The sequence below is a fragment of the Coregonus clupeaformis genome, chromosome 35 (genome assembly GCF_020615455.1).
Source record: "Coregonus clupeaformis isolate EN_2021a chromosome 35, ASM2061545v1, whole genome shotgun sequence".
NCBI lineage: Eukaryota > Metazoa > Chordata > Actinopteri > Salmoniformes > Salmonidae > Coregonus > Coregonus clupeaformis.
Genome location: NC_059226.1, coordinates 19,362,607 through 19,434,695, shown reverse-complemented (window position 1 = coordinate 19,434,695; position 72,089 = coordinate 19,362,607). Strand labels below are relative to the sequence as shown.

Sequence of the window (72,089 nt, the reverse complement as noted above, 5' to 3'; positions counted from 1 at the left end):
AAACCGAAGAATCTGTTGTGACGATGACGTAATGCATTGGATACGGAGCAGTTTCGGAGTTTGGGTTTTCATCACTGATTATTTGGACATACCATGATTGGGCAAAGGCGGTGCTTAACCTTCGACTGCTTTGTGTGTGTGGTGAAATTAGCAGGAGGTTTTGGTAGAAAAGTCACTGCCAAGAAACATTTTCAGACTAAATGTTTTTATTTTACTCAGCATAGTGCATCTAAAGTTACACATCACATTATTACAACAGTGTGACTGTTTTGGAATAAAATGTTCAATATGTTTTCTTAAACATCCTCTGTATTGTGTCCTTATTTTTTAACCATTCAGGGCTGGTCCTGGCCGGATCAAATCTGAACCAAATATAGACGTCTATGATTGGTTCAGATTTGGTCTGGACCAGACTAAAAACCAACGTCAGTGGACATGGAACTCAAGGCCGGTCCAGACTGCACCAAAAAAAGACGTCCAGTCCGGACAGGACCAAAAAAAGACATCCAGAAGACGTTGGTGTCAGTCCGTGCTTACTGGGAATTTTATGAATGCCCATCCATGTGGGAGGCCCACTGTTCGTGAAACAGGCCGTTGCATTGGCTTTATTAGTCCTGATTCCTGTGACTAATGAATGTGTCTATTTAAGCTCTGAATATCAGCTACCCAACTTTATCAGGAGTTATCTATCCTGAGCCTATTTGCAATGTGTTTACACGGCAGGAAATCAGAAGTATTTTATTTTTCGCAATGATCAGCTCGTCAATTTAGCCCAGAGGGTGAAACTCCTGGACAGCAGTTGTGAGTAGCCTGATTGCCCATTCCATATTGTCCATTTTACTTTGACCTGTTTTTAGGTTATGTTGTTTGTTAACATGTCAGCACATTTTATGTTTGATTGGGCACCATTTAGGTTAGGCTATTTGATCGAAGAAACCTGCATGATGTAAAAAGTTTCAGTCTCATTACATTGTCATACATTTTATCTCCAGCCTGTAGGCTACAGAAAAGGCCACATAGCCTACTCTTTCTACAATATGCTATATCCAGGGTTGAAAATAGAATTCATTTTTCCCCGGTACGGGACCAAGCGCGTGCACCAACATTTGTTGTGGGCCTAATCATAGAATTACATATACAGTCCCTATTAATTCAATAGGATCTCTGTTGGCCTAGTCGTAAAGATTTGACAAATTTGGCTATTGTCATTAGGCCAGAATGTATGCGTCCACTACTGTCTGCTCACGTTTCTGTGTCAGCCACTCATCTCTGTCTTGGCAAAATGTAATTTTGTAACAAAATGTAAAATGTTCGCATCAAACCACAACGCATGTGAGCGTAGGCTATGCGTCCTGTGTTCAAGTCCATTCCCTCATTTGTCATGCCTTTGACATGCGGTAATGATAAAAAGTGGTGTAATAGCCTACAGTTTTCTTGACATTTAGTTGTAATTATTGTGACTGGCTCATGTTTTACCCTGGCTATATCTGCCATGTGATTTATGTTAGATAATTTTTTTGACGGAACGTTGGTGGAGCGCCGCAGCGATGCATCTCTCCAACAGAGAGGCAAGCTGGGAATGGGCAAACAAAATATTTTGCGCCCCTGCCTTTGACAAAGTGGCCACTGCTTATCACACAGCGGCATCAGCGCTCACCTAAAAAGCCCATATAACACTTGTTGAGAGAAATTGACATTGTTTTGGGAAGAATTATGTGAGGTTTTGTGTTGTTGGAGGTGCGTCTTGGTCAGTTTAGCTCAGTTTAGCTCAGAAAATGCCGCCCTCATCAATCTGTCGCCATAGGTGGCTGCCTACTCCTGCCTAATGAGCGGGCCGGCCCTGTAACCATTGATACAGTATATTCTAGGGGCCCTTTTGAGACTAAGGAGCATCAGGTACTGCTGGAATGTCTATCAATGGCATGTCCAGCTTTTTGTGAGAAATTACATTGGTCACTCAAAACATTTATAAAGTATTTATAAAGTATAAGTAGCCCACACAAATTAGATGAGGCCACACAAAAAACGTAACTAATAGACCATCTCTGGTCCCATGTGTCATGCAGCTCTAGCTGGAGGTAAGCAGGAGGTAAGCTTCTCATATGGTGTTGAGTAAAGCTTAACCATGTTTTAGATCGTAGGTAGGTAGTTAGCTGTAGTTAGGTATTGTATTTATTATAGGTTAGTATTGTTGTTATTGTAGGTTTCCGTAGGTAATTGTAGGTTAGTATCGAAGCGACGGCTAGCTAGCTAGCGGGTTGCTGCTGGTATCGATTAGCAACGCTGGAGAGCTGTTTCCAAATGTTAATGTAGTCCTAGCCAACGTAGGTAGGTAGTTAGCTGTAGTTAGGTATTGTATTTATTATAGGTTAGTATTGTTGTTATTGTAGGTTTCCGTAGGTAATTGTAGGTTAGTATCAAAGCACGAGGCTAGCTAGCAAAGCGGGTAGCTACTGGTATCGATTAGCAACGCTGGAGAGCTGTTTCCAAATGTTAATGTAGTCCTAGCCAACGTTTAATTTTTTGCTGCAGTTATGCGTTATGAAAGGAACTAGACACGGACTTGAATTATCTGTTTAGTGTGCTAACACACTCTTGGCAGTTTGTCGTAACCAAGTATTGATGCTAAATTGTGTGTTAATGGATGCTAGCTTGCAGGTTAGCTACGGCGTCATAGCTAAGCATCGTGGGTTGTTGTGGGTAGTTACTGTGTCCTGGCAGTGCCGGCTGTAGTGGCTGAGCTACCTAGCCGTTTTTTCAACTGAGTTAGAGTCAACACAATAGCCATTGTGTGCCGGGTGTAGCACGAAGCTAGCCAGCTAGCCGTTCTTCAAACAAAGTCAACACAGTGGCCATTGCTAGCTGGATTAGCTACTACCAGCTTAACTGTACGGTAGTAGCTAAATACAATATACTTGTCCTAGCTAGCCAATGTCTAATCATTGCTGTGTCATGAAAGGAACTTGACACAGACACGAATGATCTGTTTAGTGTGTTATCACACTATTGGTGGTTTGTTGTGACCAAGTGTTGGTGCTATACGGTGTGTTATTGTTATTGGATGCTAGCTTGCTAGTTAGCTATGGTGTCATAGTTGAATAAAGTGGGTTGAGTCTATTCCTTTAAACATTGAACCGCTGTGGTTCACAACAATTCTGATTTCTAAAGGTGGAAGTTGGGAGAGTTTTTGTTCGGGTGGTTCAGTGAAACAATTTTAGTTTCTGAGGTAGAAGTTTTGGTGAGGGAGGTCCTGCTCTCTCCGCTCCCAGATGCTCAGCTCATTTCATTCCGATCTCCTCTGCATTTTTGTAGCCATTTGCTACAGCCTGTCAACTATGCCTCTGCCTATCCCTGTTCTCTCCTCTCTGCACAGGCTACACAAACGCACCACACCGCGTGGCTGCTGCCTCTCTAACCTGGTGGTCCTGCACGCACCACCCACGTGGAGTTCCAGGTCGCAGGCAGCCTCTGGAACTGCCGTTCTGCTGCCAACAAAGCTGACTTCATCCCAGCCTATGCCAACCTCCAGTCCCTCGACTTCCTGGCGCTGACGGAAACATGGATCACCACTGAAAACACTGCTACTCCTACTGCTCTCTCCTCGTCTGACCATGTGTTCTCACATACCCCGAGAGCATCTGGTCAGAGGGGTGGTGGTACAGGAATCCTCATCTCTCCCAAGTGGACATTCTCAATTTTTCCCTAACCCATCTGTCTATCTCCTCATTTGAATTCCATGCTGTCACAGTCACTAGCCCATTTAAGCTTAATATCCTTGTCATCTATCGCCCTCCAGGTTCCCTTGGAGAGTTCATCAATGAGCTTGACGCCTTGATAAGTTCCTTCCTGAGGATGGCTCACCCTCACAGTTTTGGGGGGATTTCAACCTCCCTATGTCCACATTTGACTCATTTCTCTCTGCCTCCTTCTTTCCACTCCTCTCCTCTTTTGACCTCACCCTCTCACCGTCCCCCTACTCACAAGGCAGGCAATACGCTTGACCTCATCTTCACTAGATGCTGCTCCTCTACTAATCTCACTGCAACTCCCCTCCAAGTCTCTGACCACTACTTTGTTTCCCTTTCTCTCTCGCTCTCCTCCCACACTACTCACTCTGCCCCTACACAGATGGTAATGCGCCGCCGCAACCTTCGCTCTCTCTCTCCCACTACTCTCTCCTCTTCCATCCTATCATCTCTTCCCTCTGCTCAATCCTTCTCCCTCCAATCTCCTGATTCTGCCTCCTCAACCCTCCTCTCCTCCCCTTTCTGCATCCTTTGACTCTCTGTGTCCCCTATCCTCCCGGCCGGCTCGGCCCTCCCTCCAGCTCCGTGGCTTGATGACTCATTGCGAGCTCACAGAACAGAGCTCCGGGCAGCGGAGCGGAAATGGAAGAAAAACTAAACTCCCTGCCGACCTGGCTTCTTTTCACTCCCTCCTCTCTACATTTTCTTCATCTGTTTCTGCTGCTAAGGCCACCTTCTACCACTCTAAATTCCAAGCATCTGCCTCTAACCCTAGGAAGCTCTTTGCCACATTTTCCTCCCTCCTGAATCCTCCTCCCCCCCCTCCTCTCTCTGTGGATGACTTCGTCAACCACTTTGAAAAGAAGGTTGACGACATCCGATCCTCGTTTGTTAAGTCTAATGACACTGTTGGTCCTGCTCACACTGCCCTACCCTATGCTCTGACTTCTTTCTCCCCTCTCTCTCCAGATAAAATCCTGCGACTTGTGACTGCAGGCCGCCCAACAACCTGCCCGCTTGACCCCATCCCCTCCTCTCTTCTCCAGACCATCTCCGGTGACCTTCTCCCCTACCTCACCTCGCTGATCAACTCATCCTTGACCGCTGGTCATGTCCCTTCCGTCTTCAAGAGAGCGAGAGTTGCTCCCCTTCTCAAAAAACCAACACTCGACCCCACTGATGTCAACAACTACAGACCAGTATCCCTTCTTTCTTTTCTTTCCAAAACTATTGAGCGTGCCGTCTTTAGCCAACTCTCTTGCTATCTCTCTCAGAATGACCTTCTTGATCCAAACCAATCAGGTTTCAGGACTGGTCATTCAACTGAGACTGCTCTTCTCTGTGTCACGGAGACTCTCCGCACTGCTAAAGCTAACTCTCTCTCCTCTGCTCTTGTCCTTCTAGACCTGTCTGCTGCCTTTGATACTGTGAACCATCAGATCCTCCTCTCCACCCTCTCCGAGCTGGGCATCTCCGGCGCGGCTCACTCCTGGATTGCGTCCTACCTGACCGGTCGCTCCTACCAAGTGGGCGTGGCGAGAAGCTGTCTCTGCACCACGCGCTCTCACCACTGGTGTCCCCCAGGGCTCAGTTCTAGGCCCTCTCCTTTTCTCCCTATACACCAACTCACTTGGCTCTGTCATATCCTCACATGGCCTTTCATATCATTACTACGCTGACGATACACAACTAATCTTCTCCTTTCCCCCTTCTGATAACCAGGTGGCGAATCGCATCTCTGCATGTCTGGCAGACATATCAGTATGGATGACGGATCACCACCTCAAGCTGAACCCTGGCAAGACGGAGCTGCTCTTCCTCCCGGGAAGGACTGCCCGTTCCATGATCTCGCCATCACGGTTGACAACTCCGCTGTGTCCTCCTCCCAGAGTGCGAAGAGCCTAGGCGTGACCCTGGACAACACCCTGTCGTTCTCCGCCAACATCAAGGCGGTGACCCGCTCCCTGCAGGTTCATGCTCTACAACATTCGGAGAGTACGACCCTGCCTTACACAAGAAGCGGCACAGGTCCTAATCCAGGCACTTGTCATCTCCCGTCTGGACTACTGCAACTCGCTGTTGGCTGGCCTCCCTGCCTGTGCCATTAAACCCCTACAACTCATCCAGAATGCCGCAGCCCGTCTGGTGTTCAACCTTCCCAAGTTCTCTCACGTCACCCCCCTCCTCCGCACACTCCACTGGCTTCCAGTTGAAGCTCGCATCCGCTACAAGACCATGGTGCTTGCCTATGGAGCAGTGAGGGGAACCGGCACCTCTGTACCTTCAGGCTCTGATCAGTCCCTACACCCAAACGAGGGCATTGCGTTCATCCACCTCTGGCCTGCTGGCTCCCTTCCTCTGCGGAAGCATAGCTCCCCCTCAGCCCAGTCAAAACTGTTCGCTGCTCTGGCACCCAATGGTGGAACAAGCTCCCTCACGACGCCAGGACAGCGGAGTCACTCACCACCTTCCGGAGACATTTGAAACCCCACCTCTTTAAGGAATACCTGGGATAGGATAAAGTAATCCTTCTAACCCCCCCCAAATTGTAAAGTGGTTATCCCACTGGCTATAGGGTGAACGTACCAATTTGTGAGTCGCTCTGGCTAAGAGCGTCTGCTAAATGACGTTAATGTGCCCTTGAGCAAGGCACTTGACCCTAATTGCTCCTGTAAGTCGCTCTGGTTAAGAGCGTCTGCTAAATGACTAAAATGTAAATGTAAATGTAAATGGTTTATAAGGAACTATATTAAACATCTTATGAATCATTATTACATGTTTTTTTTAAGTTGTTTACAAATACATGAATAACTAGGTTACTAACATTTACAAATGTGGGCGTAATGATTAATAAATTATGAATAAACCATTTATTCATTCTCCTTCCTCCTGTCTTTGTTTCTTTGTTAGTACATTTATTTTAATATTTTATGATGTGAAGCACTTTGTTACTTGAAAAGCACTATACAAATAAAGTTATTCTTATTATTATATTGAAACCTTCCTGGTAGATTGAATATCATTTCCCACATTTGTGTGTGTGTGTGTGTGTGTGTGTGTGTGTGTGTGTGTGTGTGTGTGTGTGTGTGTGTGTGTAAGGTAGAGAGAGAGTTTGTCACACTGAATCCGTCTATCCATTAAACTCAGGCCAAAGGGTCTGACTCATTAAGGATTTCTGACTGCCATGACCTTGGTTTGCCTGACGACTCAAACTAAATTCTTCCACTTCTCTATCGTTCACTACATACTTCAGACTGCCATCATTGAAGTTGATGTACAAAACAAAGTCATCAGCGATGGGATAATCTCTAACCAATCAGAGTATCAAAGCCAATTACGCATTTTCAAAACGCTGCTATACCCATGTGTGTTTTGGCTCTGGCACAACCCATCGGTTTCTGGGACCAATCAGATGGTCTAGAATACATTTCCATTCTAGAAATCCATGGGTGTGGCATAGCGTTTGGCCGGAGCAAGGAGTTTGGGTAGCCAGGCAAGCCCTATGCACGACTGATGAGCATTAAATTGCATTAAATTGCAGCTGAATCACTTAGAGTTGTGAGGTGTTTCCACTTAAGAGTGTTACTACCTCCTAGCTTAGTTTTCTTTCAATACATATTTACATTTACCTGGAGCAATAGCTCTAGCAGTTGTTTAAAAGCAGCAAGGTTTTTAATGAAATATACATCACTATAGATGATTATGCTGCGCCAGAAAACGTCTATGTACTTGGATGCTACAATAGTGCACAGTGTCTGTCTGTAGTTTTCCCTGTGGGTTAGAAGGTGTATGAGTGACAGTTCTGAAGTGGCTGTCCAGAACCCTTTCCAAGTTAATATTCTACAGACAGACCACCTCTTTTGTCTGGATGAAGCACTAGCAGCACCTCTTTGAATATGTATTTAAATGTAGTCAGTAATACTGATATTCAGAAGTGTCTGGCTGATTGGGAAGACTATCAGTGAATCTCCCTATTTGTAGACAGAGAGGAGCCCTCATCGAGTATGGATATATAAGACGAATACAGAGATAGATGGAAAGATGGAATAATATTATTGATTAACGGTATTATCAATGATAACTCAATCATGATCAACATTGTATACACTGTGTAGCCCTATGTGATTCGCCACATGTACAGTAGAGTAAGTCACAGCACAGCATGTCACACAGAGCAGAGCCCCTGGGACAGACAGCAAGGCCTCTTCATGATCTCCCACTCATCTTCACTCAACAGCATGTCAGCACACTGGATGAAAAAGAGTTACATCATAAGGCCCAACCCTGTCTACCCTGGGTCTCTGAATGTCTCAGTTTGTCTCTCAGTCAGGGAAACAGGACTAGACAATAAACAAACAAACACTGAGCCATGGGGAACGGGATTTAGGGAATGAAGATAGACAAATGATTGTTTTTCTTATTACTGACTTATAGCGCAGGCTGCAATGAGGGTTTGTTGAGCCTATGCATAGCAGGTAAATAATCTCTCATTTGACAGTTAGCTTTAGTGACTGCAGTGTGTATTTAAACAAACTGTACAGATTAGGTCCACTTTATTGAACTAAAGCACCAGGCAGTCTAGACAGTGGTACAGTATTTTGGCTGATATTGCACAACCTTTGAGTTATTATTACGCACTGTAATTTCTCTTTTGCTCTCCTGAGAAATAAGCATCGACAGAAAAAGAACCATCCACAGAAGTAGTGATCTTTGGTTGTTTACCTTGACTAAACATCTGGATTAGTCAGTGCTCGTCTGTTCCTAAGAAGAGTTATCTGTTATTGCTGTGTTGTTTTTACTACACCATATTCAAAAGATTAGCCAGCTGGCTCTATGGCTGGTTCTGGAGATGGATTTGTCATAAGCATTGATTTAGGGAAAACTTCACCACAGATGGAAACCACTGGCCTATCTTTGACTAAACAATCTATTGTTATCTCCAACGTTTTAGCACCTTCATTGGACACTGTGTTAACAAACCTCCAAACGAGCTTCAATGCCATACAACAATCCTTCAGTAGCCTTCAACTGCTCTTAAACACTAGTAAAACTAAATGCATGCTTTTCAATCGAACGCTGCTAGCACCCGCCCACCCGACTAGAATCACCACTCTCGACGGGTCTGACCTAGAGTATGTGGACAACTACAAATATCTAGGTGTCTGGTTAGACTGTAAACTCAACTTCCAGACTCACATAAAGAATCTCCAATCCAAAGTTAAATCTAGAATCGGCTTCCTATTTCGCAACAAAGCCTCCTTCACTCATGCTGCCAAACATGCCCTCGTAAAACTGACTATCCTACCGATCCTTGACTTCGGCGATGTCATTTACAAAATAGCCTCCAACACTCTACTCAGCAAATTGGATGTAGTCTATCACAGTGCCATCCGTTTTGTCTCCAAAGCCCCATACACTACCCACCACTGTGACCTGTACGCTCTTGTTGGCTGGTCCTCACTACATGTTCGTCGTCAAACCCACTGGCTCCAGGCCATCTATAAATCACTGCTAGGTAAATCCCCGCCTTATCTTAGCTCATTGGTCACCATAGCAGCACCCACCTGTAGTCTGCGCTCCAGCAGGTATATCTCACTGGTCATTCCCAAAGCCAACACCTCCTTTGGCCGCCATTCCTTCCAGTTCTCTGCTGCCAATGACTGGAACGAATTGCAAAAATCTCTGAAGCTGGAGACTCTTATCTCCCTCAATAACTTTAAGCATCAGTTGTCAGAGCACCTTACCTGTCACGGTTTCGGCCGAGGCTGCCTCTCTCCCTTGTTCGGGCAGGCTTCGGCGTTCGTCGTCTCCGGAATTCTAGCTGCCACCGTTCTATGTTCTGTGTTTCCTGTTTGATTAGTTTTGTCTGTTAGCCACACCTGTTTTGTGTTAGGTCTCATTATGCACCCTATTTAGTTCCCTGTTTGTGTGTATAGTGTTGTGTGTAATTGTCGCTTGTCAGATGGTTGCGTAGCTGTGTTATTTTTCCAGTACGCCAGTGTTAGTAGTGTCCTCCTCTGTTTAGGAGAGTTTTGCGCACCGTGTTTTCGTGCGATCGTGTGTTGACGCCTGTGCGCGTCTGTTTGGCCTCCTGCCGTTTGTGGATTATTTTGCATAGTAAAGTCTTGTTGGACTGTACCTCTGCTTCTGCGCCTGATTCCCCACCACACCATCACTACATCGTTGACATTACCGATCACTGCACCTGTACACAGCCCATCTGAAATTTAGCCCACCCAACTACCTCATCCCTATATTGTTATTTATTTTGCTCTTTTGCACCCCAGTATCTCTATTTGCACATCATCTCTTGCACATCTAGCATTCCAGTGTTAATACTATTGTAATTATTCTGCACTATAGCCTATTTATTGCCTTACCTCCATAACTTGCTACATTTGCACACTGTATATATATTTTCTGTTGTATTTCTGACTTTATGTTTTTTTTACCCCATATGTAACTCTGTGTTGTTTTTATTGCACTACTTTGCTTTATCTTGGCCAGGTCGCAGTTGTAAATGAGAACCTGTTCTCAACTGGCTTACCTGGTTAAATAAAGGTGAAATAAAATAAAAATAAAAAATCTTCCAAAATTGCGGCGGTGAATCCGCAGCAGAAATAGTTAGCCGGTAATATGGATAACTATTGAAAGATAGATTATATGCATTTTTCTACATTATAATGGACAAGGTGCAACCTTTGGTAGGTAAGCTGCTGGCAGGCTTTGGCTGCGGTTCAGCAAAGCCAAGTCAGCCCATGCTCATGATTCTCACTTGGGAAGTGAAATGATATGCTACGATGACCTTGCTCATGATCATGCATGTCGCAAATGACATGTAATTCTATAAATTACTTGAATTGTCTTTCGTGGGTGCCTTTTCAATATCTGGATAGACACTTGTGGTTTCTAGCTAATAATACACCAATCAAAGCAGTGGAGCGTGTAGTGAAGCAAAACTTTAGTGGTCAAAACCATTCCTCTTGAGGCGACGGGGGGAGCGAGTTTGCAAAAGTCTATCATATCACGCAATCATAACATTTACAAAATTGTCATATATTTATTTTCTTCATAATTCATAAATAAGTAAAAATTGACCAACTATCCAATAGATTATGGTAATTTTCTTGTTAGAAAAACGCAGGTGCAAAAACATAAATTTGCATCCTATATTTTAATTTGCTCCATAGCTTGGCTCATCTCAGTCGCAAAGAGGAATAACTTTGTAGCTGTTTCTGATTCATAAACAATGCCATGCTGGTGGGTGGTATTGGGGATTTATTATTCTCCTAAATTGATGGGATGACTAACTTAGAAAGAATGCATTCTTGACTGGGCTAATGTAGGTTGTGACACCTGGCAGGCTGTGATTGATGTGAAGAGCTGTTTTAGGAGGTAAAATGAGATAAGGATTGTGTCTCCAAATGCTAGACTATACTGGTTCTTTGTGATCTGTGAGCCTTCCTTGGACATAGGAATGGTGTCTAAGGGAGCTGGCTCTTCTCACTATGACAGGTTGTTATGATGAACGTATGCCTGGTAACAGAAGAGGCTGGCAACAGGGGTGCATCAACGGATTGGCTGAGTAAAGTTTAAACCACACTCAGTCCTATACTCTAATTGGCCAGCAGAGAAGTGGGAAATTCTCTCTGTCAGAGTATTTGAGTATTGAATCTGCAACAATGTTTTAGTTCTCTGGGGTGCCCTGCGAGGTATCTCAGAGAGCCCGTATATACGAAACATCATATTTACCATTGAAGGTTTTTGCATTAATTAAAATAACTAGTATATCTTAGAAGTCGTGTTGACCTCTTTTGTTCCTAATACCAGATTTGAATTGACGCGACTTTGACAATTGGTGACCCCGACGCGATCTGGTAGAAGGGACTTCGCTGGATACTGTCCGGCCCATTTGGTCACCTCTTTCATCGAACCGTGTGTTTCACAAACTGCCCGGGCTTCTAAAAAGGTAAGCAGATACCTATTGTTAAATAACTAAAGATCTGCACATTGGCATTATCCAAATTAATTTTGTGAAACACCTGTCTGATGTAAGTGAACTAAATTATGAAACTATTATGAGTAGATAAGCACAATATTGTGACATGCAAACCTGTGATAAATGTGATGTTTAAACCATGGTACCAGAGAGTATTGATCTACCGGCAAGGTCTGTGGGAGACGGCTAGGTTCAGGAGACAATACTGACATCTACCGGCAAGGTCCGTAATTGCGACAATACGGCTAAGGTTCGGAAGATATAGGGAATAATTGATTTAAGTAATTGCTATCGGCAAGGTTCGTAACTATGACAGTACGACTAAGGTTCGAAGAATTACACCGGCAAGGTCCGTAACTGAGATACGGCTAGGTTCGGGAAATTGTAGATAAATACTAGCGACTGGCAAGGTCCATAACTTCGAGGATATGGCTAGGTTCAGCGGAGTATTTTTTAAAGATAGTAGAGGAGACTGTGTGCCCAAATAGAAGAGGCTGTGTGCCCAAATAGATTGTGTGTGGAGGGTAGGTGTGTCATTTATGACTGTGTGACATATTTGACTGTGTGATAGTGTTATGACTGTATATTGTGAGTGAGTGCGATAACTGTGTGCTATTTTTGCTGTGTGATAACTGTATACTACGTTTAACTGTGTACCATTTTTGGCTGTGAATACAAAGAATATTTTAAAACAGTAAATAATGAGAATTACAATTAGGAAATAAGGTTTAAATTGTGCAAACGTTAACAAAAGACACCCATAGGAGGTACTATAAAAAGTTAGACAGTGCGAGTGTTGTCGTATGCATGAAAGTGTGAATGATAAACCTGTATACCTTGATAGAAAACAAATTGGGAATCAAAAGACGTTTGTGGCTGTCCAAACGGTATAATTTGGGAATAAATGTTGGATTTGTGGTTACTCAAACCATATAACCCGTCAGTAACAATCGAAAACATGAAATGAAAAGTGATGAATGAGTGTGACTGAACTAAAACGTTTGAACTGATATATTTGAAATATAACATTTGGTGTTTGACATAGCATAATACTGCTTTTGAATAGTTGTGTCGAAGCAATTCGGTTTAGTATTTGATTTGATGTTTGATGTTTGACATAGCATAATACTGGTTATAGGTGCTTGGTTTGGGCTATTTGGTTTATTATTTGATTTAACGTTTGATGTTTGACCGTGCAAAATACTGGTTAAACAATTAGACCAAAATAATTTGGTTTATCGTTGAGATATAGATATGCACCGACTTTGACTAATTAGGTGGGAATAATTTGATTTAAATAAATAGACTGAAGTACTTTGAATAACGGCAGAATATTGGAAAACGCGCTAAAACGAGAAAACAGCTCCTCACAGCTCCTCAAAAAGCCTGTTCCCCCTGGACAAGAAAGAAGTAGAGTTGCGAGGGGAGGGGCTGGAGAGAGCGAAAGTGTGGCTTTTGGAGCCAGAAAAGACTGGCAGTTGGCTGGGAACGCATGTGGGTATCTGACGAGAGAATGTTCTAAACTTGCTCACCGAACGCAGACGTGCGTCATGGGTGAGAAAGTAGAGAATGTTTACATTTGCATTTTTGGTAATTTGGCAGACGCTCTTGTCCAGAGCGATTTATGGGAGCAATTGGGGTTGAGTGCCTTGCTCGAGGGCACATCGGCAGATTTTTCGCCTGGTCGGCTCGGGGATTGTAACCGGTGACCTCTCGGTTGTTGGCGCGGCGCTATTGGTCACTAAACTGCCTGCCGTCCCATATGAGTTTAAGATTGTGGCGTTGTTGGATCATGTGATGGTGGAATAAACTAAGTAATGTTGTTTTAGACGTAATGTATAATATAGTACAAAGCAAATAGAGGGATAAATTGAACTAATTATCATGGTAGAGCTAACGTAGTACAGTGAGGGAACTTCATTGTGTGTCAGAGGGTAAAATGAGAAATCATTGTAATATACTAGTGGTGGAAATCTATTTATCATTTCAAGGCATGGAGTAACAATCTGCATTTATGAGTGTAAATTCCACGGCTGATGTGTTGATTGAATGGGTACGATGGAGTAGTTGGTTTGGTAATGTCGAATGGACTATTTGTAGCGTGTTTTGGGGTTAAATAGAAAAAAACTCACTTATTCAACAGGGAATGGGTAGAGAGAGAGAGAGTTTTTACGTGTATTAAAAGTTGCATAAGATAGCTTTAGTAGTATTTTAGATAAGTCTATGAAAATATGTTACAAGTACGAATGACATTATTTTCTAAGAAGGAAGATTGTAGGGACATTTCCCGCGCCTCCCCCATAATGTAGGAAGGAGCAGGAGAGGGAAAGGAGAGATAAGAGACAGGACATAGTTCAGATAGTAGGAATGTCATTAAGCGTATGCTGACCAACGATAGCAAGTATTTGTTTTATTAATTAGGGCCTAATCAGAGAGAACAGTTAAATAAATTGAATAGCGAACTGAAATGGGTTAGCGGGAAAATACAAAATAGTTGGACAATTTTAGAACGATAATTTATTATTGTTAGGATGAAAGTATGCATTGGCTGTTGTGCTGGGGAAATAGCGCCAGCCTGTGGTGGGTCCTGGATTGGTAAAACAGTGGGGACAGGAACAATAGAAGGGGAGACAGATTTTCCTTGGGGGTTGAACAAATAATTGATAATGGATCATTTGAGATGAGATCACATGTAGCAGAGTTAGGGTAATCAATTAAATAATCATTGTATACTCTAGGAATTTTTAGTGGTTTAATGGATTAGTTAGGAGGAATTAGATTGATACAAACAATTATTGATGGGTTAAGACTGGGGATATCATGTTTTGTGTGTATCACCATCTCTAGATTATAACCAGGAGAAAGAGATTAGCTCATCTCAGTTAGGCAGTATTTAGGTCAGAAGAGGGAGCTACCAAATTAAGTTGAGCCTAACTATATCTGATTGTTATTTTTCAATTGGGTTTTTCAAATAAAAAAATAAAAAAAACACACCCAGCATGATGTTTATAAAGGGTTGTTATGTTGAATTTAGGGGATTTTCAACAGATCATGGGTGGTGTTTACTATGCTATAGGATGGAACGGTTTGTTGGGGGATATTTGAACATAAAATAATGGAATAAGATGCAGTAATCAAAGGAATGGTTATCACTAGGTAAATGGATAAAACAGGGGAAAAACATTACTGACTGGCAGAATACACCAAATGGGGATCTGTATGGCCACTCCACTGGGAGATATAGAAGAAAGTTGAATTGGAGAGCAAAAACCCAGCCCAGAGTCCACCTGGAGATAAGTTTTAACGGATGACAGGAAGAGATTTTCTTAACTCAGGAACAGGAGGCTGAGTTAGCAGCAATTCCGTTCAAATTATGGTCACAAGGACAACAGATGTAGAACTAATTAAGGGGGTAGCTCCAGTACAAGTGATTCCTCGATCCGATAATAGACCATAACAAAAGCAATACCTTATGAAAACAGAAGCAATAAAAGGGATAACACCTACATTTGAGCATTTACTTAAGGGAGGGGTGATAATTCCTGGAGATGAGGTACAATGCAACTCTCCAGTATTTCCTGTTAGAAAGGAGGCACCTAGCGCCGACTGGAGGATGGTCATGGACTTACAGTTAGTTTAATAGAAATATAATTCCCAGAGTTCCATGTGTACCAGATCCACATACATTGCTGAACCAATTGAAACCAGAGAACTCCTATTTTACAGTGATAGATTTAGCTAATGCTTTCTTTAGTATCCAAGTTCATCCGGATAGTCAGGGGTGGTTTGGCTTTACTTTTCAGGGAAGGAAATGGACTTACGTTAGGATGCCTCAAGGCTACTCAGAAAGTCTTACAATCTTTGTCCAGGCTATAACTAGGAATTTGGGAAAGTTTGAACCTAGGGAAGGAAGCCAAATGTTAGTTTATGTAGATGATATTCTATTGGCTAATCCCACTCAGGAGGGATGTAAGAGGGATACAATCCAATTGTTAACCTTCCTGGCAGAACAGGGACACAAAGTGAGCAAAAAGAAACTTCAACTTTGGCAGAGCGAGGTCATTTACCTAGGACACACTATAACACAGGAGGGGCGAATGTTAAACTCATCCAGGAAAACTGCTATATTTGAAGCGCCAAAACCGTTAAACAAAAAACAAATGAGCTTTTTGGTAATGATAAAGTGCTGTAAAGCTTGGGTACTCCATTATGTACTGCATACGGGTAAATGAAGTGATCTAATCTATGGGAAGGCAATGGTAGCCCATGGTAAAGTAATTTGGAATTCTAAGGAGGCAGATATACATCAGGGATGTTATCCAAATGGTAGAGAGTAACGAGGGATATGACATTGGTTGTGATTTAAAGATGATGAGGTTTTTTGGTGGGCTATTAGATATAACTGGGTTAATCATGAACATATAGATTTTTATTCTTTGTTGCTAGACAGAAGACTTAGGTGACCTAAAAATAGACTTGTCATGTCCAACAATTAGTCATCAGGTCAAGCCCGGGAGAGCCTGGGTAGAACAGAGTTTGAACTAAACATAAGTGTTTTTACAAGATAAGAGATTGAAGATTGGATTACTAATTGATTCTGAACTGGATGAAAGTTGAATTTAGCTGCCATAAAAGAAAAAGGAAGTGGGAGGAGCAATAAAGAAGCAAAAGACAATCTCAAAAATGAAAGGCATGGCAATTGGATGATAAATTACATAAGGAATGGTTTAGAACGGTGGTAATATTGACACATGGGCAAATCATGTGTCAAAAAGGGGGAGTGATAGGATTAAATAATAATGATAGGATTAAATAATAATGATAGGATTAAATAATAATGATACTTAAAAAAAATAAAAATAAAATAGAAATTGAGAGCTCAACATGTATGTGTGAAGATAGTTTATTAACCACACCTGTATGTCAGAGGTTTTGTGCCCCACAGGTGAACTAAAGGAGAAGGTGACCCACTCTATCTCACCAGGAGACTGGGTGTGGATCCAGTCCCTAAAAGAAGAAAAACTGGAAGCAGGCCTGTTGGGAAGGGCCCTATCAAGTCCTATTAGATCCATCTGGGTGCATGTCACACACTGCAAAAAGGTAAACCCAGTTACACCTGATGAACAAACACAGAGTTAAGAGAAAGAACCGATCACCACTAGGGCTCGGGGGTTGGCTCCTTAACGAAGATTCCCTTACCCTGTCTGATCATCCCTGTGTGAGTTTGGTAGAAGGTGAGGCAATGGGTTGGCGTCTGACATGTTCTCAGGGCGAGGGTGGGGATTAACAGGTCTCCTGACGGTAGGTAGCTGTCTGATTGTGGGGGCATGTATGTCACCATGTACATCCTGGGACTATGTAGTTGCTCATATCGAGAGCGTGGGGGATATGTAAATCTTCATACACAGTTTAGGGACAGGTGTAGTATTGTGAAAGTAGGGAATTACCAGAAATGGCAGTGCGACCCATAGAAGGGTAGGTACTGTCTGAAAGACTGAAGTACGCAAAAACAGGTTTATCCTCCATGCAAGCCACCTGGGAATGTGGTGAAAGAGTCTTGTAGTAACTTGAACTATCTGTATCCCCCGATAACAAAGTCATTCCGACCTAGGTTGCCTACGTTTGAAGTCTCAGGGGATTCTAATTGTTTTTCTAGGACTAGTAAGATAGGATACAGAGTAGGGCATCTTAGCTTCTGCTCCTACACAGAGAATATCACAACTAAAAGAGAACATGACTAATCTCTCCTCTTTGTTGCAGCCAGAGGATTTTAGGAACCAAAACCAGGCCCGTGCTGACATCTGATGGTTGTGTGGTGATAACTGATTGTGAACTCAACTACATATGTAAACAATCAAACGTGTCAGAGACTGGTGAGTTGTCACGTAGAAAGTAAGACCTCCTCCCGGGATCCTTTGATGAAAGGATCCTTTGATGGGATAGGAGTACCTCGAGAGGTTCCAGAACATTTCAAAGCTAGGAATCAGATCGCAGTTGAGTTTGAATCAAGTATTTTTTGGTGGTCAACAATTAATAAAAACGTAGATTGGATAAATTATATTTACTATAACCAGCAAAGATTTATAAACCACACTCGTGATGCAATAAAGGGATTAGCTGAGCAGACAGTGGCAACTAGCTTAATGACATGGCAGAATAGAATAGCTTTAGATATGCTTTTGGCTGAGCGGGGCGGAGATTGTGTTCTGTTTGGATCTATGTGCTGTATTTTCATCCTCAAACAATATAGCACCGGACGGGTCAGTGACAAAAGAGCTTCAGGGGAGTAACTACGCTGGTGAACGAACTGGCTGAGAACTCTGGTATTGATAGCTCCATAAACGGTTGGTTTGATAACATATTTGATAAATGGAAAACTATTGTTATAACTATTCTGGGTGAAGTTATAGCTTCTATGGGTATACTTGTTCTTTGTGGATGTTGTCTTATTTCCTGTGTCTGAGGTTTGGTGAGAAAGGAGATGGAGAAGGTGATTTCCCAACAGATGGTGAGATATGGCCCAATCCTGGACTCCGACCTAAGGAATTGAGGATATGACCTACCAGGCTTGGTGGAGTGACACTAGAGGGTGTCTAAAGGGGGCCAAAATATACTTCTCTGTTTGTGTTTTATGTTTTAATAGTCTTATGTTTTGTGTTCTATTAATCCTGTGTTTTATGCTTTATTAATCAAGTTAACCATGTCAATGTTTGTCTTTCCTTATGTGATGGTTTGAAGTTCCTTGGTGACTGGTAACAATTTGCAAGTTGGGTGTAGATGGACTGAGGGTTTTAATTTTTTTGTATCATTATGGCCTATTAATAAAAGTGTGATTTTTTGTTTGTATTGTATTATAATGAATGACAATCTGTGTTTTCTTATTTTTTGAATCACACCTTATTAGGTGTGAAAAGGGGGATTATTGGGGATTTATTATTCTCCTAAATTGATGGGATGACTAACTTAGAAAGAATGCATTCTTGACTGGGCTAATGTAGGTTGTGACACCTGGCAGGCTGTGATTGATGTGAAGAGCTGTTTTAGGGGGTAAAATGAGATAAGGATTGTGTCTCCAAATGCTAGACTATACTGGTTCTTTGTGATCTGTGAGCCTTCCTTGGACATAGGAATGGTGTCTAAGGGAGCTGGCTCTTCTCACTATGACAGGTTGTTATGATGAACGTATACCTGGTAACAGAAGAGGCTGGCAACAGGGGTGCATCAACGGATTGGCTGAGTAAAGTTTAAACCACACTCAGTCCTTTACTCTAATTGGCCAGCAGAGAAGTGGGAAATTCTCTTTGTCAGAGTATTTGAGTATTGAATCTGCAACAATGTTTTAGTTCTCTGGGGTGCCCTGCGAGGTATCTCAGAGAGCCCGTATATACGAAACATCATATTTACCATTGAAGGTTTTTGCATTAATTAAAATAACTAGTATATCTTAGAAGTCGTGTTGACCTCTTTTGTTCCTAATACCAGATTTGAATTGACGCGACTTTGACAGTGGTAACATAAAAAACTAAACCCAGCCCTGAAACGATACGTAGGCTGAAAATAATGTATACATCATATCATAGGAAAACATACCGCATTCACATGGATTTGCACGAAGTGGGCAGTTCGGATTTGTCACGTCAAGCCCAAATATATAATACTTTGACTAAAACGATGACTTACTGACTAAAATCGTTGTGCAACATCATGGGCAACCTCTGGCCATCATCTCTAGCTAAAACAAGTGGATTTCTACTGGTGTGGGCGTTTAACACAGTTTTTGACGATTTTAGTGAATAAGGCTGTGAACGGCATTGTAATGTCACAATCATGGCAGTCAAATGACATACACTGTAGCTACACCCATGTCCATTCACATGCAAGTTAGCATGTACAATGGGGAGAACAAGTATTTCATATTTTAATTACTTAAAAATCATACAATGTTATTTTCTGGATTTTTGTTTTAGATTCAGTCTCTCACAGTTGAAGTGTACCTATGATAAAAACTACAGACCTCTACATGCTTTGTAAGTAGGAAAACCTGCAAAATCGGCAGTGTATCAAATACTTGTTCTCCCCACTGTATGTATAGGTATGTATGTGGTGTTGAAATCGGAACTTTACATTCACTTTAGCCAAATACATTTAAACTCAGTTTTTCACAATTCCTGACATTTAATCCTAGTAGAAATTCCCTGTCTTAGGTCAGTTAGGATCACCTCTTTTTTTTAAGAATGTGAAATGTCAGAATAATAGTAGAGAGAATGATTTATTTCATCACATTCCCAGTGGGTCAGAAGTTTACATACACTCAATTAGTATTTGGTAGCATTGCCTTTAAATTGTTTAACTTGGGTCAAACGTTTCGGGTAGCCTTCCACAAGCTTCCCACAATAAGTTGGGTGAATTTTGGCCCATTCCTCCTGACAGAGCTGGTGTAAATGAGTCAGGTTTGTAGGCCTCCTTGCTCGCACACACTTTTTCAGTTCTGCCCACACATTTTCTATAGGATTAAGGTCAGGGCTTTGTGATGACCACTCCAATACCTTGACTTTGTTGTCCTTAAGCCATTTTGCCACAACTTTGGAAGTATGCTTGGGGTCATTGTCCATTTGGAAGACCCATTTGCGACCAAGCTTTAACTTCCAGACTGATGTCTTGAGATGTTGCTTCAATATATCCACATAATTTTCCTTCCTCATGATGCCATCTATTTTGTGAAGTGCACCAGTCCCTCCTGCAGCAAAGCACCCCAACAGCATGATGCTGCCACCCCCGTTCTTCACGGTTGGGATGGTGTTCTTCGTCTTGCAAGCGCCCCCCTTTTTCCTCCAAACATAACGACGGTCATTATGGCCAAACAGTTCAATTTTTGTTTCATCAGACCAGAGGGCATTTCTACAAAAAGTACGATCTTTGCCCCCATGTGCAGTTGCAAACCGTAGTCTGGCTTTTTTATGGAGGTTTTGGAGCAGTTGCTACTTCCTTGCTGAGCGGCCTTTCAGGTTATGTCGATATAGGACTCGTTTTACTGTGGATATAGATAATTTTGTACCTATTTCCTCCAGCATCCTCACAAAGTCCTTTGCTGTTGATCTGGGATTGATTTGCACTTTTTGCACCAAAGTACATCCAATCTCTAGGAGACAGAACGCGTCTCCTTCCTGAGCGGTATGACGGCTGTGTGGTCCCATGGTGTTTATACTTGCGTTCTATTGTTTGTACACATGAACGTGGTACCTTCAGGCATTTGGAAACTGCTCCCAAGGATGAACCAGACTTGTGGAGGTCTACCATTTTTTTTCTGAGGTCTTGGCTGATTTCTTTAGATTTTCCCATGATGTCAAGCAAAGAGGCACTGAGTTTGAAGGTAGGCCTTGAAATACATCCACAGGTACACCTCCAATTGACTCAAATGATGTCAATTAGCCTATCAGAAGCTTCTAAAGCCATGATATCATTTTCTGGAATTTCCCAAGCTGTTTAAAGGCACAGTCAACTTAGTGTATGTAAACGTCTGACCCACTGGAATTGTGATACAGTGAATTATAAGTGAAATAATCTGTCTGTAAACAATTGTTGGAAAAATTACTTGTGTCATGCACAAAGTAGATGTCCTAACCGACTTGCCAAAACTATAGTTTGTTAACAAGACATTTGTGGAGTGGTTGAAAAATGAGTTTTAATGACTCCAACCTAAGTGTATGTAAACTTCTGACTTCAACTGTAAGTATAGTTGACTTGTGGCTGACCTTTAGTCAATGTCATGCCAATTTCATAATATCCCGTGAAGAGCAATGCTGTCACATTATTAAACAATGCAGATGATGAAGTCATGGCTGATCTTGTGGAACACACACCCTGAGGGTACAGTGTTTCACTGAAGTCATGCCCCTCGCTCTGTTTCTTCATTCACCTGGATGTGCAGTGTGTTAAAGTAAAGCCGTGAGGCAGAGCAGGCTTAGTTCAAACACACATAAACACACGCATGCACTTCCTTTACAACTTTCCATGACATCTCTGTGCCAACTGTTTTCTGACATTCCTACCCTATCATACCCCATTCACCCAGTTCCCTTAAATGCACCCCCTCTCTTCCTACTCCCTCCCACTCCTCCCCCGCCAGCTCACTGCACTTTGACTTTGTCTCTCCCTCTCCTCTGTGTTGTGAGTCCTCTCAGTGGGAGCCAAGTGACCATGCACAGACAACAGTGACTTGTTTCTGATGTGTATGAAAGGAGCCCTTTGATAAAGCCCAGCCAGGATCCACACAGCACAGCACAGGATAATAAATCAGAGAGCCAAACCCAACTGGATAGACAGGAGGACTGTGACTGTGTGTATGTACTGTTTCTTTTTATTTTATTGTTTTACTCTTTCTTTGACTTGGTCCAGTTTTCTCTTAAAAGAATCCGACCCTTAACATCTTGTCTTTCTTACTCCTTTTTTTATATATGTATTTTTTACTCCGGTTTGTTCAGTCTGTCCTCCCTGTGGACCTCTGAAGCTCTCTCTCTCTCTCTGAAATGTATTTTGGGATCTTTGTTTTTCTTGAGGTGAAAAAACTACAAAGGTTTAGTGCATTGAGCTGTGTTTGGTTGGTTGTAGCTGATGCCTGGCCTCAGAGGAGACAGGGGTTATGGTCTCCTCTCCTGACCCCAGCCAGCCAGGAGTTAAAACATCTCTGGGTAAACGCAGGCTACAGGGCTAAGGCCATGACCAGCATTTCACTCATTCAATTTTAAAAGCTTTCTGAACCCTCTCCTCCTCCTGTCATAGAACGCAGTGGTCTAAGGCACTGCATCGCAGTGCTAACTGTGCCACTAGAGATCCTGGTTCGAATCCAGGCTCTGTCGCAGCCGGCCGCGACCGGGAGACTCATGGGCGGCGCACAATTGGCCCAGCGTCGTCCAGGGTAGGGGAGGGAATGGCCGGCAGGGATGTAGCTCAGTTGATAGAGCATGGCGTTTGCAACGCCAGGGTTGTGGGTTTGATTCCCACGGGGGGGCAGTATAAAAAAAAAATATGTATTCACTAACTGTAAGTCGCTCTGGATAAGAGCGTCTGCTAAATGACTAAAATGTAAATGTAATAGAAACAAACCTGAAAGCATGTTTCAAACTTTCTTGTTTTGTCGGCTACTTTGACGATTGGCACCAAATCAACGTAAGAAACCACTCATAAGCCTTTCACACACTAAACAACCTTGTTTATAACCACCATTAATTAAACATCAGGTTTAACTTCTCTCTCACATGGTGCTAGTTGCAGAGCAGTGTGGTGATTCCAGCACCCCCTTCCACTGAACAGCTCCATAGGATAGGGGATAGGGGAAAGGCTTAACTGAGCTGTGAGCCTCCCGCAATGTTTTTCCTAATTATCTTTTCTAAACCAACCAGGTCTGATTGCTGAAACAATGTCCCTTTTAGGATTGTCAATTTTTTCAATGTTATTGTATTTATCCTTTTTAACCAAGGAAGTCACATTGAGATTGACATCTATTTTTCAAGTGAGCCATTCGTTTCCTAATGTATAATATTTCAGCCATTCTAGTCACGAGTGTTAAGAATACTGAGATAAGGAAAAAAGGACTTCGACATGGAGCTAAGTGAATTATCCTCATGGTATTACAAGGGGGAGGAGAAGGTTTAGCCTTTTAAGTGTTTGTTCCAAAGCCCTAGAGAGTTCTCACACGCTGAGAGTAAGCAGTATGAAGTGTATTGCTGCTTAACCCTCAATGTTCTGTCACTTCAATACAAGACATTTCCTTCCATTCAATGACAAATCAATCCCCATAAAATGGTGACCCTGATTTTCATTGGCTCCGTCCGCCCTACTTACTTCCCAACCAACCAACCAACCAACCAACCAACCAAAGCCAACCTACTCCACTGAGATGCCTCAACTCCCACAGCTTCCATCTACTTCTCTCCTGTTCTTTAATTTCTTTCTGTCGCCCTCTCTCCTGCCTGTCTTCCTCTCTCTCTCTCATCTCTACCTCTGTGTGTTTGTTCTATGTGCTGTGAAATGATCTCTCAGTGGTTGAGAGATGTAGAGATTTGGGGCACTGACAACAGACTAACTGGCAGGTACTGCCGGCAGGTGCCTAAAACAAACAATCCCACTAAGCAAACCCAGAAAGCAATTTAGGTATTGTGTGCTTCCTCATATGGACAAACTCCATGACAATTATAAGGCTTAACACATACTGGGCAAATATACACCCGACCGAGTCAGACACACACCTGGTCTTCTGTGAGTTATCTGGGTTGTGTGTTGTGTCTGTGGATGGACTCGCCCTGTATGATGAATTAGAGAGCCAACTGGTTATGCCATAACACCGCAATTGCTGTTTAATGATGATAAAGAGACAGAAGTGGTCTGTTATAATTGCTGACACGTCAAGCCTAGTGGTGACAAATGTTCAGTTATCCTGGTGTGCATTGATCCATCTCAATCTTCCATGAAAGCATGCCCAAACCTTGCAAACAAAACCAAAGCCCTCCATCTGTAGGAGGTTTACATCATGTTTCACAATGCTGGCCCTCATCACTACACAACAACAACAACTTCAATAAAAGCTGAATAACAGCACTCAAGGATATTAGCCCAATTGTTTGCCATGACTAATTACTTTGCACATCCCTGGTAAAGCCTAGTAGATTTGTATAAGATACAGACTCACTCAGCCTTATGAGTTACAGTTGAAATCAGAAGTTTACATACACCTTAGCCAAATACATTTAAACTCAGTTTTTCACAATTCCTGACATTGTCTGTAAACAATTGTTGGAAAAATTACTTGTGTCATGCACAAAGTAGATGTCCTAACCGACTTGCCAAAACTATAGTTTGTTAACAAGAAATGTGTGGAGTGGTTGAAAAACAAGTTTTAATGACTCCAACCTAAGTGTATGTAAACTTCCGACTTCAACTGTATGTTAAATAAATCCAGACATAACTGAATTGACCTCCTCTACAAAGACATAATCCATAGGAGGAGAACTGTGTATGTTGACTATTTTCTAATGTTGTCATTTCCCTCCATATTTATCATTCATCACTCTGAAAGATGAAAATGTCAAATATATGACATTACTGCTGCGCAGAGATCTTCCCCCCATCAAACGGGTCGCTTAATTTAATAAAACCATGAAATCAATAGCTAAAAAAAGATACCAATAAGAAACGGTGTCAGAGCATTGAGGTGGAGAAGTGCGGTTATTGACCCTGCGAGAGGGCAAAAAGTGGAATACAATGTCAATGACACATAAACCATGGAAGTCACCTCCCCAGTGACCTTTAACCCTGTCATTTGCCCCAAATACAATCTCCCCCAGGAGGAGGCTGTCTGCCAGGAAAGACAAGAAAGTGATGGCACCCCCAACCCATCCAACAGTAGAGTTAGGATTTGTGCTACTAGTATGTACTGTTGGCTCATCTGTTGGTATTTGGCATTATCCTCCTTAATTAACACCATACACATTTTAATTATTTAGAGTCTAAGATGTTGGGGGAGGGGATTATAAGATGATGTATGGAATTGTTTTAAGATGGTCAAATATTTGATTTAGAATCTTAGGACCCCTTTAGGTACAGTATAAAAAAAATATATGTAAAAAAAGTATTTGATAAAATATTGATTTTGGCCTTTACTACTAAAGCCCATAGAAACACATTGAATAACACATTCATAAAGTGTGTCAAAAAATAGTACAGTCAAAAAATAAATCATAAGAAACAAGGTTTTGAAGTGTCTGTCCTAAATCTAGGAGATATTGAAAAAATCTGGTACCGGTTACCTTCAGATGAGCAAAACAGAGAACACCAGTGTGTTTGTGAGAATCTCCCCTTTCCACTGTTGGGTCCCTGTCACGATCGTCGGTAAGAGAGGAGGACCAAGGCGCAGCGTTGCAGGCAAACATACTCTTTATTTAGTGATATACGACAAAATAAACAAAACGATAACGTGACAGTTCACGGTCTAACACAAACCAACTCGAAACAAGATCCCACAACTAATGTGGGAAAACAGCCTCTATAAGTATGGCTCCCAATCAGAGACAACCAGCCACAGCTGACACTTGTTGCCTCTGATTGGGAACCACTCTGGCCAACACAGAAATACCATACCTAGACTCCCGACATAGAAAAACAACACATAGATCTACACACCCTGGCTCAACATAACAGTGTCCCCAGAGCCAGGGCGTGACAGTCCCATTAGTTTGTAGCCCAAACGGTTCGGATGCTACCAAACAGAAGTTGGCACATCGACGGTACCGACTTCAGACGAGTCTCCTGAAACAGAGAACACCATCGTGTTCGCGAGAGTCTCCCCTTTCCACAGATTGGTCACAATAGTTTTGTAGGTCAAACCGTTCGGACGCTACAGACGTTTTCGTGAGAAGACCGATTTTCAGGTTGTCTCATTGTCTGACAAACACCACTCTATCTCTGTCACCTTTCACAGCAGATGCGGAAGTGCAACACTGGTGGATGTGGTGGATTGAGACGCATCTAATGCAAAAAAACATGTCTCTAGCTTAAACTGACGGATTCTGATTATTTTCTTTGCGTCAATCTACTCTAGGGGGTTAAAAGCTGTCAGTGTATTTAAGCATATGTGTAAAAAACAGGGTAATTATTATGTTTTGTTTCAGTGTGTGTGTGTGGATACACCAGATAGAAAATGTAGAAAGAATATACATTTCTGGCACCCACCTCCAGGAAAATGCAGCTCCCTTTCCCTGCGCTCCATCTTTATTTTTAGAGGCTGGAGGCTGATGAGAGAGAGAATGAGAGAGGGAGAGGATCAAAAGTGGAAGGAAGAAGTGAGGAGTGAGAGAGAGAGGAAAGAGAGAGGGAGAGGAAAGCAAGGAGAGAGAGAGAGAGAGAGAGAGAGAGAGAGAGAGAGAGAGAGAGAGAGAGAGAGAGAGAGAGAGAGAGAGAGAGAGAGAGAGAGAGATGAGAGAGAGAGAGAGAGAGAGAGAGAGGTGAGAGAGAGAGGGTGAGAGAGAGAGAGGGTGAGAGAGAGAGAGGGTGAAGAGAGAGAGAGAGAGAGAGAGAGAGAGAGAGAGAGAGAGAGAGAGAGAGAGAGAGAGAGAGAGAGAAACAGCATCAAAAGTGGAAGGAAGGAGTGAGGAGTCAGTGTAAAAAAGAGGAAAGAGAGAGGGAGATGGAGAGAGTTTGTTGACTCCTCACTGGCTCAGAGGGAGTGTAGTGTGGTATAAAGTAATGTGATGTGATGAGAGCCCTTCTGAATGAGACAGAGAGGGAAGGGGACGGTGTGGGGCTCCCTCCTTCCCCCACTCATAACCACGCCAACCAGAGGAGGGGAGGAGGAGAGGGGAGGGGAGGAGGAGGAGGAGAGGGGAGGAGGAGTGGAGGGGGGAGGGGGGGCTGCTACTGCCGTATAAAAAGCCTGAGAATCCGTCACCACAAACACACCACACACATACGCGGACTCTATGACTGCTCTCTCTGTCTCTCTTTCTCACACTCACTCTCCCTGTTCATCCTCTTGCCATTCCTCTCTTTTCTCTCTCACACTCCTCCTCCTGAGCGTTCCTTCCTTTGTATCCACTTTCTTTCTCCTTTCTTATTCATGCAAAGAGTTTGGGACTAAATTCTATATGTCGGCTCGTATATGTGTGTGCTCCCTATGTGCGTTCTTGTGCACGCTGGTGAGAGAGAGTGTGCGGGAACTACCTCCGTGTGTGTGAGTGAAAGCAGCGAGGCGTATCAGTGAGTGTATGTGGGTCTCTCTCTTACCCTCACACACTAGCCGCTCCTCCTCCTACTCTTCTTGGGATCCCCGTGTCCCTTTCCTCGGTGGCAGGCTCCCCACACCCAGCAGTCACCATTTCCGCTCCCAGGAGAGCCACGCTGGCAACACAGCCCCTTCCCCGACTCAGCATCGGGAGGAAGACCCTGGTGGCGGCTGCCGTCGGGGTCATGCTGGTCCTGGTGCTGGTGGTCCTCATCCCCGTGCTGGTCAGCTCCGTGGGCACCGACACCAGCCACTTTGAGATGCTGGGTACTTGCCGCATGGTGTGTGACCCCTACCTGAACAAGGGCACCACGGCCAGCAGCACCAGCTCCAGTGGCATCCAGGCGGAGGCGGAGGCCCTCAGCGACAACAGCAACATGCCCTCCACGCTGTTGCAGGGCCCCCAGGGCAAGCAAGGTAGGCCAGGTAAACCTGGACCCCCGGGACCACCAGGAGAGCCAGGGCCACCGGGGCCAGTGGGACCCCCTGGAGACAGAGGGTCTGGAGGGAGGACTGGGATTTTGGGGTTGGGGGGGAACGGAGCTATCAGCACGGCCACCTACAGCACAGTGCCCCGGGTGGCCTTTTACGCAGGGCTTAAGAACCCCCATGAAGGCTATGAGATCCTCAAGTTTGATGACGTGGTCACCAACCTGGGAAACAACTACGACGGCATCTCGGGCAAGTTCATCTGCAGCATCCCTGGCACCTACTTCTTCATCTACCATGTGCTGATGAGAGGAGGGGATGGGACCAGTATGTGGGCAGACCTCTGCAAAAACGAACAGGTGAGTCAATTCACTTCTCCAAGTTTCTGTCTGTCATGTACTGCTCAGTCACTCAGCATAGAGGGATCTTATACATTCTACCACTCACTGCTTACTCCTCTTTTTAATTAGCACTCCAATGGTTTCTCTGCTACAGCCTCAGGTCCCTTCTAAATTACAGATATCTCACCTTATCCCTTGATACTCTGTTGTGCTCTCTCTCCCTCCCCCTCTCCTTTCTATCGCTGAGTGTCACCTGTTGTCACTGTGGTAACTTTGTTGGTGGAAATGTAATCGGAGCTTCACAATCAAATTGCCCTGAAACGGCGTTATAATACAGAGGCTCTATTTCCGAGGAAACGGAAGGCTGGTGGGTAGCAGAAGCATCTGCCGTGCGCTCCCAAAACCCCCCAGAGCGAGCAAATGACGGTCACACAGCTGTGGCACCAAACGCGCCCAGAGAGGGTGATGTGTAATCTGGCGCGCGTCCCGTCATTGCATAAATACGCACTGACATTGCCCGCATCCCTCAAATCAATGGACAGAAAGTTAACCCCGAGTTCAGGGAAGTCCATGTCACTGTTCTTTCCTACTTGTTACAAAATTGAGAAGTTTGCCATATAATACTGGTATAATTGTTTCTTTCACTTGGAATGTAAAAGAAGGTGAGACAAGCGTATGTGCCTGACTTACAGAAGCTTATATTTGTCAGTTAAGACTAGCCCTATTCCATAATTGATTCAGAGCTTTACGCATTTGGAACAAATAATTTATATTTTCAAAAATAAGATATTAACCAGTGATTTCGGATTTTGCATTTCTGTTTGTGTAGACTACATTTATTAGACAGGGAAAATGCATGAAATAGAAGGAATCACAGGAGTGGCGTGAAAGCGCACTATAGCAGATGCAGCTTTTAGTCAGCCGACAGATAATTTAAGAATTTAAAAAATGTAAGCTAATTCCCAGACAGTGGCTATCATTATTATTATTATTATTGCGAAAAGTTTCATTGTGAACCAAGGACGGTCTGCTTCTCTGTGCACGATACATCTGTGAACTGCAGCAAGTCAGCAAGTAATGCGTTCAGACACAAATTACATTGTGCTACATTTAACTTTCGGGTTCACTTATTTAATGACATGTAATCTAAGGTTGTACTCCCGGAGAGACTCAACAAGACGGTAATTATCCAAACGTCTCGTGCGTAAAACAAGAGGATGACAATTAGCCTACTTATCCGTCACAGTGTCGACAGACTGGAAAATGTAAGTGTTGCTTATCATGTCGGGTGTATATTTGCGTGTCATTGGCTTCAAATAAATATAATTTGCATGATGTATTCTCTGCTTTTTTTTACGCATCACTTGAAGGGTCTTGAAATTGATTTATTGCGCCCTAGGGGTGCTCTCAGGTACCTCGAGTGTATGCTACTCGAGAAGTTTATCGTCCAGCAAGGCGGCAACATCTAAAGCTCAGGAGAGTGTAAGATAAACATATTTTTATTTTTTAAGTAATTTGCAATATGCATCGAGTCAACGATAAATTATACAACAGCTTTAGCGGGCATCAAATATTTTGTGATTGAATATCCTCTTATTATCTGTTCATGACCACTTGCGTATAGGGTAAACGTCGCATCACCTTTTTACATTACATTTTACAGCTCATTAGCCTATAGTGTATCATTCAAATCCTCACAATTATATTTCATTAAGCCCCATGCAATGTTTTTCAATACCCTAACAGCATGGTCTCCAACATATTGCTTTGTCAATTAGACTTTTGAGTTACTTTGTTCAATGTTAATTAGCTACGTTTATGTATTTGTGTAGGAGATCTAAACATTTTGCTCCCAGTGTTTCTGCAGAACATTTAATTATAAATGCAAAGTAGATGTGTTTGACTCATTACCCTAATATTATATTAATACCCTAAATGATATTTTATAATGGAATAAAACATTAATATGTAGTTCACATAGAGTACTGTAAATATATTTGTCATAATGACTGTATCTAACTTGTCCAGGCAGGCCAATTTAAAAATGTTTACGGTGGACTTAATCTGTAAGGTTACCTTGTAGGCCTATTGCTAAGGCAGAGGTTTGGGGTTGAGCGCAAAACAACATCATGCCATTTCTGTTGAGCACATACTTCCCTGCTATGTTTTATGCTTTAATGGATGTTTTGCCTAACACTATTACACATAATGTACTCGATCATTTGACCATTTACAGTCAATTGCATTCTGATTCATGGGCTGGCAACTCCTGCCTCCGGCTCAGACTTCTGTGCATTTGATTGGAGCTATATTTTAAATTTAGATGGGGATCTCCATAGAGTCAACTGTTGTCAGTATAGGTCAGAGAGAGAACGCAATCATTCTTTAAAAAAAACAGCTAGGGAACACTTCTTTTCATAAAGGCATATAGATTTCTAGCAACTATAAGAAACTAATCTGAATTTAAATCTATGTAGGCCTAAGGGTAATTCTGGCAGCATATTTTATAGCCTCCAGGTTATTAATCTAATGTAAAGCTTGTTGTTGTCAAATATAGGATAGGAAAGAAGACATGTTTATCCAGCCTTCTTTAATTTATGTTGCCATGGTCACAGAGGGGTTGTTTTAATTGGTATATTCTATTGTCAAACCACTTGAATGGGCCATTGTCCCTCCTGCTTACTTTTACAATTACAGAGAAAATATGACTGAAATGGAAAGAAAGCATACAGGTACAGGTACACTGAGTGCACAAAACATTAAGGACACTTGCTTTTTCCACAACATAGACTGACCAGGTGAATCCAGGTGAAAGCTAAGATCCCTTATTGATGTCACTTGTTAAATCCACTTCAATCAGTGTAGATGAAGGGGAGGAGACAGGTTAAAGAAGGCTTTTTAAGCCTTAAGACAATTGAGACAGATTGTGTATGTGTGCCATTCAGAGGGTGAATGGTCAAGTCAAAATATATATGTGCCTTTGAACGGGGTATGGTAGTAGGTGCCAGGTGTACCAGTTTGTGTCAAGAACTGCAACACTGCTGTGTTCAACAGTTTCCCATGTGTGTCACGAATGGTCTACCACCCAAATTACATCCAGCCAACTTTTTTATTTTTTTATTATATATATTTTTTTCCTTTTTTTTTTTGTCATTTAGCAGACGCTCTTATCCAGAGCGACTTACATTATTTTTTTATTTTTCATTCCCGTGGGAATCGAACCCACAATGAGCTACATCCCTGCCGGCCATTCCCTCCCCTACCATGGACGACGCTGGGCCAATTGTGCGCTGCCCCATGGGTCTCCCGGTCGCGGCCGGCTACGACAGAGCCTGGATTCAAACCAGGATCTCTAGTGGCACAGCTAGCACTGCGATGCAGTGCCTTAGACCACTGCGCCACTCGGGAGGACCAACTTGACACAACTGTGGGAAGCATTGGAGACAACGCTTTCGACACCTTGTAGAGTCTATGCCCTGACATGAGGATGTTCTGAGGACAAATTATTCTATATTAGGAAGGTGTCCTTAATGTTTTTTTTAATTGTAAAGAGTGCTGCGTCTGGTCTCTGTGACCAGTGAGGTCAGAGCTCTCCATCATCCACTAACACTGTGGCATGAAGGCACTGTTACCAGAGCAACGGGCCCTTCTGGAGATGGGCAATATTTCAGAAAAATAAATACCATTTCAGAGGCATATCTGTTGGCCGGCTCAGTGTGGTGTTTTTGATCTTATGTCTGTTGGACACTGAGAGTGTGTCCTCGAGGGGAAGGCCTATTGTCCACGGCTGCTTTTGACATATCACCCCTGAGGCACCTGGAGGCTTCAGCCATGCCATGGAATACTAATGTAACATTGTAGGAAGATAATGCATGTGAGGGGTTCAACATAAAGGTTGAGGTAAATGTCAGTAACAATCTATCTGATGTACTGTACATTTTGTGCAACAGCTTTTATAGACTAGGCTACTTTCTATTTTCATCCAAAATGTTGTTTTGGTGTGCTGGTGATATATTCATTTTAATGAAAATGTGATAAGATCACTGGACTGGACTGGAATCAAAAGTGATTCATTAAGTAAAATCCATTTCAGCCATGTTAAAGAGTGTCGACATCATAAGCATGGAGGGCAGGAAATCAAAGAGACCAGAAAAGTGTCTGTTTGCTTGCTACTGCCACAGTTCTTTGCAGTCATTTTGCAAGTCTCACTATTGTTCCCTGAGTTCAACTCCTTTGACCTATCCAAGCTGCCAAACTTCTCACCCAGCAAACCCAAGGAGAGGGGAGGTGGCGGCTACATGAAGGGCCTCTCTTCTATATATAATGTCTCACTCCACCATAATGTTTATGGGGGGTGTAAAAGCGTTGATACATAATAGACGAAGGCGAACATATGTTCCTATAAAGCACCTTCTGTTCCCGCTTCATTGTGTTCCCAAGAGGAGGGAGTGGAAGCACTTAAGTTAGACACAGGCAACGCACATCTCCAGAGACTTGGGTAATGTTTATAAAGTGGTAACTGTTTGGCTAATGAAACATGTCTCTACTCTCACCCTCTCTCTTTCACCCTCTCACCCTCTCACCCTCTCTCTCTCTCTCTCTCTCTCTCTCTCTCTCTCTCTCTCTCTCTCTCTCTCTCTCTCTCTCTCTCTCTCTCTCTCTCTCTCTCTCTCTCTCTCTCTCTCTCTCTCTCTCTCTGAGCATAGCTTAGCCAGAGAATCTTCCTAGAAAGGTTTTTCTGTGTGAGTTTCTGGGTCTGTCTGTGGGTTTGTCTGTGGGTCTGGTGTTAGTCTGTCTGTGGTTCTGTCTGAGGGTTTGTCTGTGGGTCTGGTGTGGAGGTGAGACCCCAGTGTGTCTGCCTGTGTAAATGACTGTGAATGGTTATAAATGTGGGGTAACTTGTGCTGTGTCATTGATGAAGTGGCCACAGGAAGGCTGATGGTCCTAGAGCAGGGCAATCTGGGCCGGAGCATTCCTCTGCTCATTTAAGGCCGGGAGAAGCTGTGTAGGGACTAGGAGGCTGAGGAGGACTGGGAATAGCAGACAATGCCAGTATTTTATCATCCTTTGGCCTTGGTGCATCATGAAACTGCAGGTTCTCAGGCCCTAGCACTGCAGTTTTTCTGCCCCCTGTATCCTCTCTTTACAAGTTCTGTCTAGCATCAACAGCCATGCTGTTTTTATCTCCCTCTCCTTCTTTCCTCTCCCTCTTTTGGTTCAGTGGGTTGCTTTAGAAGAGTGTCAACATTGTCCCCAGCACCTTGACACATTTCAAACTACACCAAAGAGTTAGCTCCTCTTGGTAAGCAGGCAAATAGGAGTCTATTTTCAGCCCGTTGCACTTCATCTGCTCTCCAAGTTCCCTCTCCACTCCTCTCCTCTCTCCTTGGCTTCTTTTTCCTGTGTCAGAGTCTTGATTCCCTGAGTTGGAGACACCCTGAGTTGGAGACACCCTGGGAGACGAGTCAATGACAATAGAGACAAATCCATTGCCTTACTACTACAAATGGAGAGGGAAAAATACAAAATAGGGAGGCGGGGCAAAGAGAGTTCTGTCATGCCAAAGAGGCTTTTGAATCGTAATTAAAAACCTTGAACCAGATCCAGGATGTGTTTGTGCTCCTCCTCTGTTCCCTTCTTGATATTGTTATTAATCAGCAGAACCGTTTCAGAGTTAATTAAAAGCAATGTCGTGAGCGTCACTCTCTCAGGAGGGCCCTGGGTGAATAATCACTCTGTCTCCTTCTTTAATAAGCTCCAGCGTCCTCCGAGCAGCGCATATGGCTCTTCCCCAACAATTACTGCTCCCTGCCTCCCACCACGCACGCGCACACCCCCTGTGTACTGTGTACTGCCCTCTACATCTCCTCTGCTCTGTTCTATCCATTCAAGGTGATCTTCAGCAGTACACAGTTGATGTCCATACCTTTATTGACAATTGAATATCAATATGTGTCTTGTAACTACAGCCCCAGAATATTATTATTGGAGATACAAAGTTTTGCTCTTGGAGGTTATCTTCAGGAATACTGTTTTGCTTAGAAAACAAAAACAGTCTCGAAAGATTCTGGCCTGTAGTATAGAAACTAGGGGAAAATCTTGGCACAGTCCATCACTGGCTCCTTTGAATTGATTTATCCAAGTAGACGCACAGTGCTGTGAAGTGAAGTCCAGCAATCATCTTCACAGATTGGTTTATTTGTTTATTTATTTGTTTATTTGGATCCCCATTAGCTTTTGCAGAGGCAGCTACTATTCTTCTGGGGTCCACAAAAAACACAAAACATCACAAGTAACAAAACACTGATACACTGATAGACTAGGACAGTCACACACATTTTTAATACAAAGATATACAAACAATGCAACAACAAAATAATTTGTGTGTCAGAGTGTGTTTGTATGTGCATGTTTGTTTTCATTTGTGTGTGCATTTTTTTTAAAGGTAATTTAGTTGTTTGCTTGAGTAACTGGAAATGGAAGGGCGTTCCATGCGATCATGGCTCTGTATAATACTGTGCTTTGCCGTGAATTCATTTTGGACTTGGGGACTGTGAAGAGACCCCTGGTGGCATGTCTTGTGGGTTATGAATGTTATTTGATTATGCAGACAATCAGGCATTTTCATCACAGTAATATTTCTCATAAAACTAGAAGAGAATCAGTTAATCTCTCATCAACCCTCAACCAGGAAAGACTGGAATGCATGTTGTTCATGTTAGTTCTGTATGTGCAGTTAATTGAGAAGTTTTCTTTTTTACAACCACATCTCTATTTTTGATATAAATGGCATGTTATAGAAGGGTCCATGATTTCACATGTTTTTGAGTATAATGTTGTGGATAAAGTATGGAATGACGCAATGTCATGTGTACCACATCCAATGACCTGTATCACTATACTGAGAGTGTTGCTGTTTGTAAAAGGACGTATTTGGGTGTTTTTGAACTTTTGTTCATGTTTTTCCGGTGCCCCCATACTACACAACAAGGACGAGGAAGTGATTTGGTGTTTGGGCTAAGTTTCTCAATCACACAAAAGGTGTCTGGACCCTTATATAATATGCAATTTACATAAACATTTTTGATTTGGTTGTAAAAATAATAATCCTTTAAGGGAAAGGCGTGCTGATCTGTTTTGAGCCAGCTGCAGCTTTGCTAGGTCTTTCTTTGCTGTATTTGACCATATTACCGGACAGTAATCAAGATAAGACAAGACCAGAGCCTGAACAACTAGTACAGTTGATTTTTGTTTCAAAAATGTAGAGCATCTGTTAATAACAGATATACCCCTCCCCATGATAATTGACCATCTAACGTTATATCTAGGAGTTTAGCTTCCTCAACTTGCTCAATGGTCACTACCTTTATACACAACTCCAGTTGAGGTTTAGGTCTTAGAGAATGTTTAGAACCAAATCCAATACTTTTAGTTTTAGATGTATTTAAGACCAGTTTATTACTAATCACCCATTCTGATACTGTTACTCCTTATTTAGAATTTCAGTGAGCTCACTGGCTTTGGGTGCTGAAATGTGGAATCATCCGCATACATAGTTATTCTAGGTTTGTGTAAGACCAGTGGCAAATCATTTGTAAAAAATAGAGAAGAGTAACGGCCCAAGGCAACTGCCCTGAGGGACACCACACTGTATATATCTGATGCTAGAGAAGCTTCCATTGAAGAACACACTCTGGGTTCAATTGGATAAATAACTCTCCAACCATGTGATGGCAAGAGATGTAAAGCCATAGCAAGTAAATTTCTTCAATAACAATTTATGATCAATAACATCAAAGACTGCACTGAAATCTAACAATAAAGCTCCAACTATAATCTTATTATTCATTTATTTTAACCAATCATCTGTCATCTGAGTCAGTGCATTACAATTTGAGTGCCTTTCTCTATGAATGCTGAAGTCAGTAGTTAACTTGTTCTCTGAAAAATTGCATTGTATTTGGTCAAACACAATATTCTCCATCAGTTTACTAAGAACAGGCAGCAAACTGATTGGGTGGCTGTTAGAGCCAGCAAAGGGTGCTTTATTGTTTTTAGGCAGTGGAATTACTTTAGCTTCCTTCCACGCCTGTGGAGACACTCCTTTAGGCTTTGGTTTAAGATAAAGCAAATAGGGGTGGCAATACAGTCTGCTACCATTCTCAATAGTTTCCCATCAAGGTTGTGTATACCTGGTTGTTATTGATGGACAACAATAGTTTTTCCACCTCTCCCACACTAACTTGACAAAATTCAAAACAGCAATCCTTCTCTTTTATTATTAGATATTTTATACAAAATTATAATGGTTCACTGTTCAGTGTTGTCATTTCACTTCTGAGTTTTTCCACTTTACTATTGAAATAGTCATTGAAATGATTGGCAATATTGAAAGGTGTTGTTATAAATGTGCCATCAATTTCAATTAACAATGGAGATTAATTGTTGTTCTTGCCCATGATATCATGTAAGGTACTCCAAAGTCTTTTTCCATAGTGTTATATGTCATTTATCTTGGTTTGGTAATATAATTTATTCTTATTAAGTTTAGTCGACCATTTTCTCAATTTACAGTATGTCAACCAATCAGCTGAGCAGCCTGACTTGTTTGCCATTGCTTTTGCATAATTTATTTGAACCATACAATTTTTTAATTCCTCATTTAGCCAGAAGGCTCTAACAGTTTTCACAGTTTTATTTCTTTTTTTATTTATTCTCTTTATTAATTTTGTTTTTTAATTTGTTTAAAAATATATATATATTTTTTTTTTGGGGGGGGGGGAATGGATCAGCTTAATATTGCAGATAGATTGTATCTTCTATCAATGTAATTGTCTGCATCACTTCCAATCCCCCATGTTTTTTTTATATATATATATACTCCCCTTTATTACTTTTCAACCCCACCATCCTTTCCCTACTTGGAGTAAATTAGTGAACAACAATGCCCAGGCCTCTACTTCCGGTCTATACTTACTATCTACACCTTATGGACAGAGTTAATTTTACAATAATTCTAATATATATATATATATATATATATATATATATATATATATATATATTATTATTTATTTTTTTGCTCCTGAACTTCTTCTACTCTCAACCTCTCCGATCATTTTCATGATGTCCATCCGGTTTGCTTCTATATGCCATATCTTTCTAACTGTGCTCTTTCCCAAAAGCTCCCAACATACAACCTATATACTTATTATGGACACAGTATGCTTACATTATTAGCTATCTTTGTTATTATTTGTTGTTATTTGTTATTAGTCCCATCCTTCAACTCTATTCAATACCTCCAATCTATCTCTTAACACCATCCATATAGGATTTCTATTTGCCATATATATTTCAACCGTACTGTGATGTTTTACAAAAGTTCTGAACCTTTCTATTCTCATTGCTTCTACAGATTTTGAATTAAAAATTCAATTATATTATTCATTATATTATTGATAGATTGGCTATGACTTTTCAGATCACCCAGTAATGCTATCTGCAAGGTTAGCTCCAGGTAAATATTGCAATCCTTTAGCCATTCCTGGACCTGTGTCCAAAAACAAGCTACAAATGGACAGAACCAAAACAAATGATCTAATGATTCTGTCTCTTCACAGCAAAATCTGCAGAGCTGGGAAGATTGTATCCCCCATATAAATAACATTCTATTGGTAGCAAGAATTTTATATAATAATTTAAATTGAAAGATTCTAATTTTTGAATCCGGTGTCGTTTTGCGTGTCAGTTCATAAACACTATGCCATGGGATCGGTACGTCAAAGATCTCTTCCCAACTATTTTGCAATCTATATGGGACGGCTGTCAATCCTTTGGTCCTTAAGTGAAACTGATATACTTTTTTATTTATCACAGTTTTCCTTAACCAATTATGTTCTTTAATGCAAGGCCGACAGACATGTTCCTTACTTTTTCCCCCTTCCACTTTCCTCTTCCACTTTGCGGTAAGGCTGCAATTATTTGGTTGTAATTTTGGGTAGAGCAGACATTTCCATATGTTTTTGTTAGCTGCATGTGCGACATAACTCCACCAGTCCTACCGATTAAATCATTTACGAAGATTATACATTTTTTAAACATTCTGTCAAAAAATAAAGGTTTTTTGTCAATTAGTATATTTGAATTTAACCACAATATTTGTTGCATTATTTGTTCTGTTGTTTCTGGAGGATTAAATTGAAATTGCAACCAACTTTCTATGGCTTGTTTTAGAAATAGTGATATTTGGGAGATTATTTCCTTTTCAAATAACTGAAAGTGAGAGGTTGTAATCTGAATAAAGGGAAAAAGGCCTTTCTTGAACATTGGGTGAGACAATCTTACTAATTTGCTTGAGAACCAGTTCGGGTTTAAGTATAACTTTTGTATGACTGAAGCTTTTAGTGACAGGTCTAATGCTTTAATATTTAATAATTTCTGTCCTCCGAATTCATATTCATTACATAAATATGCCCTTTTAATTTTGTCTGGCTTGCCGTTCCAAATAAAATTGAATATTTTTTTCTCATATAATTTAAAACACTGTTCGCTAGGCGTAGGCAAGACCATAAGCAAATAGGTAAACTGGGATACTACTAAAGAGTTAATCAGGGTGATTTTTTCACAAATTGACAGGTATTTTCCTTTCCATGGTAGTAAGATCTTATCTATTTTTGCTAACTTTCTATTAAAATTTATTGAAGTGAGATCATTTATTTCCTTTGGGATATGTATTCCGAGTATATCCACGTCACCATCAGACCATTTTATTGGTAAACTACATGGTAATGTAAAAATTGTATTTTTTAGTGATCCAATACGTAATATAGTACATTTGTCATAATTTGGTTGTAATCCAGAGAGGTTAGAGAATGTATCTAGATCCTCTATGAGGCTGTGGAGGGATTCTAGTTGTGGATTTAAAAGAAAACATGAATCATCAGCGTACAATGACACCTTTGTTTTTAAGCCCTGTATTTCTAATCCTCTGATATTATTATTGGATCTGATTTTAATAGCTAACATCTCGATGGCCACAATAAATAGATATGCCGATAGTGGACAACCTTGTTTCACTCCTCTTGACAGTTTAAAACTTTCTGAGAAATAGCCATTATTTACTAATTTACACCTAGGGTTACTATACATGATTTTGACCCATTTTATAAGAGATTCTCCAAAATTGAAATGCTCCAGGCATTTATATATAAACCCCAGTCGAACTTTATCAAATGCCTTTTCGAAGTCTGCTATGAATAGCAGGCCTGTTTTCCCATATTTTCCATAGTTTTCTATTGTTTCCAATACTTGCCTTATATTATCTCCAATTTATCTTCCATGTAAAAAACCTGTCTGATTAGAATGAATAATATCCGACAATACCTTTTTAATTCTATGCGCTATACATTTTGCTAGGATTTTTGCATCACAACACTGAAGTGTAAGGGGCCTCCAATTTTGTAAATGGACTGGATCTTTATATTTTTCACTTGTCAGATAATCTACAATTTACATAGGAGTGGTTAAAACATGCTAATAACGGTCCTCTTAGTATATCAAAAAAGGTTTGGTATACCTCGACTGGTATGCCATCCAACCCTGGAGTTTTCCCGGACTTAAAGTCTTTAATTGCATCCAGCAGTTCCTCCTCTGTAATTTCACCTTCACATGAGTGTTTCTGTGTGGCTGTTAATTTGACATTATCAATAGAAAAAAATTCTCTACAATTAGCTTCAGTTAGAGGAGATGGAGGGGACTGAAAAGAGAACATATGCTTAAAGTACTTTGTTTCTTCCTTCAAACTATCATTTGGTGAATTATGGGTGACTCCGTCAATTGTAACCAGTTTCATTAAGTTATTTTTGGTAGCATTCCTATGTTGAAGATTAAAAAAGAATTTTGTGCATTTTTCCCCATATTCCATCCAGTTTGCTTTATTTTTACAATATATTACACTTGATCTTTCTTGAATAAGTTTCTCCATTTCTTTTTGTTTTTCCTCTGCCTCTATGTTACAGTTTCTATTGCCATCTATCTGTTCTGTTAGACTTTCTATTTCCTTTCTTAGTATAAACTCTTTTGACCTAAATTGCTTTTGTTTTCGAGATGAGTACTGAATTGCATGGCCTCTAAAGGCACATTTAAAGGTGTCCCATACAATAAGGGGATTCGCTGTACCTATGTTATGTTGGAAAAAGTCAGTTATAAATTCCTTTGTTCTAATTATAAATAAATTATCATCCAATAGGCTTTGATTAAATCTCCAATATCCTCGCCCACGTGGAAATTCAGTAAGAGTAATGTATATGCCTATTATATGATGGTCCGACCGCATTCTGTCCCCTATCAACACTTTTTTTTACTTTTGGTGCCAACGAGAATGAGATAAGAAAGAAGTCAAGACGACTAGCTTGATTCAGTCTCCGCCATGTATATCTCACTAGATCAGTATATTTAAGCCTCCATATATCTACTAGTTCTAATGTATCCATGACATTCACAATTTCCTTAAGAGCATGTGGTTGATTGTTTGTGGTGTGATTTCCTTTACGGTCCATTGAGCTATTTAAAACAGTATTATAATCCCCCACCATAATAATATTGTCTTGAGTTGCTTGCAGGCTTGATAATGTATTATAAATATTGTCAAAGAATTGTGGATCATCATTATTTGGTCCGTAAAGGTTAATGAGCCATATCTGTTTATGGTCCAATAACATATTTAAAATAATCCATCTACCTTGCGTATCTATTTGGATAATTTGCACATTCGGATCGAAATTACTATTAATTAATATCATCACCCCTTTTGAATTTCTTTGCCCATGGGAGAAGTATATTTCCCCTCCCATTCTTTTTTCCACGCTACTTCATCTCGAATTGTTGAATGAGTTTCCTGTATACAATAGATATTCTCTTTGAGCCATGTAAATATTGTTCTTCTTTTGTTATTATCAGCTAAGCCATTACAATTATAACTGGTTATACTTATTTCACCATACACCATAATGAGATACAAGTTTCAAGTCTATTTATCATTATATATGTTTGTAAATTTACCAATAAAAAATAGCGTAATGATTGAGTGTCCATATAGCTGTACCGTGATATTTGCATTACTACGGAGTAACCCTTCAATTGTTCTCCACTAATTCCCCCCCAGTTTTATTTCTTAACAGGTGCATGCTTGTCTACAATTGGCATGAATACTTTTACAAATACTTCCAGTACTGCAATCTGGATTAATGTCCTCATACACATCAGACCAACATAATTTTTGACATCTTCAACAACAGTCCTGAGAAAACATTTAGTATGATCTCTTATAAATTACATGGTATTGCTCCCAAAGTTCTTGTATTTATTTTCGTTAATACCAATTACCCCGCTGAAGACGTTCTTTAAAAAAGTATTCTCGGTCATAATAGGCTTTATATAGGCAAAAATAAATCATTGAATAAAATGGAATGTTTTACATCTTCCTAGGTCTGAGGGGGGTTTTAACCTTCCAGACTGGGAATTGTATCATTTGGAATGTAGATATTTTCAAATAAATGCAATTTAAAAGTTACATTTCACAACATTTTGATTTGAAAAAATATAAACTATTGGAACCAAGACTTAAAAAGAACTGATGTTGGCACAAGATGGAGGGAATGTTGGGGCATAGCTAACTAAATTACAGTTAATGAAAATGTATGCTTAATCCAGTATAAACTAATGTATAGAATGTACAGTGCCTTGCAAATGTATTCATCCCCCTTGGCGTTTTTCCTATTTTGTTGCATTACAACCTGTAATTTAAATGGATTTTTATTTGGATTTCATGTAATGGACATACACAAAATAGTCCAAATTGGTGAAGTGAAATTAAAAAAATAACTTGTTTCAAAATATTATACAAAATAAATATCGGAAAAGTGGTGCGTGCATATGTATTCACCCCCTTTGCTATGAAGCCCCTAAATAAGATCTGATGCAACCAATTACCTTCAGAAGTCACATAATTAGTTAAATAAAGTCCACCTGTGTGCAATCTAAGTGTCACATGATCTGTCACATGATCTCAGTATATATACACCTGAATGGCCCCAGAGTCTGCAACACCACTAAGCAAGGGGCACCACCAAGCAAGCGGCACCATGAAGACCAGGGAGCTCTCCAAACAGGTCAGGGACAAAGTTGTGGAGAAGTACAGATCAGGGTTGGGTTATAAAAAAATATCAGAAACTTTGAACCATTAAATCCATTATTAAAAAATAAGTATATGGCACCACAACAAACCTGCCAAGAGAGGGCCGCCCACCAAAACTCACGGACCAGGCAAGGAGGTCCATTAATCAGAGAGGCAACAAAGAGACCAAAGATAACCCTGAAGGAGCTGCAAAGCTCCACAGCGGAGTTTGGAGTATCTGTCCATAGGACCACTTTAAGCCGTACACTCCACAGAGCTGGGCTTTACGGAAGAGTGGCCAGAAAAAAGCCATTGCTTAAAGAAAAAAATTAGCAAACATGTTTGGTGTTCACCAAAAGGCATGTGGGAGACTCCCCAAACATATGGAAGAAGGTACTCTGGTCAGATGAGACTAAAATTGAGCTTTTTGGCCATCAAGGAAAACGCTATGTCTGGTGCAAACCCAACACCTCTCATCACCCCGAAAACACCATCCCATGGTTTAAGGGGAAGATGTAAATGTCTTGGAATGGCCTAGTCAAAGCCCAGACCTCAATCCAATTGAGAATCTGTGGTATGACTTAAAGATTGCTGTACACCAGCGGAACCCATCCAACTTGAAGGAGCTGGAGCAGTTTTGCCTTGAAGAATGGGCAATAATCCCAGTGGCTAGATGTGCCAAGCTTATAGAGACATACCCCAAGAGACTTGCAGCTATAATTGCTGAAAAGGTGGCTCTACAAAGTATGTGTATGTTTGTATTTGGTGTGAAAAAAACAAACAAAAATGACAAAAATGTATAATAAAAAATTAAATATATAAATTACTTTAGGCCCAACCTTCGGCCCTTTGGATTTCGTTGTTATTGCCACAATGTTATGGTCACTACAGCCAATGGGAACTGATATTGCTTTGGAGCAAAGCTCTGCAGCATTAGTGAAGATACAATCAATACAAGTGGATGTCACAGATCCAACACCATTATGAGTGTAAAGTATTGTCCAAAGCAATATTTAGAAAATGTCTTTGTATTTCCCCTAGAGGGCGGTTTGAGATACAATACTGCGTGAATTAAGCTGTTATCTGCATGTAATTTCCTTTCCAACCCATCACCATGCATCTCAGTGGTTCCTTCTTCATGTCTCTGGGGGTTTCTTAAGCTCTGGTGCACATCAACACAAGACTGTTTAGCCTATTGCTGTGTATTGAGGTGTGACCCATGCAGTATGTTTAGCATGTGGAGGCAATCTATACACAGCAAATTGAACAAACATGAACCATCTGTATCCGAATCTGGTATGTTATATTAGTGGCTGTCTTGATTAATGAAACCTGTTAGAAAGTGTGGAGATTTTTTTTTGCTTTTTTCCCGTAATGCTTTTCCCCGCAATTCATAAAAAAAGAGGGGGACTGAAAGAAAGTTCAGGCTATGTTGGTTGTTAAAATATAAATATAGACATTGTATTCATTCACTTTGTAGCATCTATTATTTCAGAATAGCCTAGACATTGAATCAATATATATCTGTGGTAACACTTTATTTTAAGGTACACATATTAGACACAAATTTGTAGTTTATAAGTATGTATATAATTATCTTATAAGGCCTTTATTATGTCATATTAGCCCAATATTAGATCTTAATTAAGTGATTTGTTATTCAAACAGTATAAGTCATTTATTACTGGCCAATCCTTAATAACAATCCTAAAAAATAACATAATTATTAGCAATAATAAAGGCATATTAATATTTAATAAAGTGTGATCATATTTTTACCTGCAGATTTTTTTCTCAGTTACAGGCAAGCTTTATATGTTTTTGCTCAAGGGTGTAGGGAGGAGTGACCCTATGTGATTAATCTTATACAGTTGACATGCATATATATATGGAAATACAATATATACCATATAGAAGTTTAGTTGTTTACATCTAATTTTGACTTGAATGTTGGCTGTATGGCATATATGAAAGGAGATGTGCCCCTTGCTGTACAATGAGGTCATTTCTGGACAGTTTTTCTGCAAGTAAAAATATGTTCACACTTTAAAATAGGGAACACATACTGAGGTACAATCCCCTTAGCAGTCCAAAATATAAACTGCTTATTAAGAGTCTGTTTCTTGTGTAACTTGCTCTTTATTAAATATTAATATGCCTTTATTATTGCTAATAATTATGTCATTAAGGATTGTCCAGTAATACATGACTTATAATGTTTGAATAAGAAAACACTTAATTAAGGCATAATATATGGCTAATAAGACCTAATAAAGGCCTTATAAGCTACTTATATACACACTTATAAACTACAAATTAGTGGCTAATATGTGTACCTTAAAATAAAGTGTTACTATATAGGTTATCTGTCTCATCAGCTGAACATTCTACTTAACAATCTGGTGCTAAAATAAAGCCAGAGACAATATCTTTGGGCTAGGTTTAGTTTATTCAGCACTGAGACTGAGGGGCCGCTGTTTGTCTCTGTATATCTTCAGGAACAGAGAGCATCTGTCTAGAGTAGACAGTGGTGTCTGGGATAGGGAGAGGCGAGACGCCCTCAGCCCTTGGTATCGGTCCCACCATGTGCGTGCGTGTGTCTGTGTGCGGGCATTCATGCATGTGCCTGCGTTTGTGTAACCCATTCCCACTCTGACAGACCTGTTCCTCCCTCCTGTGATGTAGTCTATGACCCTCACTCTATAATCAGCTGGAGAGGTAGCAGAGGCGGACCTTTGGCCTTGATTTGCTGTGTAATTGGACATCAGATTTGACACTCTGCCGAGTGGAACATTAGAAGCAGTCTAATTAGGTGCGGTAGGGCTATTAAATGAAGGTTTACCCATGTTGTTAAGAAATACCACACAAATTGGAAATGTCAAGATGACACCCGGCTGCCATCGCCAACCAAGGGAAGAAAATAATTTATCAGAAAAGTTTCCCAACTGAAAGCAAACACAATCCCCATACTACTACTTCACTCCAATGCTGTCTCTTCTTCAGCCTGTCTCTGCAGTCTTGTCCCTTTAAATAGCAGAGCAGCAGCCAGACTTCATCTCCACTGTCATCTCAGATTGAATAGTTTATGAATAAGTGATGTAACATCCCCATACATTGAAACACAGGAGCATATGGTCTAAAATAGCCCATGGATTTTCAGCTGGAGATGACTGACTCCAGCATGACATTGGTGTTGACTCACAAGGCTCCTTCATTATAATGAGAGCACATACGGGGGACGGGAAAGCGCCCATGGCCCTGTTCTTTTGTAAACATCTCTCTCTAAGCCCCTGACATCTCGCCATCACCCAATTCAATCCATTCTGATAACCCCCGACCCCCTCTCTCACATCACAGGGAACCCTCAAATCAATGGCTCCAAAGTGACTCACACTCAGACGGCTAAGTTACTGTATGTGTTTAACAAGGTGGCTCTCCCCTCTAAACATGAATATGGCAGATATCAACAGTGATATATCAACAATCCTTCCAGCCAGAAATGATGAATAGGGCACTTCATGAAAAATGCATATGGCAGCAAAACATCTGAACCTGCCTCTCCCTCAAGACTATTAGTACTTTCTGCCTAAGCTTCGCCTCGTTAGGGAGGTTTCTCACACTGCAAAACGCTCCTCTCAATACCCCATAATACCTTGTGGTGCATTTCAAACAATAACAGTTTTTTTTTTATTCATAGAGACTAAAATAAGGGTTGTTGTTGTGCAAGGGTTCAACGTGTCACCCGATTCTACCCTAAAAACACTCTGTTACCAAGATGCAGGGAGTGAGTGGTGATTGAGACTGAGCAGTGCTGAAAATTTAGCGCTTCTCACAGTAATTGACTGACAATAGTGAGTCACAAACAAGCAAGAGTTGGGACACACAGGTCAGAGTTGATGCTTCCCCCTCTACCTCTCTGTTCCTCCTCCTCCCCCATTCCAGTGCCAATACATCATCATCACAACAAGCCAAAGGATTTTCCAGCCCCATCGTTATCACTGTTGGCCCCATTCATCGCCTCTGTGTTTTGTTGAGTCATTATCCTCCCCAGTGGTTGTTGTTTCTAACCGATAGGACACAGAACTGTAATACATAATGCATTTCCGTGATGACAGGCTTTGATTTGCCTTGACACCCAGTGGGAGGGACACTTGGCATTATATAAACAATTGTATAAACGGTGGAGAGGTTCATGCGACGAAAGGCATTCACGTTACAATGAAAAAAGGCCCTGAAGGTACAAACAGAACAAATGCAGTGATTAATGCACAAAGCCTTTCTCTCTTTTTCCTTGACAGATGGTGGCTCTCCCGTACCATCTCCTTCTCTCAACAACTTATCATGTATTTAATCAGGTTTCTACCACAAATACACCAATAACACAAAAGAGGAGTGGAGGTTTTTGACAGCATAACAACTCTGCTCAGAACAACACCTGACACCAAAAATCTGTGGGGCAACGGTCTTTTGACTAGGGAGATTTCTGTGTGTGTGTGTGTGTTTGAGCGCGTGCAAATGTGTGTGTGTGTGCATGTGTATCCGCGTGTGCGTGAGTGTGTGTGTGCATGTACGTGCATGTGTCATGGTGGTGGGGGTTAGGAGATGTGCCAGGGTTGTGACAAGGTGGCTAAGCTGCTATTAGGCATGCGGCTCACGGTTGGGTGTTCAAACCCAATTAGGTGGCGGTACACTTGGATTTAGAAAGAGGTGAGCGAAGTTTAAAGAATGGAAGCTTAACAGTGAGTCAACAAGTCCCTGCCAGAGAAACGTCAGCAGCTGTCCTCCATCCAGACATGTCCTTGTCACTCCGACTGGAGAGAACAGATCGGTGTCCAAGAGAGGGACGTTACAGACTGTTACTGACACCAGCAAACCACAACTAGGCCAGTACAATATTTCAATGGGTTTTTTGGATATTTTGCATTGACAATCAAGACAGTAACACAACACCAGGCATTTCAGCTGTTAGCTATAGGATAATTCAAAATGCCATCGCAACGCAACATGATTCCCAACTCTGTAAAAGTAGTCAGCTTTAGCAGAGGACAGCGAATATGCAAAAAGCTGTCATCCCTTAATCTCAGAGGCCTATTATAGGTACAAGTGCTGTCATTATTGATAAACTCCACATTCATATTCAAATGCATTCACAAGGCCAGCGGAGCCGAGTGGAGTGGTATTCACTGTGGAGTCTGGGGGGCATTATCTATTAAGCTGAAGCAGCACAGCCTCAGCCCTCAGCTCTCATCTCTAGTGTTCCAGTACCACGCAGAGCATTATTCAATCAGAGATATCACAGTGACAATGTGATGGATGCTAACATGCTTCAGCAGCCACGGCAGGGGGAGACGAGACAACGTCAGACGACTCTGGAGCCATTTGCCATCGCTGGAGTAGGCTAGGCTGGCCTGGGCGCTCACGCTTTGTTTGTTGTGTCAAAAGTTCCACGTCGTATTCTATTTTGAGGCCATGCTCTGCCAGTTACAGTTTTGTTCTCTCTGCTCCTTTTGCTCACTCCCTCTTTCTCTCTCTTTCTCTCTCTTTCTCCCTCTTTCTCTCTCTTTCTCTCTTTCTCTCTCTTTCTCCCTCTTTCTCCCCCTTTCTCTATTTCTCTCTCTCTTTCTCCCTCTTTCTCTCTCTTTCTCTCTTTCTCTCTCTCTTTCTCTCTCTTTCTCCCTCTTTCTCTCTATTTCGCTCTTTCTCTCTCTCTTTCTCTCTCTTTCTCTCTCTTTCTCCCTCTTTCTCCCCCTTTCTATATTTCTCTCTCTCTTTCTCCCTCTTTCTCTCTCTTTCTCTATTTATTCTCTCTTTCTCACTCTTTCTCTCTCTTTCTCCCTCTTTCTCCCTCTTTCTCTCTCTTTCGCTCTTTCTCTCTCTTCTCTCTCTCTCTCTCTCTCTCTCTCTCTCTCTCTCTCTCTCTCTCTCTCTCTCTCTCTCTCTCTCTATAGATATATATATACATATATATATATATATATATATTTCTCTCTTTCTCCCTCTTTCTCCCACTTTCTCCCTCTTTCTTTCTCTTTCTCCCTCTTTCTATCTCTTTCTCTCTCGCTTTCTAAAGTCTAACCTATGGCTTGCGCTTCCAGCTTGTGAGTTGTTCCGAGTACAGTGTGAGGGTAAATTATGCGGCTTCTCTGTCATTGTGTACAACAGCGACTGAGTGAAAGAAATAGAGAATGAACAATGAATTGAGCAATGAATGAGAGTTTCAATCTCAATTATTTAATATGACTATAGCGTGGTCAGATTATTTGTAATCAATGGTTGCTGAGAACAAATACATTGGATTTGTAATAGCGTAAGGACAGTCCTTGGCAAGTTTACTTCCTTAAGGAGTTGAATTGAGTCATATCACACACCTCTGACATCATCAGAGGTCCCAGAGTTCAATGTGAATGCAATAAGACAAATATTTTAAGAAGTTTCATCAAAATCCCCATAGACAGATCCAACCAAGTCTCTATCCTCCGTCCCCATCCGGCACAAAGCAGCAACCTTCTAATAAGAGCGTGTTGACTTTGTGTGCTCAGGGCGAATCATCTCATATTAATATGCACTGGACGACTGCTGCTACGGATCAGGAGAGAGGGCTTTGTTTGCACATCGATATGAGCCTTGCAAGATTTAATCAGGAAGGTAAACAATGAAAAAAGACTCATAGATGCCTATCGTACAATATGCCAATGCCATATTTAACCTGCACCTTTAAGGCTGGCTTCAGCATAACTGTTTGGCATAGTCCTTCATAGCATTACCCAGAGTACTTCACCTTGAAATTACTCTCCAATATGGCAAAGATCTCCATGCAAGCTGGAATGTCTCTAGCTATCTATTTAAACTGTCCTCAACCAGGTCTCTCTTGAAAAAGATATTTGATCTCAATGAGAAAAACCTGTATAAATAAAAAAAAAAAAAAAAAAAAAAAAAAAAAAATATGTTACTGAACATTCCTCTTATTCTGGCTGAGAATAATCAAAGGTGTCTGGCATGACGTGTTTCTACAGCCACAATATATTTATTCCTCTGTCGCCCTGCATCTTTCATTTCAAACTTATCCATTACGTTCTTCCATTTGTCTTATTCTTATTAGTCCTTTCAATTTGCCTTTTAAAAAATCACACTTCTATCTACTGCTAAGAGATATTATGCGAGGTAAAGAAAAAATGACAGGCTTGCTCTACTCCTTCTCAACGTTGTGAGAAGAGTGGAAAAGGCAAGAGGGAGATAAACTAAAGAGAAGGCTTCATGAAATCACTGAGATTTCTCAGATTCTCATTATTGTGACTGTCTGATTGTCAGCAGGGTGCTTCATACCAAGCTGTCAAAGAAGTAGTCCGATTCCAAAGGACTGGCAAGGCTTCCAAGATGCCTGAATGTGATGAAGGCGATGAGGCACTGATGTCAGTAGATAAAATGCTGCTCCATGTGAAATATCGTATTATCGTATTGTCTCCATGGTGAAGAAGTTAAGCCTTTCCGTCTGTCACAAGACCTGCTAAAGAGCGGGGATGACAGGTACATGAAGTGTTAGCAGTGGATGGGATGTGTGCCCTATCAATGTTGAAAATGATCTTGCAGTTGGCATTCTTTAAAAAATCAAATCAAATTTTATTGGTCACATGACCCGAATACAACAGGTGTAGACTTTACTGTGAAATGCTTACTTACAAGCCCTTAACCAACAATGCAGATTTAAAAAGTAAGAAAAATATTTTCTAAATAAAAAAGGAAATAGTAACACAATAAAATAACAATAACGAGGCTATATACAAGAAGTACCAGAACCGAGTCAATGTACGAGGTAGTTGAGGTAATTGAGGCAGTTGAGGTATTCTCACTCTTCACATGCCCTTTGAGAAGCTTTCCATTTCTCTCTCACTCAGTTCTTTCATAGTTTTTAAATACTTTTATACACCTCCATTGGAAGACTGGACAAAAGTTTTCCCAGCTTTAAAGGAGAAATAATATGACCATGCTTTTTCATATTGGTTGATTTCTTAAAGCCTTTAGAGGACTCAACATCCCTCTTCTAACAGTTGTCATTATGCTCGCGATGATGGGATGTTTTCAGTGAATTTCATGATTTATTGATGATGCATTGTCACTCACATCATTGCTTAGCTTAGACAGGTTTTTAAACACAATGTGTCAATTCAATAAATGTATCTCTCAAAACACTTTGTTCAGCACTGACTAGGGACTGACTGAAACTATGTTATTTGATTTGCATGCATTCATTAGACAGCAAGTCTCCCTCCCTGTCTCTCTCTACTCCTCCACCCATCCCTCTGTTCTCCCCCTCTCCCCTAACCCTGGCCCACAGACAATCACTGACAGGTCTACAGGGTTAAACCCCATCAGTGTGTTGTTGCAGGAGGTCTGTGCCAGCCCCCTGGCCCTCAAATGTGTCAATAAATCCGATGTGTGTGGCCCCTGGTTAAACGGGCCAATTCATTATCCCATCTTATCCCTGCCACCTGCTCAGCCAGGCTGTCGCGCGGCGAACCAGATCTGGGACCCTGCCCATACTTTAGATTCAGATCCAGAAGCTTTTTAGAGAATGGGGAAAATAGTAGTTTGATTGAAGTTATGACAGATGTGTTTTTCATTGGTGGGACAGATTATAAAGGATTCTTAGCTACAGACAATATCAAGATGTATGGCAACTGAATGTATATCTCAGATTCTATGCTTGTGTACATACTGCTGCACTTCAGTTTCTACATGAATGGTAAATGGTATTTCTGTTGCATGCATACACACACACACACACACACACACACTTAAACGCACACAGTTATTACTGTCAGGGCACCCGTTTCTCACTACAGCCCACGCTGTTCTCCCAGGAGAGAGGAGAACGTTTCAGATGGAGCTTAATTAGCCAGGACCAGAGGTCAAGGAGATCCAGCACCAAATGTTCAGACTGCCAGGCAGCCTGTCCTGGCATTACCATACACACCACATAGCCTACAGCCAACATAAATGCAATTGCTATGGCAGATATACAGTAATTTATTAATTCAATCACACTTACAACATATCTTACTTTCACAGTATTTTCTCATTCACTAAAGAATAGGGATATTTTTCACTTTTTATAAGTTCATGTGAGGTGGGTGTCCTTGATGTATTTCACTGTAACTCCTCAGTAGTTCCCTCTACACTTCCAAAAGGGTTCTTCGGCTGTACCCATAGGATAACCCTTTTTGGTTCGAGGTAAAAACACTTTTTGGTTCCAGATTGAACAATTTTTGGTTCCATGTAGAACCTATTCCACAGAAGTGGAACCAAATGGGTTCTACCTGGAACCAACAAAGGGTTATCCTATTGGGACAGCTGAAGAACCCTGTAGACCTTTCCTGCAGTCAAATGACCTAGTGGCCTCATGGGTGGAATGTTATTAATATTTTTCATAATTTCAAAATTAATAAACATTATATAAAAAAACTGCAGAAAATCCAGTGTTTCTATGTCAAACGGTTTTGTTATATTTCAGTCTTCTGTGATGTATTGTATATAAAGTGTAATATTGGGATACAAACTCAAAATTGAAGCCCTTAACCATGTGTGTGAGGTGTATACTTTTGTTTCAAAGTAGAGTTGATTAAGACTACCAAGAAACACTCTGTGTGACCCTGATTTAGCCCACTGCAGTAAAAGCTTTTAGGGTTCTAGATGGCACCTTTTTTTTCTAAGAGTGTATAATAGAACCAGGTCACCAGAAGAGTGAAACCTGTTGTTGGGTTTTTTAGAACGTCTACTCAGGTGGAGAACACTGAGCAGCGCTTTGAGCAGAGACAATAACCATCTGACCCGACACCCCAGCCCACAGCCTTCAATTCATGGCGGAACATTCAATGAAGAACCAATGACAGCCTAATTAAAATCATGTTGTGGTGTGTGATGTGCCAGAAGGTTACTGACCCATCCCTTGTTCTTTATGTGTAGAATTAAAAGGCAGAATCAAAGCATGACAACTGAAATGAGCGCAGTATGTTTCTCTAACCCATCGATCCTCTCTTTCCTCTCTTCCCTGTTCAGGTGCGAGCCAGTGCCATCGCCCAGGACGCTGACCAGAACTATGACTACGCCTCCAACAGTGTCATCCTCCACCTAGACGCAGGCGACGAGGTCTACATCAAGCTGGACGGGGGCAAGGCTCACGGCGGCAACAACAACAAATACAGCACCTTCTCTGGGTTCATCCTCTACGCCGACTGAACCCACGCAGGAGGCACGTCCCAGACAGAAAGACAGAGAAAGAAAAGAAAGTAAGAGATTGAGAGAAAGAGTTGTAATGAGGGAAGGAAGGGGTTAAAAGCCGGAATGCTTTCTCTGCTTATAAAACACATCAGCCCCAAATCAAGGTTCTCCAGCTCAGCTTGGCCTGCCTGCCTGTCTGCTGTGCTGTGAGGGAGGGAGAACACAATAATAGGGGAGGGAGTAGTGTGGGGTGAAGCTAGGGAGAGAGAGGTGCTTAGCCCTCCTCATCAGAATTCTAACCTGTCAGTTGCTCCTTGCTTTCTGAGTATTCCTCCTCCTCAAACTGGAAAATAAACCAACTAACGTCAAGTGGATCCGGCCTCATCATCTTCTCTCCATAACGGTCGGCTATATGGACTCAGTTGACTGAAATTGTCTTATCTTGTCGTTATGTGCTTTTCCTTAGAATATCAGTATTTTACTTTTGTAAAAGATACTACTACATCGTATATTTACACAAAACAGGATATTAAAAAGATGTTTGTCCCTTGTGAGAAAAAAACTAGATTTTAAGAGAATGGTTTTGTGAGATGTTGACTGTGATTCAGCAGGTGAGCAATCTAAAAGTCTGATTAAAAACGCCTTTAGTTGAGAAACGGAAATGAAAGGTGTCATTATAGTTTTTAACGATATATGATTTGTTGCATTTGACACCTGGCTGTCACATGGTGTTGTTTGTTTATGTGTGATATCAGCTGTGGGAACACAGGCCTGGTTTGTGGCTGAATGTTATTCATGCAAAGCATGTTATACACAGACAACATTACATTTTCCCTTGTCCCATCCAACATATCTAAAGAGAAAACGACACATAGTCTCTATCCTTGCCCCTTATCCGTCTATATACCCCTATCCTATTTGTCTAAACAGGGCCAAAGTGGGTTGAAAATAGACTAAAATGTATATTAGATGTTCTAGTTATGTAGATATCCTCCACCACCAGAGTCATTCAATGAAGCAACATATTCAGATTCTGAGGGAACCTATTTTATAAAAAACAGTGTCCATTACTTCAGCTTCTTCCTCTTGCACTCTGCTGTGGTGAAGTTAAACATCTAAAGCAGAGCAATGGGAGAGAGTTAGAGTTAGAGAGAGAGAGAGAGAGAGAGAGAGAGAGAGAGAGAGAGAGAGAGAGAGAGAGAGAGCGAGAGCGAGAGCGAGAGCGAGAGAGAGGGGAGGGAGAGAGAGAGAGGGGGAATGGGATGTTTTAATGGCGAGGCAGATTTTCTGTTTCAGTGTCTGAGGCTTCACTGGATGTCATCCATTCATTAGCTGCATATTCACTGATACATACAGGCATTATGGTAATATTTACTCAACATGGCGGGCTGACAGCTTGCTTTAGAATGAAATTGATTGGGTGAGTGACTTGGCTTGTTAGCATTGTGTGTGTGTGTTTGTGTGGGTGTGTGTGTGTGTGCGTGCGTGCGTACGTGCGTGTGTGTGCATGTGTGTGCGTGTGTGTGCGTGTGTGTGTGAATACGTACATGCGTGAATGTGTGTGTTGGTGTATTTGAGTGTTATCATCAGAGCATGCGCCGTGCCATTGCTACTGCTACATTGTTGTTTTTCTGTTATTCTGTGCTACAGCCAATGACAGATATTTTACTCAGCAGACAATGAGATTGCATTACATAGGGAGGGGAGCCTCTGTAGAGATGGTGAGAAGAACAAACAGCTTGTAAATGAAATCTATGTTATGTTTGTCTATCTAATTTTATCTTTTTGAACTGTTGAATACATTTAAATAATAAATGGAATTGGAGTCACTTGTCTCAAGATAATTATTTTACCCCAAATACTCTTATTGTGTTGAACTATTTAGAGTGCAGACAGCATGGTTGTGAAGCCGGTTGGATGTACTGCCAAATTCTCTAAAATGACGTTGGAGGCGGCTTATGGTAGAGAAATGAACATTCAATTCTCTGGTGGACATTCCTGCGGTCAGCATGCCAATTGCACGCTCCCTCAAAACTGTGGCATTGTGTTCTGTGACAAAACTGCACACTTTAGGGTAATGTTTTATTGTCCCTCAGCTTCTTTACATGCCACACCTGTCAGATGGATGGATTATCTTGGCAAAGGAAAAATGCCCACTAACAGGGATGTAAACAAATGTGTGCACAACATTTGAGAGAAATAATATTTTTGTTCGAATGGAACAATTCTGGGATCTTTTATTTCAACTCATGAAACATGGAACCAACACTTTACATGTTGCGTTCATATTTTTGTTCAGAATAGTTTAAACTTTTACCAAAAATTATATAATAATATATGCCATTTAGCAGACACTTTTATCCAAAGTGACTTACAATCATCCATGCATACATTTTACATATGGGTGGCCCCTGGGAATCGAACCCACAATCTTGGCATCGCAAGCGCCATGCTCTACCAACTGAGCACCAGAGAACCAATTGTCTGTTTAAGAAAACATGAAACAGATCCTATTATAAATGCCTTCTCCTCTCCCTCTCCTTCATATCAGTCTAACCAGAGATTATTTGGGATGATAGGTATCAGGGAGGCAAGGAGGCGGGTAGGAAGGGTGCACCCCTCCCCATATCCTCCACTCCTCTCCTCTCCTTTGGAGATGCTATGGATCTGAAAAGGTGGGCTGCAAGATAAAGTCCATCTAACTCCAGCGATGTCCGCCAGCGCACCAGTGGAATAAATCTACTAAATATAATGCTAATTTAAAAAGCGAATGACTCCTGAAGGAACACCACAGTCTGCCTCAATCTGAGATCTCAGCCTATATTCACAGATACTCATCAACAGCGGAACCATTTATTCACCGAAGAAGGCTAGAGGGGGAGAGAGAGAGAGGGAGCGAGAGAGAGAGAGAGAGAAGAGGATGGAGAGACTGAGAGGGAGATAGAAGAGGAGCGGAAGGCGCTGTGAGAGAGACAAATGTAGAGGAGAAAGGAAGAACAATGACGGAGAGATAGAGAGAAAAGGCAGAGGGATAGGGATGGGGGGACTAATATAGATTGGGTCTGAACAGAGAGAGGGAAGTGGATTGCTTTAAGGAGTAGAGTGGGGGGGCAGAAGAGGGGCTGGGATTGGACAGGTGTCACACTAAGGGGACCGTCCTCAGACCAGGAAGGAATGGGATATGACACTGGCAGGCAGCAATGTTGGTCTGCTCTGGTTCTTGGGAAGGCCATCACCGCCTCTACAATACATGCTTCTAATGAAGAAAAACAGTGGTGCTAAAACATAACCACAGCTATGAGAGAAAAGTGAACAAAAATTCCTATCAAAATCCTATTATAATCTGCAGCTCCCTCTCTGTATATAACCAATGTACAGTACATTCACCCTCGTTGGCTCCTTTCTCTCTTCTCTCCCTTTTTCTCAGATGTACCAGTCTTTAACCTGTTCTGACAAACACAAGAGTTAGAGAAACACCCAGCTGTTATGGGAAGCATGACTCTGTCTGCTCCTGCCTCCGTACATGATTCCCTTTGTCACTTTAGGCCACAGCCGAGGAAGAAGCCTTTTCCAGTTTTCCCTGGATGGGCTGAGGCCGCCAACACAGGTGTACTATCCAGTCAGTCCCCTTTACACGTGAGCAAGCGATAGAGAGAGTAGGAGAGAGAAAGAAAGAAAGAAAGAGAGAGAGAGTGCGCAAGAGTGAGAGAGAGAGAGAGAAAGAGAGAGAGAGAGAGAGAGAGAGAGAGAGAGAGAGAGAGAGAGAGAGAGAGAGAGAGAGAGAGAGAAAGAGAAAGAGAAAGAGAAAGCCCTGCCTTGTTCTTCCATGCCTCTGTCTCGGCCTGTTTAAAATCACAGAACCATGTTCACGATCACTTCACAACTTTACTTGAACAAACTCCATTCCCATCTAACCTTCATATTGCAGACCTATTCATCACTAACTATCCCTTTCTTCTCCTATAGACTCCTTCCTCTTGGTAAATGCATTGTCACATTTCATAATCCACCTTTTTGGCTGCAGTCTGAGATGCACAGTGCAGATCACAGAAGGTCATGGTGTACAGCAGTGCACTGAGTTTTTCTCTCCCTCTGAGTGAACAAACTATGGTATTCTCACATGATGTAGCTACCGCCATGTCTCCAGAGAACTTACTGAGCACAAAAAAACACAAACAAACATCCGACATGCCTTTTTTTTCCCCTTTCAGCAAGCGGAATGTTTCTGTGACCTTTCAAAGTGTAGTTTCCCCTAGTGTTTTGCACAATTTTGGGGTCGGAAATTAGAGAGAAAAAACCTGACACACTTTAAACAGAGATCAAGCTCTCTGTCCTAATATTGTGATTACACTGATGTTTGGGTAAACATGTCAACATACATAGAGCATTCTCTCAGATCTGTTTAGCTTTGAAGCTTAAAAGAATGGAATAGACTTTGGTACAGTGCCTTCAGAAAGTATTCACACCCCTTGACTTTTTCTACATTTTGTTGTGTTACATCCAGAATTTAAAATGGATAACATTTATATTTTTTGTCACTGGCCTACACACAATACCCCATAATGTCAAAGTGGAATAATCTTTATTTTGAATCTTTTACAAATTAATTAAAAATGAAAAGCTGAAATGTCTTGAATCAATAAGAATTCAACCCTTTGTTACGGCAAGCCGAAATAAGTTCAGGAGTACACATTTGCTTAACAACTCACATAATAAGTCGCATGGACTGTGTGCAATAATAGTGTTTAAAATGATTTTTGAATGACTGAAAATGGTTGTCTAGCAATGATCAATAACCAATTTGACAGAGCTTGAAGAATTTTGAAAATAATAATGGGCAAGTTGCACAATCCAGGTGTGGAAAGCTCTTAGAGACTTACCCAGAAAGACTCACAGCTGCAATAACTGCCAAAGGTGACTCTAACATGTATTGATCAAGGGGGTTGAGTACTTATTTACATTTACGTCATTTAGCAGACGCTCTTATCCAGAGCGACTTACAGTTAGTGCATACATTATTCTTTTTTTTTCTTTTTCTATTTTTTTCATACTGGCCCCCCGTGGGAATCGAACCCACAACCCTGGCGTTGCAAACGCCATGCTCTACCAACTGAGCTACCTCCCTACCGGCCATTCCCTCCCCTACCCTGGACCAATTGTGCGCCGCCCCATTGTCTCCCGGTTGAGGCCAGCTACAGCAGAGCCTGGATTCGAACCAGGATCTCTAGTGGCACAGCTAGCACTGCAATGCAGTGCCTTAGACCACTGCGCCACTTACTTATCTAATCAAGATATATTAGTATTTTATTTTTTATACATTTTATTAGAAATGTTAAACATTTTATTCCACTTTGACAATACAGTATATTTTGTGTAGATTTTTGACAAAAACAATTAAACTCATTTTAATCCCACTTTGTAACATAATAAAATGTGGAAAAAGTCATGGGGTGTGAATACTTTCTGAAAGCGCTGTCACACCATTACAAATTGGCATTTGTGAAGAGTCCCTTTCAAACAGCGAAACATTGAGGGCCAGTGTCCCTTAACTCCCATGATGATCTCTCGTTTTCCTCTGAACACGATATGATTGGGCACAGACGTGGGTGGGCGGCGGCACATGCATTTAATTGCAACGTGTGAATTTGTGTTAGTTAGAGTGCAAGTGAAACGGATCCGACAGGGAAAGATGAGCAGAGCCAGGGGGGAAGAAGCCACGGGAGACATACTCCTCACACACCTCCTACACTCACAATATACTCAATATACTGTATACACATGAAGACATACAGTACACTCACACATGTAGACATGGAGTTCACTTACCTTTTGACAAACGCAAACAGATAGCTGACCTAATATGCCCTAGTAGCAAAATAATAAATAATTTAAATAACTACCTCAAACATACTTATTTTTCTCCTCCTGCCTGATCTGATGGTGGGGTGTGTGGTGGGTAGTTGTCATTCCCACCTGCGCTGAGAGGCGGACAGGCAGGGAAGGAGCCATGGGTGGTCCTGATCAGACCAGGGCGGACCGGGGGAGGAACAGACATCTGTGATGAATAGATACAGACGTGTCACTGTTGAACATACTATTCATAGAACACAGACACATTCATACAGAATCACACTTGGCTAGAGGCGTTTGACCAAAACATATTGTGTATACAGGATAACACTTTATTTTAAGGTACATTTATTAGCCACTAATTTGTAGTTTTTAAGTGTGCATATAAGTAGCTTATAAGGCCTTTATTATGTCTTGTTTGTATTTGTATTTATTATGGATCCCCATTAGCTGCTGCCAAGGCAGTCCAGCAAAATTAAGGCAGTTATACATTTTAAAAACATTACAATACATTCATAACAGATTTCACAACACATTAAGTGTGTGCCCTTAGGCCTCTACTCTACTACCACATATCTATAAAACAAGATCCATGTGTACGTGTGTGTATAGTGCGTATGTTATCGTGTGTTTGTATGCATGTGTCTATGTTTGTGTTGCTTCACAGACCCCGCTGTTCCATAAGGTGTATTTTTATCTGTTTTATAAATCTAATTTTACTGCTGGCATGAGTTACTTGATGTGGAATAGAGTTCCATGTAGTCATGGCTCTATGTAGTACTGTGCACCTCCCATAGTCTGTTCTTGACTTGGGGACTGTGAAGAGACCTCTGGTGGCATGTCTTGTGGGGTATGCTGTGTGCCAGTAGTTCAAACAGACAGCTCGGTTCATTCAACATGTCAATACCTCTCCCAAATACAAGTAGTGATGAAGTCAATTTCTCCTCCACTTTGAGCCAGGAGAGATTGACATGCATATTATTAATGTTAGTTCTCTGTGTACATCCAAGGGCCAGCCGTGCTGCCCTGTTCTGAGCCAAGTGCAATTTTCCTAAGTCCCTCTTTGTGGCACCTGAACACACAATTGAACATTAGTCCAGTTGTGACAAAACTAGGGCCTGTAGGACCTGCCTTCTTGATAGTGCTGTTAAGAATGCAGTGCAGCGCTTTATTATAGACAGACTTCTCCCCATCCTAGCTACTGTTGTATCAATATGTTTTGACCATGACAGTTTACAATCCAGGGTTACTCCAAGCAATTTAGTCTCCTAAACTTGCTCAATTTCCACATTACAAACAGTTTTTGAAATATTTAGGACTAACTTATTCCTTGCCACCCATTCTGAAACTAACTACAGCTCTTTGTTACAGTTTTTCTCGATTGTTTACACACATTTTCTGAAAGCATGCCTCATATTCTCAGAACTCTACACACAAATCAAAAAACACACATACAATGGGCAAAACCCCTAAATTCTCCAGCAAAATGAAACTTTACATTCAAAACAATGTTATTTCTTATCAAAATGGTATTTTGTTTTCAAATGACACACATAAACCATCATATGAATAGACATTTATAAGAACTAGTTGAACACTGATGTGCTCAATGTAAAACACTATGATGAATGGAAAACACATCTTCTCCATTCATCATAATGACTTAGGCCTTTTTTTGGTTCAGTGTTGCCATTACTACAGACAGTACATACATAAGTGTGTTGTAAAATATTTGAGAATATTGTTTTTATACTCAGAACACACAAATACACAGTAACAAATATATTTAATTTTTCCCACAAAAACAATGTACACAGTGTACATCCCATTCCCAACCAACACAAAGTTGCACATACAAAAAAAAATTAATGTAAAAAAACTATGCTGCATCCTCTCTTCTGTTGCAGTCTGGCCAAAGCACCTCATCCACATCACAAGCAATGTTTTCCCTGGCCAAGCAGCAGGGGAAATACCGCCTAGCATGGCGATTCCAGCCATGAAAAGCATCAGCTGCTATATCTCCACATAGCTTGGAGAAGAGGTATACGCGTTTGTGGATTTCGGTCATACACTTTCCATCTCCAGGCAGAAAAAAATTCCTCAATAGGATTGAGGAATGGAGAATATGGAGGGAGATAAACAATTACAAAGCGTGGGAGGGCAGTGAACCAGTTACGAACCAGAGCAGCCCTGTGGAAACTTACGTTGTCCCAAATGACAACGTACCTGAGCTGCTCTGGGCCATCTACCTGATCTGGTGGAATGAGTGTGTTGTGTAGGGTGTCCAGGAATGTGATCAGATGGGCGGTGTTGTAGGGGCCAATGGTAGCATGGTGATGGATGACGCCGTGGTGGGTAATCGCTGCACACATTGTGATGTTCCCTCCGCGCTGGCCAGGGACTTGAACAATGGCACGCTGGCCGATGATATTCCTTCCCCTCTTTCGTCTTTTTGTGAGGTTGAATCCAACCTCATCAATGAAGATGAACTGGTGCTCCACTGCAGCCACCTCTAGCTCAAGGACTCTCTGAAACACACATGACAATATCAGAAATAGACATGGAGTGGTCACTATTGTGAAGCACAATCATTATGATTACAATACTGAAATATGTATAATTTATACAGTGTTGAGAGTATGCATCAATTGTGGGATTGTATAGGACTCACTTGCACATAGTTATATCGCAATTCTTTGACTCTTTCTGAATTGCGTTCAAATGGCACCCTGTAGACCTGCTTCATCCTGAGATTATTTCTGCGCAAGACACGGTCCAGTGTTGATAAGCTTACCCTATCAATATTTTGAAATATCTAATTGTTTTCTATTATTTTTCTTTGTATTTGCCGTAATGTTATGGCGTTATTTTCTAGGACCATGTTCAAGATTTCAGTTTCCTGTTTATGAGACAGAACACATTCCCGACCACCTTGTGTTGGTAATCTTTCAGTTCTGCCAAACAAATAGTAAAATGCTGTAAATACAAAGTAGAAATACATTTCCCAAAAACTTGAAACATACTTTATTTTTACAGTCCTACAGAACAGTCCAAAGGAAATACTGTACTACTGTACTCATTGAGTACTGTATTGATATGCAGTACTGCAATTTTCTAGTGAGAGTAGATTTCTTACCTATTCTCATTTCGGAATGTCCGGATGATGGATGCTACAGTGTACCTGCTCAAATTTGGCTGTACTCTTTGCCCAGCCTCCCTCATTGTTAGACCATGGTTGACCACATGATCAACCAAAGTGGCTCGGATCTCATCAGAGATTACGGTCCTTGGCCTTGCTCGTCCTCGTCCTCGTCCTTGTCCTCCCCGTCCTCCTCCTCTTACTCTCACTCCTCTGGCTCTGCCTCTGTTTCCAATGTTGGCATCCATTGCTCCAAAACAGAAGAGCTCACCTGTTGCCCTTTTATGCTAAAGTTCTGATTGCTAATTGTAAAACTGTGTGACGGGTGTTTGCCCATGTGATGAGTCAGTGTGCATATTTGAATGGCAGTGTGTTCATTGTGAAAACAAGAGATTTTCTGCATGAAAATTGTGCCAAATGCAAAGATTTGTGTGTAGTGTTTTGAAAAAAGTGTGTTGTAGAACTGCAATTTGAGTGTAAAGCAGGAATTGTGCTTGTAGTTAGCAGAATTGGTTCAGGGGGTTGGTGCATGAGTTACATGTTGTGGTCATTGTGTCTCAAGTACCAGTATTTGTGTGTAAACAATTTAGAAAAACTGTAAGTGTTGCTGTCATTTCAGTCGCTGTGGTAGCTGATGTGTATAGTGTTGAGTCATCTACATAGACTCACTGGCTTTAATCAAAGCCAGTGGCATGTCGTTAGTAAAGATTGAAAAAAGTAAGGGGCCTAGACAACTGCCCTGGGGAATTCCTGATTCTACCTGGATTTTGTTGGAGAGGCTTCCATTAAAGAACACCCTCTGTGTTCTGTTAGACAGGTAACTCTTTATCCACAATATAGCAGGGGGTGTAAAGCCATTGTCGTATCGGGTGAATGGTGGCAATTATTGCTGATAAACAAAGGAGTCCGCTCATACTGAACTTTGATCATAAGGTTTATTCAGATCACAAGCTTTCAGCATAAGTTACAGGTGACATGCCCACCTGGAGAGCGACGCCTCAGAATGGCCGCTCTGCCTTCTTCTTCGTTTAGCCCCTACTTATAAACAATGCAAAAAGATGCTCCCTCTTCTGGCCAATCACCAGTCTCCCCTGTCTACAACACACTTCCTGTCTGTTGTATGTGGCGTTACACTAAAACATTCCCTCTTGATACTAAAATTAACATCCTCTCTGGTTCCACTTAAAACATTTAACAAAGGCATAATCCTAATACACGACATTTCCCCCCTTCGAGACGAACTAAAAGTCTCGAAAACAAACAGAATAGGATTATGACTAGTAACAATTTATCTTATTGAGTATCTTTAACATTAAACCAAAAACATTCTTCTCTAGAGTGTAAATACCTTTCTATGAAATATGAATAACTGTTTATGAAGTGTGAATACATTACTATGAAATATGAACAAATCTTTATGGAGTGTAAGAGCGAAAAACTGTCCGGCAACCTTCGTTATCCATCCATCCATCAATCAAGACAGTAAAATTCTCTCACGGTCCCTCTGCCCCAGGCAACCACCTCGGTACTCCAGATAAACTCATAAACAATGTAAATGCATTTGAAACTATGATGCAATCAAATACACATGTAAGCCCCTGCAAACAAAATCCTATCCAAAAAATATCCACTCTAAGGCTGGTCAACCCATTGGACCCTACAGTGGACCTCTCCCTGCCTAGACTCCCTGTCCCTAAGCATTCACGAAATAAACAAAAACATCTAAGTTCCTCACATGTATTCAATAACATCAAACATCATTCTACAAAAATTAATACCTAAGAATATGACACAATTATGTATTATACATGAAATATGTCTATATTTCATTGCAGACACTGGAATGTAGTCCACTACACTTCATCTCCCCGTAGTCTCGACTTCCAATGGATTGTTGATGATGGAATCGGAATCTTTCCACACCCTCCTTGTTTCATCTCCTCCAGTCATATTGTCCCTTCATATTGTCCTTGTTTGAGTATTTCAATCTCCATATGTTCCCCAAATGCTTCTGGAAGAAAAGGAAAAACCAAACAGTATCTTTTGCAAAACAACACTTTCAAATTAAACATCAATATCAACTAAGAATATAAAAATGATATATAAATGATGTATGAATCACATTAACCCATTCCCCCCTTTGATTCATAAAATCATACCAAAATCACCCCAATATTGAAAAAAAAAATAATAATTGAAAAATGATCAAATAATCAAAAAGGATATTTATCATCCAGTCCCTCTTGTCCATCTTCATCCAGATCAGGAACAGTCAACAACGGCATCTGAGTGTTGTCTCCAGGCATCACTCTCCAACCTATCTCAATATCATAGCTTTCTCAAAGGTCAGTAACAAATTACAAACATCACACACAGTGCTATCAAAGCTGCAACTAAAATCTGAACCATCACTGCCCCTACTGGGCCTAACTGATCTTGCAAACAAGACTTCGCTGACTTCCCCTCCTTCAGATCTACCAAATGCATCCCTTATATTCTTCAATGCATATATAACCCTAGTGATAATATCTGAACTATCTGGACTCAAAGTATAACTAACATTATCAATAGGATCTTCCCAAATGTTACACCATACCATGGAAAAAGTCCCCCCTTCTCCCTTACATTTATCCTTCAATGATAGGCTTGAAGACTATGACATGCCTCCATGTCTTTTTCATCCTATTTCCAACCCTAGATTTATCTGTGTCCGGTGGTACCCCTCTTTTAATGGTAGAAACCTCATATGGAGGCTTCAACGTTGACATGTAACAACCTCCTATCCATCCATAGGGTAAGAATATATATGCTTTATCACCACAAACCCTCAAAATATCTCTAAAATTTCCCATAGTCACATTGTCAGGCAAAAGCTAATCTTTTAACCCTCAAAGTCCTGCTCTTCTTACTACCTGGTACATAAAAAGTAACATATTTCTCATTACTACCCTTAAGGTCATGCATACCCAAAGTTATCATATAACATCACAATCTGATATTCCCATAAATATACCCCTTACCTCATATGTTTTATTAGAACCAAACAACTTTTAGCCCTCAATGGTTTCACCTCAAATGCTTCAGGGCTCACTGTTACCTGAGTTTCCTTCCCATCTAACAAATGCACACAAGTTAATTCACTTAACCCAATAACACCTAACCCTAGGCTTAAACAAATGTTTTGACAATGACATTATTTTATCTGTTACTGACTGTTGCTGATACCACAGTCATGACAAAGCATAAGATTGACACATACTTGATAGAGGTCGAGCGACCGTCTCTAACATGTTTGACTGGAATTCTCAACAGACATGGACCCTCAAGATTCCTCACTGATATTACAGAATGAGCTGCTGGAACCTGCCCATCTATCTCTAATTTTCACAACAGAAGAATCAAACCACTCCATTTAGTTTCTCTCTTCCCTAACGAGCGGTACTGATCAGATACCTCTCCTTGTCTGTCATTAAAATCAAAGACCTCATCCTGTACCTCCATGATGAATCTATATTCTCTCCACTACTATCTGTTCTCCTATTTTAACCCTATTCGTACTATCATTGACAGCACTCTCCATCCGTAACATAAACCCCTGAGTCCTTCTTGCTACCCCCTTTAATTTCAGAAAAGTTGTTGTCGGTGTCATACTTCCTACATTTGCTATTGCCATCGTATCATTAATCCCTTCCAAAGTTACCATTAAAGTAGTTGATCTAGTTGATGTATCAACCTTAATTATTTCTAGTAGGAAAGCTACCGATATCCTATGTGCATTATTTACTGTTGGAGTGACTACTGTAATCTACTTCTCCTGAACTCCCTCGGTGACTTTGGAAGCTTCAACAGACTTCAAATCTTCCATTATAAGCGTCACTTTACGAATTACATAGCCCTTTAACCAATAATTCTTAACCGGAACAAATTTTAATGCTTGCACTAGATAAGTATATTCTCCCTGATCTTTCTCTTATCATTCAGCAACGCATACTTTCTCAATGCATCTGCTCCTAACAGATCTAAACTCTACCATATCTATCTTCCCACTAAACTCTAAAATGTCCTTCACCACTGTTCTCTCTCTCTTACTACTAACTTTGAAACTTAGCTTACTGTCTTAGAGTTCCTTCAACCTAGTTCTCCTAACTTTTTAATCTAATCTTTTCTCCTAACCTTTAAAAACCTTTTCCACTGATTATTTCACAAAATCCCTTTACCACCAATTTTTAGAATATGTGATTGGGAAAGTCCCCACCTGCTTCTGACTTCTTTACACACAGACTTGGCAAACGACTAAACACCTTTTAGCCTAGCCTGAAATCTCTTAGTGTAAGAATGTAACCCAGAATAACAGTCACCTCTTTTAACTTTTATTTTTCAGACAGATTGTCTAATAGATTATCATCCTTCCTATGATATTATCTTTTTAAGCAAATATGATTCCCAAAAACCCTACTTTTTAAAATATTCTACCAGACAGCCGTTTAGTGTACATCCTATTGTACAGTTCAATTTACACCATGCATCTCTTCCCAACACTGCAATAGGTATATGCTCTAATATTAGTATGTCTATTTTAATTTCTCTTTGAGTTCTTATAGCATAGCTCAATTGGTTCCCTAAGAGTAATTAACTGTTTTACTACCTCAAATCCCTATCCTAATTAGTTAATTTTACATAGTGAGATGTTTAACCTCTTTAGGCTCAACACAGATAAGTTTCTCCCCTATTCACCATTATTTCTCATAGTCCTCGGTTTTTACTTCAATTGTTAGATATTTTCTTCCTAATTGGTGCTACCAGCTGACACCCCCCTTCGTATCTTCTAGGCACTCTAGAATCTTTAGGGTTCACCTGGAGAACAGGTGATCTTGACTGGCCCCTGTATCTTCCTTAAAAATGTTCTCTGTTGTTTCCTCCTGACTTGTTGCACTCACAGGTAAAGTAACCAATCTGTCCACAATTATAACAGTCTTCTGAAAGTTGCTGGAAGTGTAGCTGAAATCTTCCTCCTCCTTCTATTTCTTCTCGTCCTCTTCCTCTCCAATTCTGTGTCTGTCCAGAAACTGACTGTGGATATGGAACACCTGGTACCCCCCTTGGCTGGTACAATTGCATTTGATATTGTTCAGTTGAAGCTGTAACAGTGATTGTTGATTTGGTTCACTCTGATTCTTCATAACCAAAGCTTCTCTTCTCCACCAGTTGTATGATTGAGTTTTCTGAGAATTTCTTGATCCTGTTCTTTCTTGCTGTTGACATATCAGGATTCTTCAAAAGCTTATATTCTAAGTTCGGTCCTCGAAATATCATCTTCCATCATCTTCTTACTATTGGCCTTTCCTTGACCTCAATGTATTATTCTTCTCTTCCAATTCTTGGGATTATTTTCTCAGCAGGTTTTCTCCTTCTGTATCTTCTCTTCTTGAGTTGTTCATCCAGTTGTGTTACTTCTTCTAAACTAGTCGCTTTACCCAGGCATGATAAGCATCGGTCTATATCTCCTTCTATTTCTTCTGTGCCAGTCCTTGTAGGATAAACTCCTTTTGAATACACAGCACCTTTAGTCTCCTCTTTATCGCTGTCTTCATCTGAACTCGAATCTCTTGTATCCTTCTTCCTTCAACTTCCATCAGAGATCAAATCTCTAGTATCCTTCTTTCCTCTCTTGCCAACTTCCTTCTGATCACAGAGTCATATCCACCCATGATCTCTTCTCAATCACTCTGATCTTCATCATCTTCTTCCTTAACCTCACTCTTCTCTTTCAGACATCTCATTTTCTTCCTTCTGGAGTTTTGGATTCATCTTCATTGTCGTTTCTGCTTGTCCTCTATCTATTATTCATCTTCATCTCTGATGCAACAATCACCCTCCTGGATGATCACCGGAAGCTGAGGATAAACATCCCTAAGCTCTACTTCCTTCTCATAAGGTGGGTGTCTTTTTGCTGAATCCGTATGTGAGAAAGGTGTACTAACTTCTGCCATTAGTTCTCCTGTCACCTTCTCTATACCTTTGTTTATCTTATTGCTGGAATCTTTTATCAGTTTTTGTTTGAGAATGAAGGGCAACTTTTGTTTCATTTGCCGGATAACCTAACAATACTTTAGTTAAAGGATTACTATTTTTCCCATATCAACCAGTGTAATCACTTTCATAGCCTTGCTGTCCTTTCTCCCCATTGTAACAACCCTTTTATATTCCTTTATCGTGAATTATTTTATTTTTAGACTATATAGCCTATGGCTTCCCCCCTTTAATTATTAATATAAACCTAAACAACCCAAAAAAAAAAAACAATTTTTATTCCTATATCCTATGTCACCAATGTATCAATTAGTGGTGGCTATCTTACCACAACCCATCAAATGCAAGTAGTCAACTTCAGACTACAATACCCATAAACAAAGCCTGTAACCCCTTGCTCTATAACCCCTTGCTCTATAAGCACCTAATTATCTTAAATTTACAGAATAATGTCAGTCCTTGATTCCCAACACAACTCCAATCAACCACCGTGATGCACATAGCCTCCAAAATGCAATTTTTTATGAATCAGTTTGCCAAGCCTATGTGAAATTGTCATAACATCAAAGAAGATTTTGTAACCAGACCAGTCTCAAACCCTTTTTGACTTGATCCTCTGCCGCGTCACGTGACGCTACATCAGCACCTCCTCTCCTTCTCTCTCTCCCTCCTGTCGTCTCGTCCTATCGCCTCTCATATGACAAAAACAGAGACACAGAAAAAGATTTTAGTAGTTACTGCAATCACTGAGTATTTCCAACCATTCAATATTCGTTCGTTCTACATTCGCTCTAAGAATTAACTCAGGAATAATTATCGATCGCTCAAAAACATTTTTATTTTATTTTAATCCGTCATTTAATTTAATTCATTATACTCCGTCAACATATATTTAATTTATAAATTCACTACATCCCAACAAATAGTTTCATTTTCAAACAGCAGTCACTTTAACGATTTAGAAGATTCGTGTCCAAATTCCCCTTGTCTGTGGCTATTTCTCCCCCTGCAGTGTAACCCCACAGAATTATGACACGTTACCCACAATGCCGTGTTGTAGTTTTAGTAAACAACGTTTTGTAGTTTTAGTACCGGAACCCAACGTCTCATAATCTCGTGCCATAAACTACAACTCCCACGTTTTGTAGTGTAGTGTCATAAAATTAAACGCATGCGCAAATGCATCCAATGATACGATTCCCAGACAATAGAACGATAGCATTACGCTACAGCTTCACTATTTTATACCTTATACTCACACAATTACACATAACAGAGCTCACATTTGCGTAGAACTTTAAATTCCACACACACAGACATATTTTAAGAGGCTTATCCTATCGCAATAGGACCTCTAAGGACACGTTAGCATGTAGCACGCAACACAATTAGCATTTAGCCTTAGCATTTAGCATTAGCCGCTATGTATAATGTGGCATGAACCACACTCCCATTTAGCATTAACATAAAATCAAATCAAATCAAATCAAATTTTATTGGTCACATGCGCCGAATACAACAGGTGCAGACATTACAGTGAAATGCTTACTTACAGCCCTTAACCAACAGTGCATTTATTTTAAACAAAAAAAGTAAGAATAAAACAACAACAAAAAAAGTGTTGAGAAAAAAAGAGCAGAAGTAAAATAAAGTGACAGTAGGGAGGCTATATATACAGTAAAATAAAGTGACAGTAGGGAGGCTATATATACAGGGGGGTACCGTTGCAGAGTCAATGTGCGGGGGCACCGGCTAGTTGAGGTAGTTGAGGTAATATGTACATGTGGGTAGAGTTAAAGTGACTATGCATAAATACTTAACAGAGTAGCAGCAGCGTAAAAAGGATGGGGTGGGGGGGCAGTGCAAATAGTCCGGGTAGCATTAGCCTTAGCCTTTAGCTAACTGTGGCCTACCACGCCCTAAGTAACCTGCATTGTGCCTAAATCATTGTCCATATATCCCCTGCTAACTTTATGCTGCCGTAAGTTCTGGGTAATCATATGAGCGGTTACCCCAAACGAATACTCCGTCGACTATAAGATGAGCATAACATACATATAATCGTCCACCTTATGGTTCCCAGAACCAACCTGACCCCACACTAGCGCGTTGCAAGGATTTTATGGCCCACTCCTAAAGAGTCGCCTCGTTTCGAGGTCTTTAACAGATTCACAATGCCATAATTGCATACGTATTCCTGACTTCATTCTGCCAATATCTGCCGTTAATATCTGCCTTCGATTGCTCTAAAATTCCAAGCCTACTCTCCCCCCTTTTGCCCTGTCTACCAGTGCAACAATTGATAATGATTAGCCAGACCCCCAGTTATCAGCAATAACGCCACACGAGGCACGGTCGTGTGGTACATTTCTCCAGTGTACACAAGCAGTATCCAACCTAACAATCTCACAAAGCTTGTGAGGAAAAAACTCACCCTTGCCTGGTCATGACTTCAGACCGAGTTAGCTTGAGTTAGCTTGGCGGCTACAAATGAAGCAAAGGAGAGATGCAGACCAGCCCCACGTTGGGCGCCATTTGTCGTATCGGGTGAATGGTGGCAATTATTGCTGATAAACAAAGGAGTCCGCTCATACTGAACTTTGATCATAAGGTTTATTCAGATCACAAGCTTTCAGCATAAGTTACAGGTGACATGCCCACCCGGAGAGCGACGCCTCAGAATGGCCGCTCTGCCTTCTTCTTCGTTTAGCCCCTACTTATAAACAATGCAAAAAGATGCTCCCTCTTCTGGCCAATCACCAGTCTCCCCTGTCTACAACACACTTCCTGTCTGTTGTATGTGGCGTTACACTAAAACATTCCCTCTTGATACTAAAATTAACATCCTCTCTGGTTCCACTTAAAACATTTAACAAAGGCATAATCCTAATACACGACACCATCTTAGCCATATATTAGGCCTTAGTTAAGTGTTTTCTCATAAAAACATCATGTATTACTGGCCAATCCTTCATAACCTAATTGTTAGCTATAATAAAGGCTTATATATATATGAATGTCATCTGTATAAGGTTATATTATGAATCACAAAGGGTCACACCTCCCCACACCCTTGAGCAAAAACATAGAATGTTTGCCTGAAACATAGGATTTGTGTAGTTTGATGGCATAAGACATTGATTTATATATATGTCATATAGCCAACAGTAAAATCTGATGTAAACAATTGATGTAAACAATTAGTTTCAGCCATTATAAGGTTTTGCTCATGGGTGTGGGGAGGTGTGCCCCTTTGCGATTGACATTTTATAATTACATGCCAGACAGCCGACATTCATATATGGACGCATATATGGAAGTTGAGTTGCTAATTGTTTACATAAAATGTTTACTTGAATGTTAGCTGTATGCATCCAATGAAGTCCTTTCTGTAACAATTGTCTGCAAGTACAAATGTGATGCGTGATTTGAAGGAGTCAGGCGCAGGAGGGTAAATCACAGTATACAGAGTTTATTCCATAATCCAGCGTAACCAGTCCAGTGCGCAAAACAGGCGCACTGGAACAAACATGCACATGGGGAAAATACCCCGGCAATACAAAATACTGAGTTCAACCGAGCTACTAATCCTCACAAAGAACAATCACCCACAAGGACAAGGAGGCAGAGGGAACACTTAAACACATACTAATGAGGGGAACATGAACCAGGTGTGTGTAATTGACAAGACAAGACAAATGGAATGATGAGATATGGAGCGGCAGTGGCTAGAAGGCCGGTGACGACGAACGCCGAAGCCTGCCCGAACAAGGAGGGGAGGCAGCTTCGGAGGAATTCGTGACAACAAATAAAAAATCAACAAACACAGATTGTATTTATGTTTACACGTAAAATATTTTAACACACTCATTATACTGTTCAATAAAAATGCAACAAATTCTACTCTATGGGCAGACATTTGAATCCCATTTTAGGTCACTTGAAGTTCATCAGCCCTCTTAATAAGCTAGATGCCATTGCATCTTGGGAAGCACATTGTCTGAATTGTAATTTTCCATGGGAAGCAGAAGTACGCACACACACACATACAAACAAACTCCTCCCCCTGTACCGCTCTGCAGAGTTTTCACACTTTGTCCCTAAGCTCCAGGTAACAATTGCCCAGGGCCTGTGGGTGATACAGTATGAATTATGAGGCATGTTTTTCAGGAGCATGGAGGACGAGGAGAGAGGGGACCCCCAGGAGGCCTACACACAGACACACTCACCCACACCAACACAGAGAGGGGTTTGCGGGTCTGGCATCAGAGCTAGTCTCTGCCATACGCTCTGAGCACAGAGACCTGTAAACACACTCAGGAACCTTCTGGAGTGGTAAAGGCTAAACACTGGGATCTATCCTCACTACTGTTTAGCATGCACAGGTCTAGG

General features: G+C 41.1%; 1 protein-coding gene across 1 annotated transcript; it reads left to right on the top strand.

The window, feature by feature from the left end:
* Window positions 1-27,483: 27,483 nt before the first annotated feature.
* On the top strand, window positions 27,484-54,507 carry LOC121550976 (C1q-related factor-like). Its single transcript, XM_041863454.2, has 2 exons — window positions 27,484-28,305; window positions 52,517-54,507. Exons 1-2 carry the CDS (start codon window positions 27,703-27,705, stop codon window positions 52,694-52,696), a joined length of 783 nt encoding a protein of 260 aa, XP_041719388.2. The 5' UTR covers window positions 27,484-27,702; the 3' UTR covers window positions 52,697-54,507.
* Window positions 54,508-72,089: the final 17,582 nt, after the last annotated feature.

What these genes read in the sequence shown, in the direction of transcription:
- LOC121550976 (XM_041863454.2), top strand. Translation starts at nt 27,703, where the DNA reads ATGCTGGTCCTGGTGCTGGTGGTCCTCATCCCCGTGCTGGTCAGCTCC. An exon ending in ACCTCTGCAAAAACGAACAG is followed by an intron (nt 28,306 to 52,516) that starts GTGAGTCAATTC and finishes TTCCCTGTTCAG; the next exon opens with GTGCGAGCCAGTGCCATCGC.